Raw genomic sequence first — 72,089 nt, forward strand, 5'->3', positions numbered from 1 at the left:
TCTTTGGGAGCTCCCATACTGGAAATCTCTCCATCTTCGTAACAACCTTGACGTCATGCACATTGAGAAAAATTTTTCGACCAACTAATTCACACAATTATGGATGTGAAAAAACAGACATCAGACACTGTTGCATCCAGAAAAGACATTGCTAAATTGTGTAAAAGGCCTCAACTTCATGTTACCAAGGATGCGAACGGAAAAGAAACTCCACCAAAAGCGCCTTTCGCACTGGACATAGCCCAAAGGAAAGTATTATGCAACTGGGTGAGAGATTTAAAATTTCCAGATGGTTATGCGTCCGACTTAACAAGATGTGTGGACATGCAGTCCGGTAAGCTGCACAGTATGAAAAGTCATGACTGTCATGTCTTCATGGAAAGATTGTTACCGATAGCATTAAAGGAGTTGCTCCCGGTTCATGTGTGGAAAGCTGTTACTGAGATCAGCCTCTTTTTTCGTGATTTGTGTTGCTCCACCATCACAGTAAGAGACATGGAAAGATTGGAAAAGAACATAGCCGAGATCATTTGTAAACTTGAAAAGATTTTCCCACCATCATTCTTCAATTCCATGGAACACTTACCGGTTCACCTTCCACGCGAAGCTAGGCTATGTGGTCCCGTACAATACCGTTGGATGTATCCCTTTGAAAGGTACCTTATCTTTCATTTTCATATATCCTTTTTATTGTTCTTCGCAATTATGTAACTCTTTTCATAACCACTTTATTAGGTTCCTTAATCATTTAAAACGCAAAATTGGTAACAAGGCTCGTGTGGAGGGTTCTATTTGTAATGCGTACTTGTGCGAAGAGATTGCAAACTTCTGTTCCAACTATTTTCAGCAAGGAGTGGATACTAAGACACGAGATTTAGGCTAATGTCACTGATGAAGTTGATAGGATGCTCGATGAAAATGTCCCAGAACATTTGAGTTGATTGTGGTCGGCCGTCAACGCAGGTGGAAAACGATTTTTAACTGAAGCAGAACTTCAACGTGCACACCTATATGTGTTAGCAAATACAGGCATCTTACAAGAATTTGAAAAGTAAAACACTTGTTATTAATCATACTATTTACAAATTTGAATTTTATTTCAATTTAGACATTGACAATTGTTATGATTGTAAGGGGTTTCGAGGACCACATTCTTCAAATTCGACCTACTTTACGTGCAGAAGATGTGTGGGTGCAACATGAAGCAGAATACCTTGATTGGTTTAGATCGAAAGTGAGTTTGTGTAACTATTAAAACTCGATTGATACAAAGTTGTATCTAACATATGAATTATTTTAATAGGTTATTCAAGACAAACCAAATGATGATGTACTGTTTGCTTTAGCAATGGGTCCTTCGACATTAGTTCGCACTTGGAATGGATACTATGTTAATGGATACAATTTCCAAACACAAGGATCAAGCAAACACAAGTCCACCATGAATTATGGAGTGTGTGTGTCTAATGACGGAGGGAGTGATTTCTTTGGGATTCTAGATGATGTTATAGAATTGAAGTTTACTGGTGCACTTAGGCAATATAACACAATTTTATTCAAGTGCAATTGGATGGACAATGTCAGGGGAATGAATATCGATCAATACAAGCTAGTTGAAGTCAACCATACCAAGAAATACCCCAAGTTTGATCCCTTTGTGCTATCATTCCAGGTTAGCCAAGTATACTTCGCACCGTACCCAAGCTTGAAAAGAGATCGTGCTCAATGGTGGGTTGTGTTTAGGACAAAGGCAAGGTGTTTATGATTTTTTCTGTATATGTAAAAAATAAAGTCTATGTTCAACAATGTGTACAGGCAAAGAGTAGAGGAGGAGTACTCCCTACCGCCCCCGAGTTGTTCTTGAAGACTCATTTCAAAACTGTTGCTGGAAAAGGAGAAATTGCAGCAAACAAGAGAGCAAAACAAATTTCGGTACATACCTTTAAACATATATTTATTAAGTCATTATAGGCTATTTTATTTGCAAAATGAATGAACTTGAGTAGTTTTAAGTTAGTTTGAATCATAAACACCTCAAACATCATATATATACTTAGTTAAATGTGTTAGATTGTAGTTTTGATTGGAATTACAAAATATAGGCAAGTTAGAACCAAATGTAGGTCATTTAGCTCATTTTAGGCCATATTGCTTGAAAATGAATGAATTTGAGTAGTTTTAAGTTAGTTTGAAACATAAATACCTCACATCTTATATATACTTAGTTAAATGTGTTAGATTGTAGTTTTTATTGAAATTACGAAATATAGGCAAGTTAGAACCAAATATAGGTCATTTAGCTCATTTTAGGCCATATTGCTTGAAAATGAATGAATTTGAGTAGTTTTAACTTAGTTTGAATCATAAAACTCAAACATCCTATATATACTTAGTTAAATGTGTTAGGTTGTAGTTTTTATTGAAAGAAAAAATATAGGCAAGTTCGAACCAAATACAGGCCATTTAGCTCATTTTAGGCCCTATTGCTTGAAAATGAATGAACTTGAGTAGTTTTAACTTAGTTTGAATCATAAACACCTCAAACATCCTATATATACTTAGTTAAATGTGTTAGGTTGTAGTTTTTATTGAAATAACAAAATATAGGCAAGTTAGAACCAAATATAGACCATTTAGCTCATTTTAGGCCCTATTGCTTGAAAATGAATGAACTTGAGTAGTTTTAACTTAGTTTGAATCATAAGCACCTCAAACATCCTATATATACTTAGTTAAATGTGTTAGGTTGTTGTTTTTATTGAAAGAACAAAATATAGGCAAGTTAGAACCAAATATAGGTCATTTAGCTCATTTTAGACCCTATTGCTTGAAAATGAAGAACTTGAGTAGTTTTAACTTAGTTTGAATCAAAACACCTCAAACATCATATATATACTTAGTTAAATGTGTTAGGTTGTAGTTTTTATTGAAATAACAAAATATAGGCAACTTAGAACCAAATATGGACCATTTAGCTCATTTTAGGCCCTATTGCTTGAAAATGAATGAACTTGAACTTAGTTTGAATCATAAACACCTCAAACATCCTATATATACTTAGTTAAATGTGTTATGTTGTAGTTTTTATTGAAATAACAAAATATAGGCAAGTTAGAACCAAATATAGGTCATTTAGCTCATTTTAGGCCCTATTGCTTGAAAATGAATGAACTTGAGTAGTTTTAACTTAGTTTGAATCAAAAACACCTCAAACATCCTATATATAGTTAGTTAAATGTGTTTGATTGTAGTTTTTTTTTTGAAATAACAAAATATAGGCAAGTTAGAACCAAATATAAGTTGTTTTTGCTCATTTTAAACCATATTGTTTGAATATGCGTGCATAAGAGTATATTATTTAACCAAATGCAGGAGACATACAACAAGAAGCTGGATGATTGTAGCACTCAAGGGTCACAGCCAAACCCTGATTTGTTGTATTGGGAGACAGTTGGTGGGAGGAACAGAAGAAAAGTGCAGGGGTTAGGTCAGGGAGATTATTTGTACTACAACTCTTCATCTGGGCGAGGAGGAGATGGCTCTTCACAACCATATGAGCCATTGATGTTTTCTCAGCTAGAGGCGCAGGTGGAGGCCAAGGTCGCTGCACGGATGGTAGAAGTGGAGGCAAAGGTTGCAGCACGTCAGGAATAGTCAAACCGGGCCCTCGTGCAGGAAATGATGCGGAACATGACTAATTTTGGTCACTTGTTCTCAGGTTGCAACACAGGGCCTCTCCACAACGCAGACCAGAGGATGACCCGGGGTTTGGTGGTGGCGGCACTACACAGACACCCAACCACAGTGTAGTTTATTTGGTTTTGACAACTAGCTAGATTACTAACTTATAGTTTGTTCATACTTAGTCTAATTTTATATATGCACTTAGTGTCTATATTTATCGGCATATATCTAGTTTTTTTTTTAGGTGTCTCGGTATATTTTTTTGGAACTCCACTTTTACTCGATTTCCTGACACCGGGATTTATTTTGCGTATTAAGGTAGTTTGTTTAATTATAGACATTTAGTGTCTAAATTTCCCGACATTGGGATGTATTTTGTGTACATAAATCTAATCTATTTCATTTTTAAGTTGCATATTTCTTTAGTTTAAAATATAGAATGCGATGGAGGCGACGCAGGAACATGTTTAATGTAGTATATGTCGATGTTGGCGTGCAGTATAGGTTTAAGTATAATTTTGGAAAACATTATTAAATTATTTAATATAATTAATAAAAATAATGACGGCTAAACTTGAACCAACGACGGCTTACCAGTCGTTGAACAAGAGAGCAATGACTGCCAAGGAAGTACAGAGCAACGACGGCTTAAGGATATCCGCGACGGTTAAGAGCCGTCGGTGAAACAACGGCAGCTTCAAAGTGTCGTCTACTTACCAACGGTCCCACACCGTCGTTGATACACCGACGGCTCCAAACCGTAGGTGCTAAATTCTTAACGATGGCTAGCCAATTAGACGTAGAAAACTGTCGTTGATCCATCACCGACGGCCAAACGGTCGCTATTTGCTAATTCAACGACCAAAACTGCAACGTCAGTTGGTTAGCGATCGTTGGCCGTCGGTATTTATATTAGCGACGGCTTTAAGAGAATCAGCGACGGCTTTAAGCGGTCGTTGACTGGGCCTTTTCTTGTAGTGCACACCTCCCTCCTTATTATCTTCTCCTGGCCCAACTCCACCTTTTGTTGCTGGCCCAACTTCTCCCTCCACTTCTCCTTCTGTGCGCCCCACTTCACCGCACCCTCCTTCTCCTCATGCAGGCACAATTCCCTCTCCTAATATTACTAGCGCCCCTAACTCCCCCTCCACTACTACGGCCCATCTCTCATCTTCCTCTCTCATAATTCCTCCCAACCCAACATCTGACTCCACTTTTCCACCATCAAGTATTGTCACCCGATCCAAGAATAACATATTTAAGCCCAATCCCAAATTTGTTCACACCACTCTCACTAGTTCCAAACCTACTGTCCCGAAAACTATTCATCAAGCCCTTAAAGACCCTCATTGGCATCAAGCCATGGAAGAGGAACTTTCTTCTCTTCATACCCTTGGCACGTGAGATTTAGTATCTTCAGATACTGCTCGTAATATTGTTAAATGCAAATAGGTTTTTCGAATCAAATATACTAAACATGGTGTCATTGAGCGCTACAAAGCTCGCCTAGTAGCAAAGGTTTTCAACAAAGGCCTGACATTGATTATACAGAAACTTTCAGTCCTGTTGTCACACCTGCTACTATACGTACTCTTCTATGTCTTGCTGTTACTCAAAATTGGTCTCTTCGTCAGCTTGACATCAATAATGCTTTTCTACAAGGTACTCTTCACGAAGAAGTATATATGGCTCAACCTCCCGGTTTTATTGATTCCAAATTTCCATCTCATGTGTGCAAACTCAAAAAAGTTATTTATGGTCTCAAACAAGCTCCCTGAGCTTGGTATACTGAACTCACCAACTATCTTGTTGGTCAAGGTTTCAAGCGTTGTGTGTCAGATACTTCTTTAATTATCCATCATCATCCTACTACTCCTATTTATCTTATTGTGTACGTGGATGATATAATTATTACTGGTCCTAACCCTACTCACCTTGATATGTTATTAAGACCTTTGCTCACAGATTTGCTTTAAAGGACCTTGGTGATCTCTCATACTTTCTTGGTGTGGAAGTCATGCCTACTTCTCATGGTCTTTTTCTAAGTCAACAATGCTACATTATTGACTTACTAAACAAGATGGGAATGCTTGATTCTAAATCTGCCCCTACACCCATCATCACTACTCAACATCTCACTCTTGGTTTAGGTATCCCCCTTGAAGAACCGAAGGACTATAGGGCTGCTGTTTGCAGCCTCCAATACCTTACACTTACTCGGCCCGATGTCCATACCCAGTTTATGCATCGCCCAACCTCAGATCATTGGGTCGCTCTTAAACATCTCTTACGGTACTTAAACGACACTCTAGACAAAGGTATTAATATTTTTCGAGACTCACCCTCCACTCTTCATGCCTTTTCCGACGCCGATTGGGCTGGTGATCATGATGACTATACTTCTACTATGGGCTATGTTGTGTTCCTTGGCCGAAATCCTATTACTTGGTGTTCTAAGAAACAAAAATCCATAGCTAAATCTTCAACCGAAGCCGAGTACCGAGCGGTTTCTTCTACTGCCGGTGAACTTTTATGGGTCCATAACTTACTCACTGTAATGGGTGTTACACTCTTTCACATTCCTGTTATTTATTGTGATAATCTTAGCAACTTATCTCAGTGCAAATCCTGTTTTTCACTGCAAAATGAAACACCTTGCCATAGCTTTTTACTTCATCCGTGAGCAAGTTCAACATGATACTCTTCGTGTTACTCATGTACCTACACGAGATCAGCTTGCTGACTTCCTAACTAAACCATTATCTCGCCCTCGGCTTGATGCTTTACTGTCCAAGATGGGACTTGCCGACTCACCGTCCGTCTTGCGAGGGCATATTGGAGATCAGCTCAACATCTCCTCTTGATCTTATCTTGATACTCAGCATCTTTGTTTATCTTATCATATATTATGTATTATCTTTGTAATCTTGTTTTTCCTATCTTGTATAGTATATTGCAGTAGGTTATTATTTGCTTCCTATTATAGCTTAGCCATTGTGTGTGTGTGTGTGTGTATATATATATATATATATATATATATATATATATATATATATATTTATATTTATATATAATGTACTCTACTACATGAAATGATAAGTTACATTACATTCTTTAGTTTCAACATTATTTTTGTTTCATATATGGTTATTGTTGCATGATTTGCAAAGAAATTACAGGTTCCAAACTCACGTGGGTCCCTGCTCTCTCCTCTCTTCCTCTTTACCCCTTGTGAAGTGGTCCCCATCCCTTCTAATCACTTTTGCTTAACCTTTCTTAATACCCCTCCTCATGTTTTGTATGGGGAGTTGTGAAAAAAAAGTGTCACAATCAAATTGGAACGGAGGAAGTATATATATATTTTGAAAGAATATGTCAAACATAACAAAGTAAGAAAAAAAGAAAATATAAAACAAGAGAAAGCTGAGTTTACAGGTCCGTATAGGTGTGGAGAGAGCAAAAAATCTGCAATTTTTGTCAGTTTACCTGCAGATATTTATATAGTATAGCCCAGAGAGTAACTCAAATATTGTAGGGTTGCGGACTTGTGGTTCAATTCATTCTTGAAAGATATTAATGTGTATCATAGCATTTTATCTTCCAAAGTGGCTTACCCAATAACATATTCTCCTCAAATCTGAATCCATGGCCTGTACATCTTCAACTTTCATACTAAATCACAATGTTAATAAAGCTAAATTCAGATGGCCGCAAGAGAGAAAATCATTCCAAAGTACACTAAACCTCAGCTGCGGTCCCTTTTCCACTAGAAGCAATACCATCTTCGTAAGATCTTCAAGCACGACTCAAGATGTCATAATAACCAACGACGACGAGATAGAAAAAATCAAGAGGCTTCAGAATGGTTCAGACGTTCGAGGGGTGGCATTGGAGGGTGAAAAGGGTCGTACTGTCGACCTCACGCCGCCTGCTGTGGAGGCCATTGCGGAGAGTTTCGGCGAGTGGTTGATAGCAAAATTGAGAGATGATCATGAGAAGGCTAAAGATGTTACGGTATCCCTAGGACGAGATCCTCGAATATCAGGTGCCGTATTGAGCGCAGCTGTATTTGCTGGTCTCTCTAAGGCTGGTTGCGTACCTATTGACATGGGACTTGCAACTACACCCGCTTGTTTTATGAGCACTGTTTTGCCTGCTTTTTCTTATGATGGTTCTATAATGGTAACTGCAATTATATCCATTTCATTTCTAACGATTGATTTATGCAATATTATTTAAAATCATGTTTGTATTGCAGATGACAGCGTCGCATTTACCATACACAAGAAATGGTCTTAAATTTTTTACAAAAAGCGGAGGGTTCACCTCTCTTGAGGTTGAAGAATTATGTGACAAAGCCGCTCGCAAGTATGCTAATAGACAAGCCAGGGTTTCTTTGGTATTAACCAAACCTCCAATAAAAGCAGATTTAATGAGTGCCTATTCCAAACATCTCCAAGACATCATCAAGGAGAGAATCAACCATCCCACTCACTACGACACCCCCCTCGACGGCTTTCAGGTACGTACAAAGCTCGGTTAATATCTACTATTATTCACTAGTTATATCATATAGTAATTAGGATGTGTTACTCGTACTCTTACCTGAATTCGATACGGGTATGCATTTGTTGAAGTGATAAACTTTCTTGTTTATGAAAAATTACATGTTTTTTCTGAAAATGAATTAGCAAGTATTTACACTTATTTTAGATGTGTGAAGATGTAACTAAAGTTACTTTTTGGAGTTATTTTTTTGGTATGTTAAGGATCTTTCTTTACCCGCAATTTTGAGGTGAAAGAAAATGTTTAGACAACATAGATTAACAGGAACTCTAGTTAGCCTTCTTGATTGTGCTAGGCACAATGCATTAGTATTTTAAATTTTGTGCTGTGAGTGGATATGACCTTTTATTTGGTTCGCACATTTGCATGGTTTTAGATATTGGCCAAACGTACCTACACAAGATAAACAAGAAACACGAACCACATATATACAAAATGAGACAAATCTGTGCATAGTGCATATAAGCGCCAATAATGTGGTCCTGTTCAATTACCGGAGGGAAGAACTTTTAATAGCGCTTCTGGGTTTTTTAAAAGCTGGCAATTCAAATGTATGGGTCGGATTTATCTCTAACATTGAGTTGATTATGGATTATACTCATAACCTATGATAAATGGATCCAAACAAGTTGGATAATGGTTGGTCATGTTTTTTTGGGTCCAATTTAGTATCACTTAATTACTTTAGCTCATTCACTGCTCACCATTCTCCTCATTTTATTCAAATTAGAGGATGGATATGGGTGTTATGGAAGTTCAATTTCATGGTTCGCAATACACTTGGTGTAATAATAAGTTGGGGGAGGCTAGAATATATGAACGGTTAGATAGAGCGTATGGCTCAAATAGTTGGATTCAGCAGTATCCTGAAGCAATGGTGTCTAATCTTTCGATTTTGGTTTCATACCATAGACCAATTAGGGTTGAAGCTTGGTGTTTGTATTTACATGAAGTGATGGACTTAGTGGATCTGAATTGGAACGAGGAGGTAAAGGGATCACTAATGTTCAAAGTATCGAGAAAGTATGCAAATGCTCGGTTTAGGTTGTTTAAGTGATGCAAAGAATCCTAATTAAAGCATCACTTTTTATAGGATGACATGCTTAACAGGTATGATAAATCTCAAGTATGCATAAATGAGCTAGACCAGGATCGGAATAGATTTGGTGATGCTGAAGGAAAAGTCGGTAAGGATCAATTGGAGACACTATAGAATAAATGTTAATTTTGGTGGTCATAAAGTGGCCTAATGCTGCGATTTTGGTCGGGTAGTAATTAAGGGCGCAACAATAGTTAGTTAATTACCTATAGCTGTGGTTTTTAACCATAGTGATAGAGCAACCTATTGCTGCGATTATTACCCAAAACCGCATCAATAGGTATGTTTTTTGATAAAAAAAAAAGAAACCTATTTGCATAGGACCCGCAACAATATATAGGTACCGGTACAGGTAATTTCTTTTTTTTTTACCCTTTGCCATCAAATTTGAAAGGAAGAACATGTAAAAAGAAAATAAAACACACAAATTAAAGGTAATGACAAAAAATGCTTATACAAAAACATAAATTATGCAAAAAAAAAAAAAAAACCCAACATATATTAAAAAAAATACAAAAGAAAAGTATGAAAAAATAACAAAAAAAATCAGAAACCCTAACATTATAATGATTCTTAACAAACAAAATTGAAAAAAATCCTAAAAAAAGCTAAAATATCACCACCCTAGCCATTAAATATAATAAATAAAATTAAAATTAACCACATAAGAGAGAAAAACAAAAGATAAAGAAAACAAGAACAAATTCGGATGGCGCACAATATCGTAAGAGTCGCAACGAACAAATCTGAATGGCCAGTGAGATCTTCCTCCTTGCAACCATACGCGAATCGTCAGCGGTGGATCCCTCGACAATTCCGTTAGCACAGGCCGATTTCTTGTGATCGATGCAGATTTTCGCTTGTTTAGATCGAGATTCCATATCTGAAGTGATTTTCATGCGTCATGATGAAGTCCAGATTTGCTATCGAGATGTTAGATGAAGTCGTGAATAAGTGATTTTCGTTTCTAGATCTGAAGTGATAGGAGTGAGAGAGGGAGAAGAGTGAGATCCGAAGTCAGAGAGGGAAAGAGTGAGATCTGAAGTGAGAGAGGAAGAACAGTGACGTGGAGAAGTGGAAGCACCCTAAAATGTGAGAGGAAGAACGAATGTGAGAGGAAGAATGAATGTGAGAGAAGAACGAATGTGAGAGGAAGCATCCGTAAGAAGGAGACTGAGAGAGAAGGGATAAGAAGGATAGAGGAGGGAGAAGAATAAGATAGATGAGCGCCTAAGCTTTGGAGAATGAGGGAGAAGGAAAACCTAGCTAGCGCCTTTTATATTTTTTAAAAGTCTATTGCTGCGATTTTTATAGGAACCGCAACATTAGGTTCAAATAGTATTAAAAAAAATTATAATAATCTATTGCTGCAGTTTTGGGTGGGAACCACATCAATAGATTTGGTAAAACATGTCAAACATTTTTGAAAATTTCCGTTGAAATCTATTGTTGTGGTATCCAGCCACAACCGCACCAATAGGTTAATTTTTGATTTTTCCTTTTCTTTTGACGTGATTTATTGCTACGTATGGGTAAAAACCGCAACAATTCAGCAACATCAATAATTAATTATTCTACTAGTGAGAGGGTTGAAATGCAGGTTGAGTATTGGCAATAGCGAGCAAAGGTAAAATGGTACTTTTTCAGGCTACTAACACAAGGTGGTTTTTCCTTAAGGCTAATGTTATGAGGAGAAGGAATGAGATTCTAATGGTCAAGAATAAGCAAGGAGAATGGAAATCGAGCAAGGAGGATATACGACAAGTTGTTGTTGAGCACTTTAGAGGTATTTTTTAGTGTGATAGGGTGATGCATGGTAAATGGGAAGTCCAGAGGGAAGGTGATAATTTAATTCCAGTGTTGTATCTGGACCATATTAGAAATGTACAGAAGGAAGTGAGTAGAAAGGAAGATAAACATGCAATATTTCAAATGTCGGGTTCAAAAGCACTAGAGCCTAGAGCCGGACGGAATCCCTGTTGTCTTTTATAATAAATTCTGGCCAAGGATTGGAGAATATGTGTTTGAGTTAGTGAAATATTTTTTTGATAAAGGTTTTCTCTTGAAAGAATGAAATTTCACGAATCTGCTTAATTCCAAAGGTAGAGAGGCCAGAGGAAGCTGCCAAGTTTAGGCCTATTAGTCTATGTAATATCGTCTATAAAATTGTTTCAAAGGTTATCACAAATAGGCTCAAATCAATATTAAAGGTAATTATTTCATCTACTCGGAATGCTTTTGCAGCAAGGATATTGTTAGCTGATAACTGTTTCATCGCCCATGAGGTAATGATGAAAATAAGTAAGAAGAAGGGTGGTAAGGATTTCTTGGTTGTTTTGAAACTAGATATGTACAAGACATATAATAAGGTTAATTTGAGGTTTCTTGATTGGTTGTTATGAAAGATGGGTTTTTGGGACAATTGTAGACAGTGGCTTATGCAATGTGTAACCATTATGTCATATGTAGGGTCGTAGGGATTACTATCCAGTCCGGATCCAACCCAACTCTGCTCTAATTCGAAAGAAAAAATTTGAGTCGACTCCGACAAAAAATAAGTTGATTCCGACTACGTCTAAAAAGTCAGACTACCATTTGGAAGAGGGTCGGAATCGGATCTCATAAAATAATCCATCCAAATCCGACTCCGACTTTAAGTTAGTTAATCCTTTTTTCTTATTTATGTTAATGTATTATTTATGTATAACTTGACTTCGACTTTCAGCCAATTTTATTATATAAGAATTTCCCATTGAAAAAAAGATTGTTAAAATAATAGTAATATTTAGATTATTTGTACTATATAAGATTACCATATGATTATTAGAAAAAAATTGTAGTAATTAAATTATTTTATTATAAAAGAATTTTCTAATATGATTTATGGGCAGAAAAATAAGTCGGCTTGGGTTTGGAGTCGAATGTTCAGATTTTAATTCAGATTCAATTCGGAGTCGGATGTCCAGATTTTAAGTCGGATCACAGTCAAATTTTCAAAGTCATATGTCGGAGTCGTACTCGGACTCAAATTGTAAATTCGACTTCTTGGAGGGTCGGAGTCGGTTTATGCATAGTCCAGTCCAAGTCTGACATGTTGTCATCCCCAGTCATATGCTATTCTAGTGAATAGAGAACCATCTTAGAGATTTATGCCTACATGCGGGTTGAAGAAAGGAGATCAGATGTCATCATACTTTTTAATTCTAATCATGAAGGTGTTGTCTAGAATGATTAGCAAAGCAGAGGAAGAGGGTAGATTTTAAGGTGTCAAAATCTCAAGAGCTACCCCTTCAATTTCGCATTTTGGTTTTGTTTTGCAGATGAGTCATTATTGTTTTTTAAAGCCACTCCCCAATCCTGTGAGGAAGTGAATGATGTCTTGCATAAGTTTGGTATTATATTAGGAGAGTTTATTAATTATAATAAATCTTTGATTAAGTTCTTTCCGAATACCCCTTAGAGATTCAGAAGATTTATGCGTAGTATTGTTGGAACGCCGTCAGCTGATGAGTTGGGGAAGTATTTGGGATGCAACATGAGGTAGATGGGTGGAGTTGTACAAAATTTATGCACATCTTAGAAAAAGCCCGAAAGAAGATTGGTGACTGAAAGAATGTAGTAATATCTTACCATTGTTGAATTCTTTTGATTAACGATACTTATAGCGTCACTATGCCAACATGTCTTATCTATCAGCCTGATCCCTAAAAGTATCGTGGGTGAGATGAATGTCATGTTGTCAGACTTCCTTTGGAGAAATTTTTGAAGGAGTACTATTGCCCTATTTCGAGGAAAAGAAGAGAAGTCATCGAGATGCCTAAAGGGATGGGAGGCCTGGGATCATAAATGTCGATTGTTTCAACAAATAAAGCACTCTTGGTTAAGTAGACGGTTTAAATTGGAAATAATCCGAATTTATTAATTAGTTTCCCAAGTATATCAATCCAAGTTTATTGGATCCTCATTGGTTCGTGGAGTGAGTGGGAGGAGGCTGTCATTGTCATCATGTGGGGTCTTAGGGGTATGTTTTGCGCAGTTAAGGATTATATGGGTGGATTTGTAAGAATGATTAGCGATGGAGTAAATAAATGTGTTATGCAAGATAAATGGATTAAAGGTACTATAGGAATTTAATAACTCATATTCCTAAAGAAAATGTTGAGGATAGGTATCTATAGGCTCATTCGTGCAATACGAATGTTTATACAAATTAAAGGATGTCTACTCCTTTCTGATGGAGCAAAAAAGTGATTCGAATGTACCTATTGGGGATTGTAGATTTTGGAGGAAGTTTTGGGGCTTTGATATCCCGCCTAACTGGAAAAAATTTATATGGAGACTACTTCATAAAGCCTCAGCTACTTGCGTAAATTTAAGGTGAAGAGGCATTAGGGCCTCAGCTGGTTGTTACCTGTGTGGGAAAAAGGGGGAGATAGAGGCTTATCTATTTACGGATTGTGAGATTGCTCATCACGTATGGAGGGGATCACTTCTTGGGCTCAATGTGGGCAATGACTGTAGTATCTCATTTGGTGATTAATTGGTTAACCTATTTAAATATTTTTAGAAGGTGGATGAGAACGATATGTATTGAGTTCTGTGTGTTGCCGCAACTCTCTGGTTGATCTAGTTGCATAGGAATAATGCGGCATTTTCGAAATACAGAATTGATCCAATGAAGATTTTGAGGGGTGGGGAATGAGGGATGAAGGAACTAAAGGGAAGGAAGTTATAGAGGATGAGCCGTAAGTACAAGAATACAATAGGGGTAACCTTGGATACTAATTCTAAATTTTTTGGCCAAGTAGGAGAGGAGGTGTTTATTGTAAAAGTTGATGGTGCATGGAAAGTGAATGGTAAAGGGTAGTTTGATGTAGGAGTTGGGTGGGTAGGGGCAATTGGTGGATAGGTTCAATTTCAAGGGAATGACAAAGTGTTTGCTACAACTGCATTACAATTTAAAGGGTTTGCATTTCTCAAGGGAATAGAGGAAACCAGGGAAAAAGGTTATAGGCATATGTCAAGATTATCAAAAATTCAAGATTGTTATTCCAGGGCATCAAGAAGAACAAAACGAACTTAGATATTTCTAGCATTATAACAGATATTTCGTCTTTGCGTTGAATTTCTTATTTTATGAATTTTGTAAGGTTGATAGGGATCTGGTGCAAGGAGCCCATAATCTTGCTGTAAAAGCAAGGAGGGGTGAATTGTGCTAGGTTTGCTTCCAGTTATGTGTTTGTGTTTAGTTACTAAAAAAAAAACTAAACTCTATATACCTACACTTAAGAAATTTCAGTCCACGAGTTTTTTCTTTTGTCATACCTAGGCCCCATAACCCTCCCCATTTAACATTTATATATCTATATTATGGTTGTTTCACCATTCTTGTCACGAAATGATTTTTTTTTATTGTAGTTTAATGACTTGGATTAGTGGCAATTCATGTTTATAATACCTTTTATGATTGCTTTAAAAGGGATTTAATATGATCTTTATACCAATAATATCATTTTTCTTTAGTGGGCTCATTTTCTAAGTTACTCTGAAAGTTAAGTATGCTTGACCGTGTCTTATAGTGGGTGACGTCTTGAGAAATTCTTAGAGTGCACATGAGTGAGGCTATTATACGCCAGAAGAATTTATATTGGTTTGTCAGGTCTGTTGTAGACCCTATATGCACACTGGTGATGATAGGCTCGACTCAGAAAGCGTCGGGGTATTACTATTTTAACATATGCCTTGTAATGCAAGTGAAAATAGGAATAAACTTGTTCTATTAAAACTACTTATTAGGATGTGGAAAAGTTTTATCTCCTACATGAGAAGTTTTAAATGTGTCTAATTACTTCAAACGTATAGTTTTGGGTATGGGTGTAATTGAATCGGACTAGTTTGGAATTCGCCAAATTCAAATTGAGTCTTAAGTTTTTGGGATGGAGAAATTGAGTCGAGATCCAGTCCACACTTTTTTTTGATTCCAGTCTTGTCTAGTCTGAAACTTTGTTCTTAAATCCGAATTCAGTCCAGTCCTGCCGATTCTTATATAATACTATAACAATTCTTTTTTTTTCCGATTTACCTTCACAATGTCTTTTGATTATTGAATTTTGATATTTGAAAAATAGTAATCATTACATCCATTTCACACAATAAGTTATATACATTGCAAAATACAGAAAGGTTAAAGTAACTTTTTTCTTTTTTAGTTTTTAGTTCTCACTTTGGCCTTGTGGAGCGTAACTTTAAATTTGGCACCAAGTAAAAGAATTTTGAGCGAGAATGTTAAAATTTCCAAAATTTTAACTAAAATATTAAAATTTTTGTTAAAATATTAAAATTTTTGTTAAAATAGTATACACGCACACAAAGACATATACAAGGACCATTGGGTCTAATGGTATGGCTTCCTATCTCATACATGGAAAACCAAGGTTCAAATCGTGGAAGCTTAATTTCAATGTGAGGGGGGGGGGGGGTTGGGCGGTGGGTTGGGCTTGTTGGGCCTCTCAAATTATATTGTTAGTACAAATCAGATTAAATTCTAATTGACTCTCAAATTTTATACTTTTGTCATCTAATTCTGACTGTATTAATGTTGGAGGAATCAATTGGTAGGCTTGAAAAAGGAACAATGGAGATTTTTAGAAGTATGGGGAAAGAATATTCTTGTTTGTATAAGGAAGAATGAAGATTTTTGGATAATATGTGAAGCAATAAATGTCAAGTTGTTTAAAAGTCGTTAGGAAAATAGAGGGAAATAGAGTATTTATAAGGGAAACAAGATTACGATTTCAAAAAAATCGTGTTGTGGAGGACAATAGAGAGTTGTGTCTGGCGCAATGTGTCGTATCTAGCAAAATGTCTTATATGTTAGCATAGTTATCTTGTTTTTGTTGTATTTTATTTTGATCCCAAAGTAATCGTTTAATCTTCTCTTTGATTGATTGTTATCAAAGATTAACAAGTTAAAACCATAAACTATTATTTTATGACATTAATTTATTAAATGAATTATATATTTTAAAATTCTATTAATTACCATGAATAATTTATTGAGCTTTAGAAATGGGTTTCTTTTTAATTGGGTTCAAACATGTATCATGACTCGTAAATGTTTTGGCTAGGTTTTTATGTCCTCCCTTTTAGTTAGGGCGACCGTACGTTTCAACATCAGGTGCTAATAGAAAAGATATATTTGTGTCTACCCACGTCACCACTCTTTTCTTATATACAATACAATCTATTGATCCACATTTTTTCTCTTTACGGTATTATTTTTCCAACAATGGTCCAGGCAAGAAAGCGTTAATCTTTGAACAAGTGTAACACTGATTAAAGATTTCCCCACTGATTAAAGATTTAACAAAGATTTCCTAAGACATAGTTTTCCAAATACAAAGATAATTGATAATTCCTCTATCTTTGAACAAATGTAACACTAACCATTAATATCTCAAATTATGTACTTGTAGAAAATATAAAAGTTGATATTATAAAATTATTAATTGTGGTAGGATCAAGGGAGTCACATGCATGGGAGTGTTTATGAGGAGAAAAACAAACTGAGGGTGGAACAAGAAAATACATCACATAAGGGAGAGAGGGAAAAATATTAAATACAATTGATGTCTAGTAGTGAGAAATGGAGGCTGAAAAGTCAACACTAGTTTCTTCTCTTTTATTTCTTTATTGGAATTAATATTTTTTAAAGTTTACTTCACTTTTTAGTTATACTATTTTTTTTATCTTCATTTACATGAATTCTTATTTTTTTATTTCTTTTTTAAACAATTTTTTGTACGTCTCGTCATTCTTTTACACGATTTCTTACATTATTTTTTTCACTTTATTCTCTTCATTCCTATGAATTTTATTCTCCTCTTTTTTTTAGACGTAATATCTATTTCTCTCATATTTTACTCTTCATTTATAGTCAATGTAGTACACTATATGTTCTTATGTTTTACTTTTTAATTAACGAGGAAAGGCCAACGGTTGATAGCTAGGCACTACAATTTATTTTAACGAATGTGTAACATAGCTTTTATATATAAACATCTCACTTGTGAGCCTTAATCTTTCGTTTATAAGCAAGCTCAATTTAAAAGAAAAAGTTAGTAAAAATATGCGTTGAATCGTTATAGTAGAGCTATCTATGATTTGCCGACTCGCGAATTGCAGCACGACTCGCGGCCGAAATCGCCGAGATGTTATCGCGAGTCGCGACAGCCACCACGACTCGCGGTAGCCAACGCGACTCGCGGCCAGCTCCACGACTCACGCTTTTGCGAGAACTCTTTGACGCGTGTTTTAGTTAAGAGTATTAGATGGGTTAAATTCATATTTAACCTAATGTCCTTTATTCGACTAAGATAGCCTATATAACAAATGTAACTCTGTTTTCCTTATATTATCATCAATAAAATATTTTCTCTCTATCGTGGACGTAGCCAAATTGGTGAACCACATAATTATGTTGTCTGTACTTATTGTTTTTGCATTCGTTATTTGTTTCTCCTCACGTCCGTTAGAACAAATTGGTATGAAGAGCTTTGTGTTCGATCTGTGTGAGAAAGATGTCTGAGATGAATGTCAAAATTGATAAATTTACTGGGAAGAATAGTTTTAGTCTGTGGCAAATCAAGATGCGGGCTTTACTGAAGCAACAGAGGTTGTGGGCACCGTTGGCAAAGGATTCAGTCACCGCTGAGATGTAAATTCTGGAGGAAAAGGCGCATTCAACAATTATGTTGTATTTGTCTGACGACATAATTACTGAAGTTGCGGAGCTAGATACTGCTGATGGTCTGTTGTTGAAGTTAGAGAGTTTATACATGACAAAATCTCTAACCAACAAGTTGCTTTTGAAGCAACGTCTGTTCGGCCTGCGTATGCAAGAAGGTACGTCTCTAAGGGATCACTTAGATAAACTATATACTATCTTGCTAGATCTGCGAAATATCGATGTTAAAGTAGATGATGAGGATGTTGCTTTAATACTGTAGTCTCTTTGCCTGTATCATATGAGAATTTTGTGGATTCTTTTATTGTTGGGAAAGATAGTATGTCGTTAGAAAAAGTAAGATCTGCTCTTCATACTAGAGAGGTCCGTCATCAGGCATCTAGTTCTAGTACAGAGAATCAGGCATCTGGATTAGTAGTTACTAGGGGAAAGGGACAAAAGAAATCTGGTAAAAAGAAAACGAACTTTAAAAATTCGAATTCTAAGGGTCCTAAAACTACTGATGTCTGTAATTACTGTAGGGAAAAGGGGGACACTAGAAAAATGAATGTCATAAGAAAAAGAAGCAGCAGAAACTGGAGGTGATTCTGAGGAAGATCTGGCCCTAGTAATTAATAGTCAGTCACATTGTAGGGATGTGTGGGTTCTTTATTCTGGGGTGTCAAATCATATTAGTCCATGCATGGAGTGGTTTTCAACTTATAAGCAGATAGATGGAGGCAATGTTTCTATGGCCAACAGTGCTGCCTGCAAAGTAGTTGGAATAGGCTCTATTGGGATGAGGACTCATTATGGTAAATTATGTACCTTGAACGAAGTTAGGCATGTTCCATTAATGACAAAGAATCTGATATCTTTGAGTCTTCTTGGTAGCAAGGATTTCAGTTTTCAAGGTGAAGGTGGAGTTATGAGTGTTTATAAAGGTTCAAAGTTGGTTAGGGAAGGTATTAAAAATGGTAGCTAATATATTCTTCAGGGTTCTATTGTGACAGGTTTCGCTGCTGTTGCATCATTTGAGAATCACAAGGAGGAGTTGACCAAGTTGTGGCATATGGGACTTGGGCACATGGGTGAAAGGGGGATGCAAATTCTGTCAAAGAGGGATCTTCTATGTGGGCGCAAGGTGCATGATTTAGAGTTTTGTGAACACTGTGTGTTTGGAAACTTCATCGCAACATGTTCCCAAAGGCGGTTCATTCAAATAAAGGTACTCTTGATTATATCTATTCTTATTGTTGGGGACCTTCCCGAGTTGCATCTATTTGAGATCACAGGTATTTTGTGTCAATGATTGATGATTATTCAAGAATGACTTGGGTAATTATGATGAAGCATAAAAGCGAGGCTTTCAAGAATTTCAAGCACTGGAAGGCTTTAGTGGAAAATCAAGTTGAAAGGAAGGTCAAAAGGCTGCGAACTGATAATGGTCTAGAATTATGTTGGTCTGAGTTCGATGAGTTCTGCAAGAATGAAGGGATTGCTCGCCGTCATACTGTTAGAAATACGCCACAACAAAATGGAGTTGCAGAACGCATGAATCAAACACTGTTGGAGAGAGCGAGACGCATGCTCTCAAATGTTGGGTTAACTAAGTACAACTTGCTATCTGATCAACCGTGGACCTCACACAGGTATTGATTGTAAAACACCTTATGAGGTGTGGTCTGGTAAGCCTGTAGATTATTCTTTGTTGAGAGTTTTTGGTTCAACTGTTTATTATCATGTATATGAGGGTAAATTAGAACCTAGAGCTAAGAAGGGTGTATTTGTGGGTTTTGGGAGTGGAGTTAAGGGCTATAGAATCTTGTCACCTTTCGAAAAACGTGTTATACTTAGTAGAAGTGTAGTATTTGATGAAGATTCTATGCTTAACTCTCATGTGAAGTCTTCCGTGGTGTCTGTTAGTAGTGATAGATGTTGATAAACAGGTGGAGCTGCAAGTCACTCAGGCTGAGAGTGAATCACATCACCAAGGTAGAAAAGCTCAACATGATGCTACTGAAGAGTCTTCTACTTATCAGTCAACCACATCTGAAGTATATCAACCAAGCCTAGCACTTGATAAAGCTAGAAGAGTTGGTGTGGGGCCTCCAAAGAGGTATTTGAAGACATGGTTGCCTATGCACTACAGGTTGCTGAGGAGGTGGAGGTTGAAAATCATGAGCCATCCACCTATAAAGAAGCTATTTTTGGCAGTGAGTCTACTTTATGGCTGGCTGCAATGAAAGATGAGATGGAGTCTCTAGATAAGAATCAGACTTGGGAGTTAGTCAAACGTCCTAAGGAGAGGAAGATTGTACATGCAAATGGGTTTAAGAAGAAAGAGGGTCTTCACCTACTGAGGGGGTTAAGTATAAAGCTCAGGTGGTTGCAAGAGGGTTCACACAAAGGGAAGGAGTAGATTATAATGAGATTTTCTCACCAGTAGTCAGACATACTTCCATCAGGGTGCTACTAGCAATGGTTGCACATCAGGATCTTGAACTTGAGCAACTAGATGTGAAAAAGCTTTCCTACACGGGGAGTTGGAAAAGAGAGATTTATATGACACAACCAGATGGGTTCCAAGTTCCGGAAAAGAAGACTATGTTTGCAGATTGAAGAAGTCTTTTTGGCTAAAGCAGTCTCCTAGGCAGTGGTATAAGCGGTTTGACAGCTACATGATTGAGTTGGGCTACAACAGGAGTGATATGATTGTTGTGTGTACACAAACAAGCTGAGTGATGGTTCTTTATATATCTGGTTCTGTATGTAGATGATATGCTTATAGCTGCTAAGGCTAAGTCTGATATTCAGAGGTTGAAGGGTCTTCTCAGTGCTGAGTTTGAGATGAAGGATTTGGGTGCTGCAAAGAAGATTTTGGGGATGGAGATCTATAGGGAAAGAAGTCAGAAGAAAATTTCTTGTCACGAAAGGTTATATTCAGAAGATTCTGTCAAGGTTTGGCATGACAACAGCAAAGCCTATAGACACTCCAAGTGCTTCAATAATCATGTCTTTGCTTTTGCACCCAAGACTACTGAGGAGAAGGACTACATGAGTCGGGTTCCTTATGCTAGTGCAGTAGGGAGTTTGATGTATGCTATGGTTTGCACTAGGCCGGATCTTGCACATGCAGTTTGTGTTGTTAGTAGGTTTACGGGTGACCCTGGTAAGGAGTATTGGCAGGCAGTGAAGAGGATTTTTCGTTACCTTAGACGTACATCTAACATTGGTCTTATTTATGGGAATGATACTCAGTGTTTAGTCACTGTTTATTCTGATTCTGATTATGCTGGAGATGTTGACAGTAAGAGGTTAATGACTGGTTATGTTTTTACTCTTGGTGGTTTTGTCATTAGTTGGAAGGCAACTTTGCGGGCTACAATTACTTTGTCTACTACTGAAACATAGTATATGGCGTTGACAGCACCTAGGCTAAAGAGATATGGCTAAAGGGGCTAGTTAGTGATCTCGGTTTAGATCACGATCAGGCTACTGTAAACTGTGACAGTCTGAGTGCAATATGCTTAGCCAAGGATCAAGTCCATCATGAGAGCTAGGACTAAGCATATTGACGTGAGATATCATTTCTTGAGGAGTGAGACTAGAATTAAGGTGAAGAAAGTAGGAACTGCTGATAATCCTGTTGATATGTTCACCAAGCCGGTTCTGCAGAGTTAGTTTCAACATTGCTTGGACTTACTCAATGTTCGTGATTGTTAGTTGCTCTCCTTGGGGAAATTCTGAGGTCCTTAGGGGCTAATCTGATCTGGTTGTCTTTTAGGACAAATATGATTGAAGGGAGATTCTGGGCATTGTGATCAATGCATCTATTTTGGGTTTAATTTCATGGTAAGAGGATTGAAGTTAAGGTGGAGATTTGTGAAAATATGCCTTGAATTGTTATAGTAGAGCTATCTAAGATTTGGCGACTTGCGGATTACAGCACGACTCGCGGCCGAAATCGCCGAGAGGTTGCCACGACTCGCGCTTTTACGAGAACTCTTCGACGCGTGTTTTAGTTAAGAGTTATTAGACGGGTTAAATTCCTATTTAAATTAATGTCGTTTATTCGATTAAGATAGCCTATATAACAATTGTAACTCTGTTTTCCTCATATTATCATCAATAAAATATTCTATCTCTCTTTTGTGGAGGTAGTCAAATTGGTGAACCACGTAATTCTGTTGGCTGTTCTTATTATTTTTGCATTCGTTATATGTTTATCTCTCACGCCCGTTATAACAAAGTTATATTTCAAATATTATTAATTTTCTTTAAAAATATAATCCCTCCGTCCAATATTACTTGATATAGTTAATTTGACAAGCACAAAGTTTTGGAAGTTTTATAGGACTTGTATTTTATTGTTGGTAGTAGGGTGATAATGAGCCTGATATGTTCGTGAACAATTCGAGCTCGTCTAGATCGAATTTCGGTAAAAGCTCGGCTTCGAGTTCAGCTCGAGACCTTAACGAGGGCAATTGAGTTATGACAAGTTTGGACCGAAAAACTCGTGAACAAGCTCGATTACACTTTTAGAAATGGAAATAGTGTATTATCTATGTATATATAAATATATTTATTCTGGATATAACACAATAATAAGTTAATATTTTTATGGTCAAAGAATAAATTCAAAAAAACAAAAATATTTTAGAAACAAATATAAAAAAGAGGAGTAAACTAAAGATAATAATAGGTCAAGTTTGTTCGTAAACAATTCAATGACAACTCGGTCAACACTTGGTCGAAGCTCGGTTCGTCAAATTTGAGCTCGGTCGGGTTGGAACAAATTTAAACGAACACAAGCCGAGCTAACAACGTTTTAGGCTTGGCTCGCTCGATAAGCACCATAGTTGACATTGTTTTTTTTAATGTCCGATCTACTTTTCTTATTGGAATTATTACATTATCTTAGAAAGCAAAAGGCCGGAATCATATAAAACCAATAGGATGAATACCCATGAGACTTGATCTATTGACTATACTATCAAAAATAAAAAAGTTATATTGACTATATTAACTCAATCAATGGCCTCTACGCGAAAAAACCCCTTTAAACAACCCATTAATTCAATGAGAATCAATTAAACACCTTTAATTCGCAGATGAACACACCTGGTTTTATTATGGGACAGCTGATGATGTTCATATGGATAGCCTCTGCATCAAAACTAACTACTCCTAACAGTTAGCACGTATACAACCACATAATTATTATTTACAAGTTTATAATCTAATGTCAAAAGCATAACTTATAGCATGATAGATCTTATATTAATTAAGCATGCACTAGTACCATGATTATTTACTATGATATTAATCAAATGACGAAAACAATGAAATTCCAGATCATTGTAAATGCTGGAAACGGTTCTGGAGGGTTTTTCACATGGGATGTGTTAGATAGGCTTGGAGCAGACACATTTGGGTCACTACATCTCAACCCTGATGGAATGTTCCCCAACCATATTCCTAACCCGGAGGACAAAAAAGCTATGGCCTTAACCAAAGCAGCAGTCTTAGAACACTCAGCTGACCTTGGAATTGTCTTCGACACTGATGTTGATAGAAGTGGTGTGGTTGATAATCAAGGGAACTCCATTAATGGTGACAAGTTAATCGCACTAATGTCCGCAATTGTGCTTAAAGAGCATCCTGAAACTACCATTGTTACAGATGCTAGAACTAGCATTGGGCTATCAAGGTTCATAGCTAATAAAGGTGGAAAGCATTGTTTGTACCGAGTTGGATACAGGAATGTCATTAATAAGGGTGTTCAGCTGAACAAGGAAGGTATTGAAACTCACTTAATGATGGAGACCTCCGGGCATGGTGCTCTTAAAGAGAATTATTATCTTGATGATGGTAAGCGACCAATATCCTACTTTCTACAATAGCTCGTCTTTTAGCCGATAAATAAATGATGATATTGATAATGAACGTCAGAACGTGTATTTTGAATTTTGTTGTTAAGAAACATGTCCATAATCATGGATGGTTATATCCTATTCTTTTATTTTAACAGAATTATCTATGAAATAATTATCGTTATGATCATTTATTATGATGTACCCATCAAATGGGCCATAACTATTCTATCTATAATCATTTATTTAAGAGAGAGGTCTCACACTGTTGCACTTGATTTTAGGTGCATATATGGTTGTGAAGATCATCATTGAGATGGTTCGCATGCGGCTTGCGGGATCAAGTGAAGGAATTGGAAGTCTCATCGAAGGCCTTGAAGATCCCTTAGAATCGGTAGAGCTAAGAATGGATGTTCTTTCGGAGCCAAGACATGCTAAGACAAAAGCAATTGAAGTCATTGAAACGTTTCGGAGATATGTGGAGGTATGAAGTCTAACGTGCTTTCATTAGATTTTGTTAGCCAGCAATTAAATTATACTTATCTATATATATCTAAAACTCAAAGCAAAAAAAATGACATGTTGCCACATGTATTTCCCCTCCCCCATACAATCAAATGATATATTAAACAATAAAAATGTGTATTATATGCCTCGAACCCATAACTTCTCATTTGTGATATAAATGCACTAACCAACAACTCTACAATCTCATGTTAGTTTTTATGAAAAAAAATATATTTAAAGACAATATATTTTCTATTTTTAAGACAATTAAATACAAATGTATATATTAATACTCATTAAATTAATGTTAATAATAGCATGTCCTACTCTGAACGCTACTACATTATTTTATTGTATCGGTTGTATTCTTACACATCAACCTACATTAAGATAAATTGTATTATATTATATATATATATATATATATATATTATATATATATATATATTATTATATATATATATATTATTATATATATATATATATTATATATATATATAATATTATATATATATATATTATATATATATATATATATATATATATGTGTGTGTACTCTCTTCAAATCGAGGTTATATTGATCGCTAATTCATATTATAATTTATTATCTAGAAAATTTTAAAGGAACTCGAAGATCATTTAATTTCCTAAGCACACTACAACAAGTATAACTCTTTTTTTTTCATTTTTCTCAAGTGTTTGATTTAAGAATTCAAATTCATATTGATAACTAATGATTAGGGACATTGCTTGAGCCAACAACTAGTTATTTGACTAAAATGAAAAATATGTAATTGGTACTAGGAGGAAAAACTAGAAGGTTGGGTGCTTGATTCTTGTGGAGATTGCTGGGTTGGCGAAGGTTGCCTTGTCGATTTAAATGAAAATCCTACAGCTATTGACGCTCACATGTACAGGTTATATTCTCAAAAACCTTCTTAAAGTATATGGATTTTATATATGAAGATTTAAACTATTATGGAGTCATTTGGTTCTTTAGGGTGTGTTTGATAGGGTTTTGAAACAAGTCCTAGCTTGTTACAAATAAAAGAATGTTGTTCAACACCGAGAGGATTAGTCGAAATGTATTAAGTTGCAAGGCTGATTTCATGTGAACGGTATGTCAAACTGAACATAATTCTTTGATAACACTGATATTCCACCTTGAGATGTTTTGTTCGTTTTCGGAAAACTGGATTATCACCTATGTATTTAGCACCTATGCTATCACAAAATAGATTAGTAAAATGTTCAACAGACACATCCAATTCAAATAAAAAACCTTCAAGCCAAATCAACTTAGTGGTGGAGTAACTTAAGCTCCTGTAATCAGCTAATTACGCTTGGAATTATCTTTTTGCTTTAAAGTTTCCCAAGAAACCAAATAATTGCAAGAAACATGCATAACAAGAAAATAAATTTTGCCGAAAAAAGGACAAGAGCCACAGTCAGTATCACAATAATCTCTAAGATTTAGATCAGATGAAGAAGGAAAGAAAATGCTAAGATTTATAGTGTAGTTCAAGTATCTCAAAATATGTGAAGCAGCTTGCAGATGAGGTTGAGGACCATTATAAGATATGTTACGCTGAGTACCCTCTATGATCTCGTCGAAAATTAACAACTACAACAACAAAACACTCAATCTTGCCTCGATTTCCCCGTGATTTAAGATTCCTAGGCTAAGTCTTTGCATATCTCGATACAATTCCTCAGGAACTACCAAGGCATTCATGCTATATATGGCTCGACTTGCTACTTAAGGCATCAACAACTACATTCGCCTTTCCTTCATGATACTGGATGTTTAGGTCAGAGTCTTTGATCAACTTTAACCATCTCCTCTGTCTAATATTGAGATATTTCTGGGTGAAAATGTATTTCAAACTCTTATGGTCGTTAAAGATCTTACAGGTTGCCCCGTAAAAGTAATGTTTTCAAATTTTCAAGGCAAACACGATAGCAACTAACTCTAAATCGTGGGTAGGGTAATTAGCCTCATATAATTTCAACTTAAACGATGCATATGTGATCACCTTCCCATTCTACTGCAAAACACATCCCAAACCATTCTTTGAAGCATCATTATATACCTTGAATCCCTTATTGCCATCAGGCAAGGTCAAAACGGGTGCAAAGGTTAAACACCCCTTTAAAATTTGGAAAGCTTCTCGCACTTCTCATTCTACTCAAATCTTGAATCCTTCTTCATCAAATTTGTCAGTGGTCTCGCTATCTTTGAGAAATCTCTCGAAAATCTCCTATAATAGCCAGCTAAACCTAGAAAACTTCTGATATCTAACACATTATTTGGAGTAGGCCACTCACTAACAGCTTGGATCTTAGCATGATCTAAAGAGACTCCTTTACACATATAATGTCCCAAAAAATGCTACTTTCTCCAAACCAAACTCACACTTGGATCTGTAGCTTCCTTGGTTGTTATGTGATCCTACAGGCTTAAAACCTTGATTTCTAGACTGGTTGAACCTAGACCTCACCTGGTTACCACTCCCATTACCATTATCATAAATATGGGCGGCTCTTCCATATATAATGTCTATAGATGAAAAAGTTTCACCACCTAACCCAGCTGGATTTCCTCGGTCAAACATTGCTCAAACCTTTGAGCCTTTAAGTCCTCAGTGGCTACTACCTCAGGTGCAAACCTCGACTGTGCTATGAACTTGCTATAGTACTCAAAGATGGCAATACTCCCCATTCTAAGGTTGAAAAACTTATGGGTTTCCTGTTTCCTCATAAAAGCAAGGTAAAACTTCCCTCTTAAGGGAGTAATATAGGTATCGCAATTAAATTCCTCAATAGCATGCCCTCAGTCTAGCCCCATTTTTCTACACTACAAATCAGTCTCATCTTTTAGGTATAGTACGACTTGACCTACTTTCATAACCTTAAGAATTTCACAACCCCAAAAATCTTTTCAAACTCTCTAATCTAACTCTCTAAGAAGGTAAGATCAGTTTTCCCCTTAAAGTATGGTGGCTTAACTTTGACTAGTCTCTCAACCATGTCCATAGTAGAATTGTGAAGCTCAGCTCTTTCTTGAGTCAGTTTCTCCACCAATAGGCGAATAAGAGAAGCTAAATCATTACCGTTGTTAGCCATAGAATTGTGGGACCTCAATTTAATGTAACTGTACTTTAGGCTTTGATACGTTACTTACATGTCATTCTCTAGGAATGTAACATTTGATTTGATCATCCAACATCGCATCAATATATAGTTTATCAGGAATTGTAATAATACCACAGAATAAATCATCATCAACCACATAAATCATTCATGAAAATATTCACATCAAGAATAAAAACATTTTAGGATCAATTAAAAAAAATCCAATCATAACAAATATATACAATTATTCCCATTCATGTGCTAAAATAAATTTTTGCTCACTTGGATAACTAATTATTGCTTTTTATTCCTCAAAAGATGTTAGTAAGAATTTCTTTAAAAAACATAATATTGTGCTTTGCCAACATAAAGGTGCGAAGAAACAAATTTAAACCATTGCTTGACTAATTATCTAACATTTATTCTCAAAGCATAAATACATAAACCAGGGTGAAACATCATCAGTTTTATCCTTTGATTTCTTGTACTTTCCTGGAGTTAAAACCTTGTCTTTAAGATCTTCAACGTCCTTAGTATTATAATAGACATATATTCTAAATCTCGTAGATCTTTGCATCTTCTTAAGTTGAGGCTCGTCCTCTTCTGACTCAGAATCACTCTCGAGTCTCAAAACAACATGGTAGATGTTCATCATGGTATGTCCTCTAGCACGGTCAAACTCGTAGAGAACCTCATCATCATTACTATTACTCTTAGGATTCTACACATGATGACTTCTAGGCTGGTGTAGCTATTACAATCTGACGCATATCCTTCATCATCCTCATCATCACTTAGTACAATAGGGTTGTGGTAGCTTCCTACTCTACTAGCTTCCCTATCAATCATATCTCTAAGTCCGTTTACTGAAGCACATGACATCTACAAACCAATGATACTCTTACTTAGTGTATAGTTGTTCCAACAATAACAATAAGCAACAAGAAGGATATAAAGCATAGGAATAACATAAATATTTAGCATGGAAGAAAAGCATAAACCTGTTGAACTAACTATTTAATGCAGACATATAATATTTCTATCATATATGCCCTTCTTGTACTACCTATCTCTCAAAAAAAATACAAAGTAATCAAAATAAACTATAAGTATTTAAAATAAATAAATAATTAATATATAATTTTCCAATAAAACGAAAAGAAAGTTCGAAATTTTCGAATAAAATAAAATAATAATAAAATTTCGGGCCTCAAACTAATATCTAAAATCGTGTATCCAAAGATTTTCAAAAAGTAATTGGAACCAAATGAATAAGTAAGAACTCAATTTATAAAAAAAATCATTTTAACTAATTAGCTAGTTAGGCACCTAAAAGTTTAAAGTTGGCACGAAAGACCAATAAAATGTAAAGCTCCAAGATACCACTTTTTTAACACCCCGACAATTCTCTATTTTCCAGAATACATTTTTAATATAAAACTTAGAGAATTATCAAAGTATTATCGTATGTTTGATAACATATCGACTTATTCAAAATTTTACAGCGAAAAACATAATAAATAAACTTTAGAAATAAAACTTAGTAAATGAAAAAAAGTCAACTCTAAAAGTCAAAAGTCAAAGTCGAACTCAAAGCTAAAAGTCAACGACAATAGTCAAAATCAACTACAAAAATGTAAAGTCAAAGGATGATATAATCTACACAAGCTCTCCAATCCCCAACCCATGATACATCATTTTCAAACCTGTAAATGGTGCACTATTGATCCCTAGAGATTGCGCGCGCACCAAATGCGTCATCACAGGATCAATAACGCATAACCATGACCGACATACACACACAAAGCACGTAATTAACAAAGTTGAGTAATACATAATATATAAACAATCCTAACGAAGCAATTATATTGGTAAGCCACATATCTTATGTGTATTTATTTTGCCACATAAAATGCTCATGTAAAAATATTTTCAACCTACGAATTTTCCCACTAATGATAAGTTACAACCTCAGCTTGGATACACCTGAGGTGAATAAAATCATAAGAAAATAAAGCAATTATGGAAAACTACTTTCATGTGATTGGTGCAACATTAAAGTTGGAAAATAAATAGATTCATGCACCCAAAACTTAGTATTGTCACATATATATGAAGTAAATTTCAGGCACTATTAAATACTAATTTTGACCTCATTTCAAAGCTAATATATAAAAAAGATGGTATTGCATAATATATATTTGTAGTAGTCTCAAAATATAATGTCAAACTATTAATTTCTTTAATTTTTTAGTAATTGATAATTAAGGATATCAACGTTAAATTAGTATATTCACATGTATTTAGGAATAGAGGAATTATATTATATTACTTTATGTATCTCCATTTACTTGCTATATTTATTTTACACAAGAATCTAGGAAATGAGAAGAACTATGGTGAGAACCATAATTGTTGTATGAGGATGACAAATATTTTAGATATAATTAAAGGTACAAGTGGATAAAATTAAAGGAGAATTTGGTGGTTTTTTATGGTCATGGTTACCAAATAAGAAAGGAAAAATCGTAAAGAATAAACCAACCTTTGCGTGATCTGCCAAAAATAAACTAACATTTTGGTTATCCTGAAATAAACTAACTTTGATATCACTTAAACTTTTAACAAGTCATATGATTTGTAACCGGTTTAAAAGATAAGTGAGAGGTTTTTTTTTGCAATTTTGAAATTCTTCCTATTTTTTCTCTTTCCCCTCTCTTCTTCTTCTTCCCATGAATGCCAAGTATTTTCTCTCTCTTCACTCTAAAACCCGCCATCACTGACCACGAAATGACAACCTCAGTCACCCTCCTAACACTGCCTCAACAACTCCTACCCTTAAAATGCCACCTTTAAAAACCTAAAATCCAAAAGCATCCATAAAACCCTCCAACAAACTGAATTTATCAAATATCCAACTTTAATTAAGAATTAAAACCTCGCACATGACAAACAGAACAGCACAACACCAACAACCACGATAACATCGACCCACAACTCTCTAGGGCACTAGCTCACAACAGCCACAAACTCGCGACGGTGCCGACAACACAACAACAATGGCGAAGCAAGGTGGTGAGAGAAAATAAGGCATAACCACCACAATAGCTCGACAGTGACAGAAGTACCAATAGCTTCGCCAAGATGCAACACCAAACAACGATGGAAAAATATAGAGCTGAGAAGATAGAATACGAGGCAAAAAATACAGAGGAAGGGAAGCAACAACTTCGCCTGAACGCCAACAACGCCAAAGACCACTGGCGGCAATGAGGAGCACTGACATCTACATCACCGCGTGACACAACAAAGTGTAGAGGAGTGAGACTGAGTGAGATGGAGAATTTGGTGGTTATTTTATCAGAAATTTTGGCATATTGTTGGGGGAGGATATAATTGCTTATATTAAAGCTTGGTGGAACAAAGAGAGGGATATTAACGCTGAATAAGACTTGCATTTTGTTGATTCGTAAATGCTCTCAGCCGAAAAAGATGGGAGATTTTAGGCCTATTAGTCTGTGTAACGTACTCTACAAGATTATATCCAAAATGATGGTAAATCGGTTTTTTGCTTGATATTATTTCACTAAATCAGAGTGCTTTTGTCCCTGGTAGACTTATTACAGATAATGTTATGGTTGCGTTCGAAATATTTCATGGGATGAAAAGAAGAGGTGAAGGGAAGGCGGGAACTATAGCTTTGAAGCTGGACATGAGTAAGACTTATGATCGTGTGAAATGGATTTTCATTGCGAAATACATGGGTAAAATGGGTTTTAGTGCAGACTGGATCAGTAGGATTATGACTTGTCTCTCCAGTGTCTCGTATTCATATAAGCTGAATGGTCGAGTTGAGGGGAACAGTATACCCTACAGGGGTCTGCGGCAAGGAGACCCGCTGTCCCTGTATTTATTTCTCCTATGTGCGGAAAGTTTCTCTTCGATGTTGACTAAAGCGGCAAAGGATGGGTTGATTCATGGTGCTCGAGTATGTCGAAACGCACCTCGTATATCTCATTCATTTTTTTTTGTGATGACAATATTCTTTTTACGAGAGCTACACTTCAGGAATGCTCGGTAGTGGCTGATATTCTCAGTACGTATGAACGAGCATCTGGTCAGAAAATCAATTTCAATAAATCTGAGGTGTGTTTTAGTAAAAGTGTGGAGAATAACAGAAGGCGCGAGATTCAGTCATTATTTAGAGTGCGAGAAGTGGAGAGACATGAGAAGTATTTAGGCTTTCCTACTGTGATTGGCAGATCAAAAAAGATGGTGTTTTCGATTTTTAAAGAGAGAGTGTGGAAGAAATTACAAGGATGGAAGGAGAAGCTGTTGTCTCGCGCTGGCAAATGAAACAAGTTTTGCTGAAGTTGGTGATTCAATCCATACCCACTTATATGATGAGTTTATTTGCGATTCTGGAGTGCAGTTTGTATGAAATAAACGCTATGTGTGCCAGGTTTTGGTGGGGTGCTCGAGGGACGGAGCGGAAAATGCATTGGATTAGTTGGAAGAAGCTATGTTTGCCTAAGTCACATGGTGGTATGGGAGTTTTCAACCAAGCTATTCTTGCCAAGCAGGGTTGGAGGTTGTTGTGTGGTACGAGCTCCTTGGTGCATAAGGTCTTTTGTGCACGTTACTACCCTAATGATGTGTTTTTTAACGCTAGGCGTGGTTATGATCCAAGTTATGTATCGCGGAGCATATGGGGAGCGAAGGCTTTGCTCCTTGAGGGTCTAAAATAGAGATTGGTAATAGGGAAAAAATTGGGGTGTGGAAAGAAGCTTGGCTACCGGGAGACTCTTCTAACACCGCTCCTACCTCGAAACATTGAATGTCCTGCGGCCTTCGAGTTTTGGACTTGTTGGATACAAATGGCAAATGGGATATAGCGGCGCTCGACACTCATTTCATGGCGGAGGAGATGAGTTTTATACGGGAGATCCCGCTTAGTGAGCGCAGACCTGAGGGTGTGCAATATTGGTGGCCAGCACCGAATGGGGGTTACTCAACCAAGTTTGGATATTGGCTTGTGCACCTTGGTCATATTCAAGGCTGGGCGCAGTAGTTCGGAGGTGAAAATGGTGATGCTTGGTGATCTGTTTGGGACATTGGCGGGCCGCCAAAAGTTAGTCATTTTATCTGGCGCGCGTGTACAGGTGCTCTTGCTACAAAAGGACGTTTGTCGGATAGGCACATTATTGAAGATGACTCATGCTCTCACTGTAATGGAGGGAAGGAGACTATTGTTCATGCTATTTTTCGCTGCTCTCTTGTCTTCCCTATATGGGATAAATCCCCTTTTTTACAATATATTATCGAGGGACTGCAAACGTCTTTCTTGGAAATGTACACTTGGCTAAAATCCAAGCTTGATGTTAGCGGGCTACTTGCGACAATGGCTTTAGCGTGGGGAGCATGGTCGTACCGCAATTCAGTGGTACATGAGGAGCCTTGGCGTAACATTGATGTGGGTGCTGCGGGGTTTTTGCGATTGCTTATGAAATACAAAGGCTATGCGAGTTCGGTGCTTCAAACTACTTCGAGTAGCCCCGTTATTTCTCGGGCTAGCTGGACCCTGCCGGGAAATGGTCGAGTTAAACTCAACACATATGCTGCAATCATGGGGGGATGGTACGGTGGGTGTGGGGGCTGTTGTCCGAGACGGTCAAGGGAGGATCGTGGTGATGGTTGTGCGTCAGTTCAGGGCTCATTGGAGAGCTTCGCTTGCGGAAGCCATAGCGGGTGGGTTTGGGTTGCAGTTGGCAAAGAATTATGGCTTCGATGCGATCGAGATGGAGGGCGACGCTTTCAATCTCTCAAAGGCAGTGCGTTTGAGGAGTGCTGGATGATCCCCTTTGGATCTTATTATAGAAGACATTTGGCTTTTGGGTGATAGCTTATTTAAGTCTTCTATTTCTCATGTAAAACGGGGAGGTAATACTGTTGCTCATTTGATTGCTAGGTTGCACCCATCTAAAGGGATGGAGCAAGTTTTTGTAGACAATTTTCCGCAAGGTGTTTTAACTTTAGCGGAATTAGACGTTGCTTAATAATTTTTCTTCACCGTTTCCCCTCAAAAAAAAAAAAAAAGAGTGAGAAGGAGGATACGTAAATGAAGACGTGGGAAATATATTAAAATTAATATAGGCGAAGGAGACAAAGGAGAGGTGGTGGTTGTGGGCGATTAAGGAAAGAGAGAATTGGGAAAAAAATGTTTTATTAAAATGATATTAAAATTAATAAATAAACGAATGAGAGACGGACACGTACGCATTAACCTGTTAAAGAGGTTAATAACAAGTCATGACTTGTTCAAAATACATAAGTATTAAATATTGACTTATTCCAAGATAATTAAAAGGTTAACTTATTTTTAGCGGATCACGAAAAGGTAAGCTTATTCTTGACAATTTTTCCAATAAAAAAATGTAGCAAGTAGATTCAGACATCTATTTATGAAAAATATAGCAAGTAAAAGAAGATAGAGATAGTGCTCCCTCCGTTTCCTAAAGATCTTCCTTGTGGCTGTTACTACAGATACCAATGATAATCAATTTGTGTGGGGTGTGGGGTGGGTAAAGTAGGAGAGGAAAAGGGGTTAAGATAAATAAACAAATAAAAAGGGGTTAAACTAGGAGAGAGAAGGAGTAAAATTGAATAAATAATGTAATGGCGGACCATATGATACAGACATGAGAGGATAAAAAAGGAAAAAAAAAATTCAAATAAGAAATAAAGTAAAAGAGGGAAGATATTTTGGAAACACACTTAAATGAAAAGAAGGAAGATATTTAGGAAACAGAGGGAGTATACCTTAAATGTGTTCCCAATTTCTAAAAGTTTGTCTTCCCTTATGTCAGATTCTCTTGAAATGATTTTGCTAGATTCAGTGACACTCGTAGTTCTATTTCTATTGATCAATATTTATATGATTAATTACAATGATAGTCCTAATCATATATTACACAACTAACAAGATTTGTAAAGATAATATTTTACACAAAAATATCTTAAATCTAGGAAGATAATATTATGTGTATATTCTTTATCACCCCCGCAGCCAGAGTAGGAGAAAGTCGAATGCTCAAAGTGGATATGAATCATGCATCAGATAACCCAAAATCAAATAGAGAAGCAAAATGATGACCAGATTTATAACGATAGTATTTTTCAAAAATATATCCTGAATCTAGGAGGATAATATTATGTGCATATTTTTTTATCAGATTTTACCTTAAATTATAGTTGAGGTGCATGCATGTGTATTATTTAAAGGTGACTTAAAATATATGATAATGATGATATGCAGGGTAAAGGTTTTAGACAAAGAACAAAATGAGAGTGGATGGGTGCACCTAAGGCAGAGTGTTCATAATCCAAACATCGCAGTGAACATGCAATCGTCTATTCTTGGAGGTTGTCATTCGATGGCTAAAGTCTTTAGAGATAAGTATGATACTCAACCAACGAAAATTTCCATTTTTATATCTTGCAATCACAAGTTCTTTAAATTGTTGCTTATCTTCGTGATTCAGGTTTCTTATTGCCAGTGGATTAGATAAAATCCTCGACTTATCTGACATTGAGCGGTATCTGAAGTAACACTAGCTAGAAGAACGGCAAAATTAAATGTGTGAAGTTTTGGGGTGTACATAACAATTATCCTTTGTCATAGTACAGATAAATTAATTTTCATAAGCATTACAATGAGAATGTATTTGTAGTTTACGCTAAGCAATAGCTAAGTAAAAAGGTTTGTATTAACACCAAAAACACAATTGTAGCTTAGTAGTTCTTGGTGCAAAATCAGTTAGTTGACTTTGCAAACAAGTTAATGCACATCCAATAGTTTGATATTGAATGCCATATGAATCTTAGTCCTCGGGGATTACCGGTTTTAATTTGATAAAATCTTGCTAACGTACTTTGTTGTAGTCTAATTGTTTAAACTACAAGGCCTAATAAATTTAGGCGAAAAACAATAAATAGAAAAAAATGTTATAATTAATCTATTAATTATAGCCAAACATTCCCATTCACATCACAAACTTTAAGAATAAGTTTTAGAACACATATGAGGATAATCTATACTGGACAACTAAAGTGAAAACACGAAGATTATTACCTTCATGAGTTCTTTTTTTTGGGTAAAATGTAAGTATATTATACCAAAAAACGCATCAAAGTGCCACCACCATACAAGCTAGACTAAACACTCTACTTATCTAGCACAAAGCATCCTTAATCCGATGGTTTGACCATAATACTTTGACTAATATTACATCCTTAGTCCAAGTACTTCTAACTTTACTATCAAGGATTCTTACAAGTCTTTCCTCGTCAGTCAGACTATCATCTAACTTAATGATCTCAGGTTACAGCACATGAGACACATCTGGAATATACTTTCTTAACTCAGATATATGGAAAACATCATGGACCCGACTTAAATAATTTGGCAAAATTAACTTATATGCCACTTTCCCAATCTTCTTTAACACCTCATATGTTCCACCCCGATATACTTTGGCCTTAACTTTTCCTTCTTCCCAAACCTTCTCTCCAACCTAAAACTCTTCATCCTTTCGTTTCAAATTAGCATAACTCTTCTGCCGATCTGAAGCTGCCTTGATCTTTCCTTGAATCACTTTCACTTGCTTCACCGTCTCTTCGAGGAACTTGAGTCCAAGCACCATGGTTTCACTAATATAATTCCAGCAGACTAGACTTATACACTTTTGACCATATAAAGCCTCAAACGGAGCCATACCAATACTTGCATGATAATTGTTGTTGTAGGAGAATTCTATCAAATCCAGGAAATCCTGTCACAATCCCTGATACTCAATAACACAAGATCGCAACATATCTTATAGAGTCTGAATCGTTCGTTCTGTTTGCCCATCTGTAGCCGGATGAGAAGTTGTACTCATTAACAAAGTAGTACCCAAATCCTTCTGGATACTCTGCCAAAAGTTAGACAAGAACTGTGAATCACGATCGGAAACAATGTTCTTAGGCATACCATGATAATTCACCAGCCACTTCCCATATGCTTTAGCCAATTGATCCATCGACCAAGTATTCTTGATAGGTATCAAAGTTGCGGATTTAGTTAAACAATCTAAAACTACCCAAATTGTATCATTTCCAGTCTTAGTCTTGGGTAATGCAGACACAAAATCCATTGATATAGACTCCATTTCCAACTCGGAATATCCATTGATCAAAGTTGCAGCCTCTTGTGCTCAAAGTTAACCTTTTGACATGTGAGACACTTAGCCACGAACTCTACTACCTCCCGCTTCTTATACAACTTATCACCACCTGGTGTACTGAATAAGGTGTGCTATGAGCTTCATTTATAATTTCCGCTTCAACTCTTCTCTATTGCTTGGTATACACCACCTGCCCTTGAACCGGATAATTGCATCATCGGTTATCTGGAAATCCGACACCTGACCATCCTCGATTTTCCCTTGAATCTTTTTCTAACTTTTCATCCTTTGATTGACGCTCCCTAATCTCATCATAGATCGAGGGTTGAACTGACAAAGAACCTAATAATTCTTCAACGCCTCCGTCTTTAGTACCTCCAATGACATTTCTGAAACTCGACACATAACTGATTCGGCTGCACCATTGCATTAATTGAATGACTTGACTTTCAACTTAATGCATCATCAACAACATTAGCTTTCCCTTAATGATACTGGATCTACAGATCATAATCCTTGATCAACCACAATCACCTCCTCTGCCTCATGTTCAACTCCTTCTGAGTGAAAACATACTTTAAGCTCTTATGATTCGTGTACAACTTGAACGTTGCCCTATACAAGTAGTTTCGCCATATCTTCAAAGCAAACACAGTTGCAACTAATTCTTGATCATGGGTTGGATAATTCACCTCATATGGTTTTAATTGCCTAGAAGCATAAGCGATGATCTTCTGGTTCTACATCAATACGCACCTAACCCAAATTTCGAAGCATCACTACAAACATCATACTGCCGACTTTTATCAGGTAGAGCCAAAACAAGTGTTGTAGTCAACCTTTCCTTCAACGTCGAAAAATCTTCCTCACACTCTGGAGTCCAGACAAACTTACATTCTTTCTTCATCAGGCTAGTAATTGATCTCGAGATCTTCGAAAAATCCTTTACGAATCTTCGATATTAACCAACAAGGAAACTTCTTATATCAAACATCGTCATTGGTGTCAGCCACTTGCACACTGCTTGAATCTTAGCAGGATCCACCAAAACTCCTTCCTTTGAGATAAGATGTCCTACAAATGCAACCTCATCCAACCGGAACTCACACTTAGAGAGCTCGGCGTACAACTTATGTTCTCTTAGGGTGGACATAACTTCCCTGAGATGCAGATTATGACTGCTCCTATCTTTCGAATATTTCAAAATATCATCTATAAACACAACCACATATTTATCTAAGTATGGCCTGAAAATCCTATGCATCAAATCCATGGACACTGCAGGTGCGTTAGTTAGACCAAACGGCATAACTGTGAACTCATAGTGACCATAACGCGTCCTAAACGCAGTCTTAGGAATATAACCCTGAACAATCCTCAATTAGTGAAAACCTGACCTCAAATCTATCTCCGAGAAAATCCCCGCTCCTTTCAACTGATCAAATAAATCATCTATTCTCGGAAGCGGATACTTATTCTTGATCGTTACATTGTTCAACTCACGGTAATCAATGCACAACCTCATATTACCATCTTTATTTTTCACGAATAATATAGGTTCACCCCAAGGAGACGAACTAGGTCTTATATACCCTTTTTTCAACAACTTCTCCAACTGAAAATATAAATTTTTCATCTCAGGTGGAGCTATTCTATATGGAGCCTTTGAAATAGGTTCGATTCTTGGCATTAAGTCTACGGTGAACTCAAGATCGCTAACCGGTGGCACACCCCGTATCTCTTCAGGAAACACGTCAGGAGACTCTGATAGGACCAGGATCTCCCTAATCTCATCTTCCTTTTCAATCATATGAACTCCACATAAGAATAACAAACACCCCTTCTTCACATAAGATTAAATTCTCATCGGAGACACTATCTTCATCCCCTTCTCCTTCCCAATCTTCCTATAAGTAACCCTTTCTTTCTTAGGATGGACTAAGGACACCTTATGGGCCTCACAATCAATATGATATCTTGAATCTTCCTAACCAATCTATCCCCAACACTACATCGAGGTCTGACAAGTCAAACTCAACTAAGTTAGATGGAAAGTTCACCCCAACTATTACTAAAGGTACTTCACTATGCAACCTAGTATAATTAAACATCCCCCCTGATGGCAATGGAATTTCTAATGAAATAGACATTGTACTGCTTAACGGGAGCTTTTGTACTAAAGTGTTAGAAATAAATGAATGAGATGCTCTTGAATCGAATAACACTTTGATAGATTGGGAATTAATAAAAAAGGTTCCAACTACTACCACAGAAATGTTCTTAGCCTCACGGTTTTTATCATGACGAAAACTTTGCGTTTAGACTGATTACCCTTCCCTAGTTTAACACCAACATTCGAAGAAGCTAACTTTTGTTGATCATTCTGAGGGGCCTTACTATTTGGGTCAGGTTGGACTGCATGTTCTCCACCATCTTTTCTAAAGCACTCATACTCCCAGTGCCCCAGTTTCTGACAATAATGGCATGTCACCAAGTGGCCCTCACAATCCTTTGCAAGGTGGTTCTTATCACACCTTTCCTAGAAAAAGGTTCTCTCGGTTTTCTTCCCATTCCCTTGGTTCCCATGAGGCTTCTGACTAGGGTACCAATTGTCTTTATGAGTTTGATTAAATCTACCATTAGGCTTAGGCTTCTTATCTCCACTTTGGTGGTTCCCATTGTTATTATACTTCCTCTTTTCCCTAAAGGAGGTCCCTTTAAGCTCTCTTCCTTTAATCCCATATAAGTCAGCAGCTCTACCATAAATTTCATCAAGTGTCTCAAAAGTTACACTTCCCAGCTTACATTGGAGAGTTAAGGTTAACCCTTGCTCAAACCTTTGGGCCTTCAAAGTCTCAGATGGTACTATTTCAGGTGCGAACCTAATTAACTCCAAAAATTTATGATAATACTCATTAACATACATAGTCCCCATCCTCATATTAGTGAGCTCCATAGCCTTTTGCTTCCTTAAGTACGGAGGATAAAACTTAGTCCTCAAGGCATCTTTAAACTCGTTCCACCCAAAGTCCGGATGCTCTAAAAGAACATATTTCCTTTGTTTCCACCATAAGTTTGCCTCATTTCTCAAATAATAAACAACTATATTAACTCTAAGGTTTTCAAGGCATACTATTGCATTAAAAAGCTTATCGAATTCTCTGATCCAGTTTTCTAAGCTAGTTGGGTCCTCTTTCCATCGTAAGTTGGAGGTTTGACAGCTGCTACCCTCTTAAAGACCTCGTTAAATCTATCAGTATCAGTTTGCTTGGTTTCTTGATTATCTATCACTTGAGTGATGTTTTCAGTTTTCTTTGCTAGCCTTCTAACTATAGAACTCATACTCCTTCTCCTTCTTTTTGCCATTATGCTAGAAGTAAAAGTGTTTGAGTAAAAAATATATATATAAACATTCATAGAATAATTGTGTATTTATCAAACAATTGAATAACTATGCCAGTACAACTAGTTCAAAACATAACAATCACATATTTCATATATCATGACCAAATATGAGGCCTTATTTATAACAACTAGACTATTTGAGTGTATCAAAATATGCTTAAGACAACTAGGCCGTTTCATGGTCGAAATAAAACTAGATATTCCTTTGGTTACTAGAGACTTCAAGCTTTGGGTAGCCCACCTTAATAACATTCTCCAATTCGTCAATAGCCACATAATCATACTGGCATGGCTATTCTGGGCTATCAGGCTCAGATGAACCTTTATATCCCATGCTATCAATTGAATAAATTGTGGATATTGCGTTAGGTAGGTCAATATCAATGGCTTCCCCACTCCTTTGGGCTCCATCTATTTCTATATACATTAATTCAGTGCCAAAATGAAGAATAGTGGCTAATCAAACTCCCTGGAACTCATGATTATCTTTGTTACACTCCCTAGTTGGTAAGACTATATTAGCGTACTTATCATGGAGGATTTGGTATTTGGGTGTCTGAGGATGGTGAATTAAGGCTAACAGAATTTGATAGGGTTCCTCACTAACCCATTGCTCCCACTCAAGATACATTAATACCAGTATCCTCAACAATATCATCTATAAAACCAGGGACTGTATTTCCTTCTAAAAGAAGTTCTTCAGAGTAGTACATGTCCCTCATATAGTTAATCATTTGTTAACAAAGTTATTCATTCACTACTACATTGAATAGCAATTGCAACCCTAAATTACCGTTGCAATAAGCACAAAAACCGTTACAATAGACCTATTACAACAGTTCTTAACCGTTGCATTTATTGTCGTTGCAATAGGTCAATTGTAACGAATTTTGGGGTTATTGCAACAACTTCTCTGAAACCGTTGCAATAAGTCTATTGTAACCGTCATTTTACCCTATTGCAACGTGAATTTTTAACTGTTGCAATAGGTCTATTGCAACGCTAGAAAATTCTATTGCAACGGCAAGTTAGACTACTAAGCCATACGCTTTTAAGAACCTATTGCAACGCTTATATAAATATAAAAATTATTGCATCACATTAAACAAATGGCCGAATATAATAATAATAATAATAATAATAATAATAATAATAATAATAATAATAATAATAATAATAATAATAATAATAATAATAATATAATAATAATAAAAATAATAATAATAATAATAATAATAATAATAATAATAATAATAATAATAATAATAATAATAATAATAATAATAATAATAATAATTATTATTATTATTATAATAATAATAATAATAATAATAATAACAACAACAATTATAATATAATAGAAATTAATGGTAATAGAAGTTTCATAAAGTTATTGAAAAATTAAGAAGTTGCACAATTTAATTCTTATACAAAAATTAAGCACTATACTAGTTGCTTCAACTTTGTTACACGCAAACCCAAAAAATGATACATTTATCTAAATTTTGCAAAAAAAAAAAAGTCAAAAACATCCAAAAGAACACAACACACTAGCTATTTCACCAAAATCTTCCTATCAACAAAAAACTTCAAATTGTAGGTTGGATGCGGTTTTCCCCTCCATTGCATTATTTGGTTCAACATGATGTACCTACATATATACAATAAAAAAGTTAACCAAAGACAATAAATTAAATCGAAAAAGGCAAAGAACTAGATATTGCATAACATATGTATATATATATATATATATTTTTTTTGCTTAAGTTAGTGAGAAAAATATAATTCTCTAATATATGAACACTAATAAAAAAATAGTAGTTGATAATTAATAAAAATCTCTGATAAAATTTCGGTAGAGTCTCCTTTGTAAAATGGACAAACCCGAATATATGGGATAATCAAAACCTATTTCAACTTTCAACCCAAATACATTTCAAGGTGACAACTAATATAGGGCCTCAACAAGACAGCAAGACTACTAGTGGCAGTTTGATTAAGTTTTTCATGAGCCATTAGAACATAAAACAAAAACATAAAAGCCAATCCTACTAGTGGCAGTTTGATTAAGTTTTTCATGAGCCATTACAACATAAAACAAAAACATAAAAGCCAATCCTTCTAAAATTCTGTTTGATAAGTTTCATTTTCGACAACCAAGTAACACTTAGAATCGGACAACCAAGTAATTAAGTAAAAAAAGGTGCAGCAAGTCGTTCCAACTACTCACGAAAATCCATGGATCAAAATGACCAACATTATAAAGTGGGAACAAACTTACCAATTGATTGTCTGACTGCACTCCAATAGAAGAATGCCCATTTGACTCACTAGCCGAAGGTTTAGCATTGCTTCCTTTCTTTGTCAAATATAGAAGCATAATCTTTACCTCGGGATTAGCATCAAGTAGTTGCCTTAATAGAGGATTAGCTTTGAGTAGTTGATCAACTACTTGCGATTGCATGCTTTGTATGAACTCTTGAGGAAATATGTAGCTTGAATTTTTACCCCCTTTTTTTCAAATAAGTCATGATCACACCTTTCCCAATGAGTTGCACACGTCCACTATGCTCTGGTTTTTTCATCACTTCACTATAATGATCCTTGTAGTTTGATCCTTCACGCTCTTCTGACTCGATTGCTTCCATTTGCTCCTATCAATGTATAAAGCAACAAACTATTACACATTATGTAAATTGAAAATATTGGAACACCTTAGAATTTATCGATGTATACTATTCAATGAATGGCACTACTACACTAGGCAGATATGGCAATGGATTTTAATGAACTTGTATCGTTTCACAAAATCTATCAATAATCAAGAGATTTATCTCTCCAATTATACCAAAAAATACTACTTTATAGAAATTATAATCAGTGATTAGTTCAACATTCTAAGCTATTACCAATAGAACATAAACCCAAATAAAACTTTTACAAAGAATAAGGGTGAAGATAAGCAAAAACATACGATATTTTGTTTTGTTTTTCCATAGCTTGTTTTGTATGATTTTTCGAGCTTTCTTTTCCGAGAATGGAAGTAAACCTTTGCTTTTGAGGGTTCTTCCTTAATTGGATCTTCTTGTTTCTATTCACAACCAAATTTTTCTATTAGTTTTTAATGTGTAGCTAACGGGAAAAAGTCAGCTAAGCAAGTAATTACCAACTTTTCACGCAACATTGCATATGATGTAGGACCCATGGTGTGCATGTCATCTGCCATTTGTCGATTGGATCTATTTTTGTTACTTTCTTCCTATTAGATCGAATACAAAGTAATTGAATAATGTTAATAGGAGCGAAGACCATAATAATTTCAAAAGATAACTAACAATTCATACCTTAATTGGCTGACAGTCCCAATAGTTCAGAAGCTCTTTGAATTGGTGCTCCAAAATTCTTTTTGGACGTTTGTTCCATCTTTCATCATAAGTCTCATATGCATAGTATTATAAGCTCTTACACCTAGATTACCAACATTTCCACTGCTCATATATGGTGGATAATGCCCAATCTTTGCCTTCTATGGGAACCACATACTTCTCCTACACAAATAATTTTTAAGTTTGGTTAATCGAGTTTATGACATATATTGTATAGCTAAAACAAATAAGTAATGATTTTATTAAACACTTACTTGTACGTACTCCCAGATTTTGTCATGTGTGGGTATGCTTGGCCAATCACAATAGTTTAGCGGGGCAAACTTCGGATTCCTAGCCAATGTTCCTAAGAAATGACTATATTCACGCACAACTTGTTGTGTAGGACCAATTGGCTGCCCGTATGTGTTTAGAATGATCACCGATCGTTCTTCCAATGTACGTGCATGAGCCTTGGCTAGTTTTGTGGGACCTCGATGTTTCTTCTTTTTTAGAGCTGCACAATTTACATACATTATAAAAATTTTGGAATAAAGTGAATGAAAATGTCAATATAATTATTAGATAAAGTTAAGTTGCATATTAACCCTTCATCTGAATTTGTAGTGTTTGGTTAAGTTCTAGTTCTATAATTTCATCACAGATTGCTTGACAATCACTTGAAAAGCCAACTTGATCATTTGCATTTATAAGAGAAGGTTGACTTTCAATAGATGCATAAATCTTGGGGGATGTTTTCACAGCCATCTTCATGGCCCTTTTTTTGCATTTGTTGTTTTCGAAGATCACGATATGCAGACAACGCCCCTGGAGAACATAACTTAGTCGACATCTGCTTTTGTTGCTGCCAAGGCTGCTGGTGCATAACTGGTTGTTGTTGTTGCTGCACACCTAGTTGTTATTGCTGCACAACAGGTTGTTGTTGTTGCGGGATCTTACACTGTTGCATTAGTGGTTGTTTCTGGATACCAAGTTGCTCGTCTTGTTGTTGGCTAGGTGGCAATAAAAAAACAGACATACACCCACTCTTTGATGTTTGTAGCTTCATCGTGGACTTCGTCTTTGACGCCTAGAAAACAAAATGAAAATAAAAGAGTTGTGCAAAGCAAGAAGGAAGAATATGTGAGTGCAAAAACAATAGATAAAAAAAAAGTTTACTCGATTAACAGGTTCAAAGATTGTATACCTTTATAGTAGCTAATTCCTCGCCATCATCAATCTCATAGTCGGGTATGTACTCTTCATCATCACTGCCAAACATGTCTTCATCTCTCGCATATTTTAAGAATATTTTGGCATTAGCTTGGAGAATCTTGGTTGCTAAGGTCCCACATCCTTTTTAGCTTTCATGAATTCAGCATTTTGTATTATTGTCTCTAATCTTTTCCTTTCGTATTCAGTTTACTTCTCTTTGTTGTGCAATAACTTTTGCTTTAGTGTCTTTCATCTGTAAAACATAGAACACCAACTAAGTTAAAAGCGTAGATGCGTAAATATTATAGAAAGTAAAAAAGACACACCTTCCTACAACTTAATAAACAATATCAAGATTAAATATGCAAATAAAAAAATTTACCATAAGATAATTCCATAGGAAGGTTATGAATAGCAAAAGGCCAACCATCATTTGTTAGATCTTCTACATAGAAACTTGATGTGCTTGAGATGCCAAGATAAATGGTTCTTCTTTGCATATTGTTTTAGTTTTGTTAACCAAAGTTAGGTGATGATCAGTAATTTCCGAATGAAACCAAACACATCTAAACAAGAAAACATTAAAATGACCACCATACGAAATCTCAATAATTTATTCTATAGAACCATAATACATGACATTCCCCACTAAAGGATTGTTATCCTTACTACTAGAAAAGCTATGTGTTAAAGATGCTAGAGTTACTCCAATTCTGCATGAGATAATTTACCTCTCGCATCATTGTATAAAATCTGTAACTATTGACATAGTACCCACTGTACTTTTTAGCCATAAAAGAAGGCCTTTTTGATAGCCATTTGACATGGTTTGAGACTTCTCCACCCTCGTCAATCCTGAATGCAATTGTCTTTTTAAACTAATCTTTGAAATCCTTACTATGGCTTTGAGCACTATCCCATTTTCTTTTCCTATAGCTACCCACAGATTTTTGTGCTTACTATGATGCAAAAAAAGAAAAAAAAATCAGTAACATTTAGTTTTAAAAAAGATATCAAATAACCAAAGGAAATTGTGTACTAGTCTTACTTAATGTATCTCTCAACTTCCTTACAATTGCAATTGAATAACACATATTGATGTGCTTGAATCCATGTGATCTGATCAATCATAAAACCAACATGTTTCTTGTTGGAAGTTTTTCCTCTTGCCTTGATAGGATGTCCTAGCTTTGGAAGAAATTCTTGTGAGCTACTAAGCTGAGTGATGACATGTGTAGATGGACCTTTTGACTTTATAAAATGTCGAACCACAAATCTAGCACATTCCTTAGCCAAGAAGGCTTCATCCATTGAAGCCTCCGGACGACCCTTGTTTCGAGCATTTGACTTCAATTCCCGAAGATACCTCTCAATGGCATACATGCACCTTAATGAAACTAGTTGACCAAGCTTGATTCTTTTACTAGGTGAACCGGCAAATGAACCATTATATCAAAAAAAGCTGGTGGAAAAATACCCTTAAATTGACAAAGAGTTTCAACTATTTCAGAATGGAGATTGTCGAGATCTGGAGGGTAGATAATTTTTTTCCATATCCCTTTGAAAAAGTTAGACAACCTTATTATAGGATTTGCAACTTCTTTATTTAAGGTTGTGTTTGCAGGAACGGGAAGCAAATATTGCATCATAAAATGTGCATCATGGCTCTTGTATCCCGTGATTTTGCGTTCGTTAACTTGCACGCATCAAGCAGTATTTGAGGCATAACCTTATGGTAGCTTTGCGTTTTTGATGGTTTAACGAAACAAACGCCTTTCATCAGCACTCATCGAAAAGCGTGATATTGGAATCTCTTCACTCCCATCTTCTAAGTCTTTAACCTCAAGCTATGGCACCCATCAAAGACTTTTCTTATCTCAAAGGACTTTTTAATCTCGACGGGCAGCTACATGATCCTTTGACTTTCCGGGAATGGCTAACAATGTCCCAACAACATTATCAAACAAATTTTTTTCTATATGCATCGGGTCTAAATTATGGTGATTAGAACAATGCTTCCAATAAAGTAACTTATAAAGTATCGACAATTTTCTCAAAGGATTAGGATCATCTTCCTCTTGTCTCATCTTTTGTTGCTTTTCTCCAAATTCATTTGGAAAATCATGTAATAGCTCCTTAATCTCAATACCTGTCAAGCGAACAGGTGCATTTTTTCCCTCAATTTTTCCATTAAAGTTCCTTTTATTGCGACGCCACGGGTGGTTTGGATCCAAAAACCTGCGAGGACACATGTAGCAATGCTTGCGACTATATTTCAGCCATTCAGAATCTATTTGATAATGTCAATAAGGACAAGCTGTTTTTCCTTTTGTGCTCCAACCAGATAACATTGCATAACCTGGAATATCACTAACAGTAGATATCAAAGCTACATGCATGTCAAACCTTGTCTTTGTTGAAGCATTGTATGTTTCAAGGACAAACTCCACAAATCATTGAGATCTTTGATAAGTGGTTGAAAATCGACATCAATATCATTTCCAGGAGACGAAGGGCCGGGGATAAGTAAGGACAACATTAAAAATTCAGACTTTGTAGCCAACATGGAGGCAAGTTATAATTGATTAGAATAACTGGCCATGCACTATGCATAATGCTCATCGTATTAAATGGGTTGAAACCATCAGTGGCTAATGCAAGCCTCACGTTACGAGGCTCTTTAGCAAACTTTTGGTACGACTTGTCAAAAAATTTCCAAGCTTCACCATCCACCGGATGTTGCAAAAGGCCGTCGTCTTCCCGCCCATTTGCATGCCATTTCATGTGAGTTACAGTTTTGGCACATATATATAATCTTTGCAACCTCTTCTTAATTGGAAAGTACCTTAGAATTTTTGGTAGAATTCTATGAACTTTTTCATTTGCCTCGTCATTATGATCATTTTTCTTCAATTTCCACCTTGAGGTCCCGCAAAGATGGCAAATTGTTGCGGTTGCATGCTCCTCCAAATATAACATGCAATCATTGGGGCATGCATCGATCCTTTTATAATCCGGACCTAAAACTTTCAGCACTTTCTTTGCTTCATTCAAGGATGCTGGCAATACCGCATCATCAAGTTGCACTTCCTTAAACAATGCTAGCAAAGCAACAACTCTTCTATACCATCATTCATGTTTAATGGCTCTTCATGTTCAAGCCCATCAATTTCTGTTTCGACGACCACGCTTCCTAACACAAAAAATTGATAGCTTCTTGGTACAAACCATTGCAAATAATTTGATCTTTGACATCATTCCGACCATACCAATATCGATGATGACATAAACAACATGGGCAGCTAATTTGGTTTCCTTGAGACCTTGTAACAAAGGCTGTTGAACCCTAGTTTTGATGATGATAAAGGAACAAAGATACAAACTAAGTACTGGACTAATAAGTTGTTTAACTGAGTGAATTTCAAGGTATCATTGAAAGGAACAAAGAGAATACTAAGTCAATGAAGAAATCAAGTTTGGATTTTGAAGACTAAGTGAAGATGTTTCTCTATTTCATACTGGAGCAGCATTGGAGCAAGAAGACTAAAGCGAGGCTTTTTATTTCTAGTTCCATTGTAAAGGAATGAGTAAAGATGGTAAGGAACTATGACAGTTTTGAATGAGAATGATAGTTTGTTCCTTTGTAAGGAATAGACGAATTGGCGCTAAACTTATAAGTTAAATAAACTAACAATTAAAAGGAACTAGACTTAGATTGAAGCATTACAACGGTACATTTGATGGCAGTTGAGAAAATTATGCCTAGAATGTAGGTAACCGTTTTATTTAAGGAAAAATCTAATTTTATGGAAAAACTTTTTAAGGAAAAGATTTTATTTTTCCAAAGATAATAAAAATATTTTTCTATTTTCACGGAAGTAATTTAAAGATAATATTTTTATAAAAATGATTTAATTTCGGATTTAATAACTAATGCTTAAAGTGGTTGCTAAAATTAAGGAGCAGTAACTAAAAACAGTCCCACGTTTAACAGTGATCATGGGATGTTTGAGGAACGTGTTCCTCAGAGTAAGGAACATCACGGGATAATGGTTTCTCACAATACATGTTTTAATCCCATGTTCTAAATTACTACCACTATAAATATTAATGTCTAATTAAGTTCCAAAGTGTGTCTGACTAAGTAATTTAGTGAGTTTTAACTAATTAAAGTGTCAGTGCCTTCATTCTCTCATAAAAGCCATTTCTTCTTTGCCTTCTTACTCTAATTCCTCTAAGCTTATTCGATCAATTGTATTTTGGTTTTTGGGGTAAGAGGACTTTGAGTGAAGTTCTGTAAAGAGAGAAGCTTTGAGTGAAGCAAGTAAAAGTGAGAAAACTTCGAGTGAAGTTGAGAAGAACAACTGTTAAGGGAACAATGGTTCAGGAACTTGAGTTTATGAACTCAAGGTGTGGCTCGTAAGTAGAATTAGGTTGTAACAAAGTTATTTGGTCTAATTAATGAAAGAGTTGAGTTTAAAATCCCTAGTGGCCGAGGTTGTTTCTTCTTGCTGGGCCCAAGAAGTTTTTCCTCGTAAAAATCCGTTGTGTTACTTTAGCTTGTTTATTTGTTTAAGTTTGAATTTTCGCAAAAAGTTGCGTTTATTTCTACACATACAATTCACCCCCCGTCTTGTAGTGTTCCTAGTGAAATAACAAAGGCTTTTTCGATGTATTTATATGTTCCTTTTTCATATACATGACTCCATCTAGGAAATTACCACCATCCCTTATTTCCATTATCCATACTCTAGTAGAAAAAGGACGATTTGCGTCTCCTTATTTGCGTCGCATAGACACGGAAGCGACGCAAAACACTTATTTGCGTCGCATGTGAATTAGTGAATGACGCAAAACAACAAAAAAATACTAGAGCTCGAGCAATATGCGTCGCATGGTACATATGTGCGACGCATATAAAGGTTTTGCGTCGCATGCAACTCTAGCTCGACGCAAATAGGCGCGTGTAGTGGGGGGCTAAGCAAGACTAATGTGCGTCGCACGTTGCTAGGGTGCGACGCACATTCACTATCTGCGTTGTTTTTTTTTGTAAACTCAGTATTTTCCCAACGGCCTTTTTTTTTCGAGCCCTAACTCTACAACTGCTGCTCTACTCTCTCTCTCTCTCTCCTGCGACACCCTCGTTCATCACTCTCGCCCTCACGCTCGCCGGCGGTCGTCGCTTCTCCCAACGGCATTATCTTGCCGGCGACCGTCGCTTCTCCCACTGGCTAACCATCTCTCTTCTCTCACTCTCACTCTCGGCTAACTCTTTCTCATCTCTCACTCTCGGTATTCTCCGCCATCCTTCGCGGCTTCAACGACTTTCTCCGGCGAACTCACCATCTTCGCCTCACTTCTCCGGCGAACTCGCCCTCGTCGCGTGCGTACGCCTTGTCACTGTGAACTCGCCCTCAGTTGCGTGCCCTGCCCTGCCCCAAACTTCATCTTTCTTCTCGGTTGCTGCCATCCTACGCTTCGTGCCGCTGCCACTGTGGACTGAGTTGCTGCGTCGGCGCCGCCGATAATGTATGGAATTCTTGATTTTTATTTTTATTTTTTTGTATTAATGTATATTAATCATGTATTTTCAAGTTATTTTAAGTTTTTTAGGGGTTGCTTTGAATAAACTTAGTTTTAATTTTTGTTAAACATGTGAAATAATTTTGAGATTAAATTTAGGTTTCGTATGTTTGTCATTTTATACACTACAAGGGTAGACACTTCACTGTTCACCAAAAAGAAAGTCATGAACTACAAAATCGTAAATGTAGAATCTTATTAGGATGTTTATAAGAATCTACCATTCTCCTTCTAATTGCATTTGCAAAATTACACTTTCTCTGTCATTTTTAAATAAGTGAAACACTTCTTTCTTTTATTTAAAAGTTTTTTTTACCGTATTTCACTTATTTTAGAACGTGGAAAAATAATATCTTCAAAGTTATTATGCTTCAATATATTTTTGTATAATTTTGAGATTAAATTTAGGTTTCGTAGCTTATGAATTTGAATTTCTATAGTTTAATTTGTGTAGTATGTAGTTTCTTGAATAATCAATTTAGAATTATGTGTTTTGATTATGAGTTGGAATTCTTGAATTTGGAACTTATGTCATTCCTTTACATTGTATTCTAGTTGCCACCTTAGTCCTCGTGGGTTTGCCGGTTCTCCAAGCTCGCGTCGTTGTGCACTTGTGCTCGTCTTCGCTGCTCCTTGAGAGCAGAGGTATGTATTATATTTTTTGTTATTTTTTTTATGTATGTTAATGTAACCATTATTTGGATTTAGGATGTATATATGTGAATTGTTTGATTATTATGTGATTGGGAAAATATATGTTGAATCATGCATAACCAAACCTATTTGGACATACCTTAATGGGGTGAGGAGGGAAATCTAAGGAATGGATTGGTTTGTGTTGTTTTATTGCAATGTGCATCATTTGCCTAGATACCCGTTCGAGGCTTACTCATTAGGAGTAAGTCTTGAATAGTCCCGCGGTTTGGGACTGTCTTTGAGTTTCTTATCTCACTTAGGATGTGAATGAATGTTTGGTTTTTGATTCTAAGAAAGATCCGGCTCATTTCCCTAAGCGTTCTCTGGGTACATATGTTGATAGTTTAACTACTATCTTCATCGTGTACTTGGAGAACTGTAGGGAAGTGCTGCCGAATTTTTCTTAGAATTGAAAACCAAATGTTCATTCACTAGTGAGATGAGAAACTCAAGGATGGGTTAGGTTGGAGTGATAAGGACCCAAATGGTCATGACTGCATTTGATAAACTACTTTGAATGATGTGATCGATTGTATTCTTGTTTGGTGTCTCTAGTGTATGAATATGGATCGAAACTGGATGTATGGTAATCGAATTTCGACGACATTTCTACAAGGGGTTAATGAATTTATCAGAGTTGCGTTAGAACATCAATCGGAGAATGGGTCAAAGTTAGTCTTGTGTCCTTGTTGTGATTGCAATAACTCAAGGGGGTATCGTGATATGGATCAAATTAAAGATCATTTGATTCGTCGTGGGTTTAAGAGTAACTATACTAGGTGGACATGGCATGGAGAGTTTTATGATGTGGGTATGAGCTCCACTAGCTTGTGTGATGATTTGCATGTTGATGAGGTTGAGGTTGAGATTGAAGGAGATGGTTATAATGAATGATAGGGTAGATGATGAAAATGACATGGTAGATGATGAACATGATAGAGTAGATGAGATGTTGCACAATTTGGAGGATGAAAGAACCGATCGTCCGCATATGTATGATAGTATTTTAAGTGCAGCGGAAAAACCTATGTATCCGGGGTGTGAGAATTTCACTAAACTTTCTGGAATCCTTACATTGTTCAATATGAAATCGAAGCATAGTTGGACAGATAAAAGTCTAAGTGAGTTGTTCACTTTTTTACAAGAATTGCTACCTGAAGGGAATGAAATGCCCAACTCTACCTACGAGGCAAAGAAATTGTTGTGTCCATTAGGTATGGAATATGAGAAGATACATGCATGTCAAAATGATTGTGTGTTGTATCAAAACGAGTACCAGGATTTGCGTGAGTGTCCTAGGTGTGGAAAGTCTCGATACAAAGTAAAAAGAATAATGATGAGGGGAAGAAAGAAAGAAACTCCGGCGAAAGTTCTTTGGTATCTACCAATCATTCCGAGATTTAGGCGTTTATTTTCGGATGAAAATAATGCTAGATTACTAAGATGGCATGCGGACGAGAGGAAGAAAGATGGGATGCTTAGACATCCGGCCGATTCTCCGCAATGGAGAAATATCGACCGAAAGTTTCCCGATTTTGGTAAAGAACCTCGAAATCTTAGGCTTGGACTTTGTACAGATGGGATGAACCCATTTGGCACACTAGGTACCCAACATAGCACTTGGCCGGTTCTACTGACAATTTATAATCTCCCTCCCTGGTTATGTATGAAGCGTAAATTTATTATGCTATCGCTTCTTATTTCTGGTCCTAAGCAACCCGGAAACGATATAGATGTGTATCTTGACCCGCTTCTTCAAGATCTGAAATTGTTGTGGGATGAAGGTGTTTCCATGTTCGATGCGTATGCGAAAACTGACTTCACATTGCGTGCCATGATATTTTGCACGATTAATGATTTCCCGGCTTATGGGAATTTGTCAGGGTATACGGTTAAAGGAGCAAAGGCATGCCCTATTTGTGATGAGAATATGATTGATAAGCGGTTACATCACTGTGGAAAGAATGTGTACCTGCATTATCGTACATGGCTTCCTTTAGATCATCCATTCCGTAGGAAGAAAAAGTTGTTCAATGGAAAAGTGGAGATGAGAGAAGCCCCTGTACCTTTACGTGGAAAAGAGGTTTCTAATAGGGTAAAGGATATTGAAACAATTTTTGGCAAGCCCTTCAAAAGTGTCTCAAAGAACTTATACAAGAAAAGATCTAAGTTTTGGGACCTTCCGTATTGGGAATGTTTGGAAGTCAGACATTGTCTTGATTTAATGCACATTGAGAAAAATGTTTGTGATGCCATTGTCGGGACATTGTTGAATATGCCCGGGAAGACAAAGGATGGAGTTAAAGCTAGGAAAGACATGGCTGAGATGGGCAGACCTGAACTAGCACCTCAGGAGCGGGGACAACGCTATTATCTTCCACCAGCTTGCTACACTTTGTCTAAGAAGGAGAAAACTAGTTTTTGTGAGTCCCTGCATAGGTTAAAGGTTCCTGCTGGATACTCGTCAAATTTCCGAAACCTTGTTTCACTGAAGGACTTGAAACTTGTTGGTTTGAAATCTCATGATTGTCATATCTTGATGCAGCATATATTACCTGTTGCAATACGAGGAATTTTGCCTTCCCAAGTAAGATATACAATCACAAAATTGTGTTTCTTCTTCAGAACTATCTCTAACAAGGTGATTGATCCTAACATTCTAGATAATTGCAAGCCGATGTAATAGAGACGATGTGCCGATTTGAAATGTACTTTCCACCATCATTCTTTGACATCATGCCTCATTTGATAATCCATCTTGTCAGAGAAATTAAACTTTGTGGGCCCGTTTGTATGAGGTATATGTGGCCTTTTGAAAGACATATGGGTACTCTGAAGGGTAAAGTGATGAATCCAGCTAGACCAGAAGCAAGTATTGTGCAAAGAACAGTTGCTGAGGAAGTATCTGAATATGCAAGTCAGTATTTAGCACGTGCACAAGCAATTGGTTTGCCAAAATCTAGACATGAAGGAAGGCTTGAAGGTTGTGGTACCATTGGGAGAAAAAGATTGTGTCTTGATGGAGAGTTGAAAAGAAAAGCAGAATTGATTGTGTTACAAAATCTGAAACAAGTTCATCCTTACTTAGATGAGCACATGACTGTGCTTAGTGTTCAGTATCCATTGTTTAATGAACGTGACTTGATGATTGAGCATAATCGGACGTTCGCTGATTGGTTTAAAGAACGAGTTATGAACCAATTATCTGATACTCCTAACGATGTAACGGATATATTGAAATGGTTGGCATATGGGTCAAAGACGCAAGTTCTTTCCTATGAGGGGTATGACATCAATGGTTATACATTTTATACTAAACGGCAAGATGACAAATCCACGATGCAAAACAGTGGTGTTACGATGGGGGCTTTGTCATCAGAGTATAAAAGTAAAACAGATAGAACAGTTGTTGAGACAATGAAGTCTTACTATGGGTTCATTGAAGAGATATTAGAACTTGACTATGTTAGCTTCAAGATTCCGCTGTTCCAATGCAAGTGGGTTGATATTCGTCGTGGTGTGAAGAAAGATGAACATGAATTTTTTACATTAGTCAATTTCAGTCGGTTAGGACATCATGAAGATAACTTAATATTGGCATCACAAGCAAAACAAATATTCTACATGGTTGACCCTGCCGATTCAAAATGGTTTGTTGTCATGGAAGGAAAAAGGAGAATACTTGGAATTGATGATGTACACGATGAAGAAGATTACGATGCACAATTCAATGAAGTCATTGCTTCGTCAGTAGTCATTCCAAGTACATTAGGGGAAGATCTAGACACAAATTACATTCGCCGAGACCACAATGAGGGATTTTACGTTGGCAAAGAAATAGCTGATTAATAGGTAAATTATGTAATATTTGCACAACTACTAATGTTTATAATCTTTATTATTTATTTTGTGTTTTGCATGTTCAAATAATTGTGTATTAATTTATTGATTAATCTAACATGTACATGGTTTCAGGTGTAGTGATGGCAGATGAGACAATGCGTATGCATCTGATGAGCCCCAGATTACTGATGGAGCTGCTACGAAGAAGAAAAGTAGGCCAAGAGGTCCTACAAAAGGGATACGTTCCAAACCCGGCATTCAGAGAGTTCTTGCTTGGGATGAGTGGATACGTCCGATTGGGCGCTATGCTGTTAGTACAAGATTTATTGTGGGGAGATCAGTAGAAGCAAAGTGTCTATCTTGTACGACACTTGGGATGATGTTCCAGAAGGCACGAAAAACACTTTGTGGGAAGATGCTAAAGTAAGTAACCTTATTTTTATAATCACTAATTGAGATTATGTTATTATTTTAATCGGTTATTATTAATTAGTTTATTTTTTTATATTGAAGAGAGAATTTGGAATAGAAGAAGATGTTTTGAAGAAACGAGATGTCTTGACTACATGTGATAAACGGTGGAGAGATTTCAAGTCAAGATTGGTGACCAGATGGATCACGAAAACGAGGAAGGGGCCTAACAATGATAGGCTACCATACGTGATGTATCCTTTCATCACACGAGAGATATGGGACCAGTTTGTACAAAAATGTAGCTCTAAGGAGTTCCAGGTATGTAATTTATAATATGAAATTATATTTTCATTACGTTCTTTAATATTGACTAGTTACTAAATCCTTTATTAGGCAAAAAGTGCAAAAGCAAGAATCTCTCAGGCTGCTAACAAGCATCCTCATTTTTTGGGCCAAAAATCATATGCGGAGATGATTCCCATTTGGCAAAGCAGAGGGTACATCCCTTCCGCTACAGCATCATCTGTTGACTCTTCTCACATCAGTGATTTCCTCCTTGCCGGATCGGACATTGCCTTGGCTTCTCGCGAGATCGAAAAAAGATAAGGATGGAAATTTCTTCTTTCCTAATGAAGAAACACAGAAGATAAAAAGTCCATTGTAAGCGTTGTTCAAATTTTATAACGTTTTTCTTGTTCTCCTTACTTGTCTTCGATCTACTAATCATATGACTTTTTTTAACTTGAACGCAGGATGATTGGAAAAAGAAAGAAGCTGAAGGAGAGTTTGTTCCAGGTCGGATGGATGATGCTCTTTCACGTGCTTTGCAGAGGAAAGACCGACCTGGGCGTGTGCTAACAGCTGGGTGTAGCATTGGGATTACATCTGTTTGGGGAGATCCTGATCGGAGGAGTAGTGCCTCCAAGGGTAAGGGCATGGATGATGAGGAGATTCAGGCATTGGAGGCTAGAGTGAGTCAAAGAGTTAGAGAGCAGACTATTGAAGAGATGAACTCGAAGATAGATGATATGGTGACGCAAAGGTTTATGGCTTATGCGACGCAAATGGGTTTTCCATTACCGACTCCTTCCACTCCAGTCGTTCCTAGTAGCTGTCAATCGGGGGGCAATGATCCATTTGCGGATTTGCAGGTATATTGTCATTTTATATTTCTAATTATTATATTATGCTTCTAAAACACTTAATTGATGTCATTTTTCTCTTATTGGATGTTAAGAGTCAAGTTCCATGTCGCTTGGCAATAGCGGATGTCTCGGGACCGATCATTGTAGCTGTGGGTACCGTTCATCCACGACAGGAGTCATCATCACACGCTACGACGGCCATGAGAGTGAGTGTTGATGAGTATTATGTGGATTACGCAGATGTTCCAGTTCCACTCTCTACTCCATTCATCACGAAACTCAGTCAAGCCGAGGGTTCTGTCATAGAATGGCCTAAAGAGTTGATATTTCTAGTTTCAGATAATCAGGTAACTTATGTTTAGTATTATGATTTAATATATAATAAGAAATTAAATGTATATACTTAGAAATCTTGATTTATATAAATAACCAAACAATCTTTATTTTATATATAATATGAATTAAAAAGAAGTTGATTTGAATTAGGAACATATACCTAAAGAAGGTGCAAAGAAGAAGAAAAAGAATACAGTAGTTGGTAATGATCCTTGCACCGATGAGTCTGCACATAGGCACATCGATCCATTGATTAGCCTGTCACTTGAGGATATGTCTGATGCGGTCAAGGAGATGCATCGTTTGTTTTGCCAAAAACCTGCAGATGAGCCTTTTACTATCGAAGTTAGAAGGGGTTCCTGCTTCAACTATCCTTCTGATGAGATGATCATTCTCTCGACAAGATGTTTTCCAACTTCTGACGGGAGAATGGCTTAATGTATCCGTTTTGCAAGTATTTATGATGTGCGATTTCTCAAACTCTAAACTAATCAAATTTGATATTTATTATTATTATTCGCATCTAACTATAAATATTTGGGGTAGGCTTTTGTCAGATGATAGTGATGTGAATGGAGACGCAAATATTGGTTTCATGTGTCCTAGTATGATTTCGGCGACCATGCTACACCATGAACCAGTTGCCTCGATCAACTACATGCAAAGGACATTGAGAGCCAATCGAAATATGAAATACATCATGCTTCCATACATTGAAAAGTATGCTTTATATATTTCCAACTTTCGTACATTGAAAAGTATGCTTCCCTTTTATCTTTATAATATGAACTTATCACATTTTGTTGCATGCTTTAGTCAACATTGGATTCTTCTCGTCCTTTCTCTATACAAAAAGAACGGTATATGTATTTGATTCGCTTAGGAGATCAGATAGATCCTTAGCTATCAAGGAACCCTTGCATTACGTAAGTTAATAATTCTTATAATTCTTACATGTATTTTAAATACTTTATAACTAGTAATTCTTTTATAGTACATAGCGCATATACGTCATTGTTGTTGTTGTTGTTGTAGTGCATATACATCATTCCTGCTCCTTGAAGGTATCAAGGCAACAAAATTGTCTTGGGTATCGATGAAGGTAAAACTCTTATGGTTTTGTATTTGATATGCATTTTATAGTTCTATTTAATATTTCTTAATTTTTTGATTCTAATATGTGTATTTCAATGTGGTGAGTGTGCTCAACAAACGGGAGGAGATGAATGCGGCTATTTCGTTATGAAATACATGTTTCAAATCGTCCGCTTCCTCTATCAGGCAAATGATTTGAAGAAGGTATGTATATGTTGTATATTGGTTACTTTACTTATATGATTTTAAAGTTTATTAACTAAGTTAACATATTTATAGGAATTTCCTAAAAGCGTTGAACCATACACCATAGAAGATATCAACGAAATCAAAGATAATTTTGCGCGATTCTTTCAACATCTCGTGGGAGAAGAAAGGGCCAAGTAGTGTTAGTGTGTAGTAAGTGTAGTAGATGTACATAATTGCTTTATTATTGCAACTTTGGTTGAGTATATGGCAACATTGGTTTGCTTGCTTGGGATTATTTGAGATGTATTGAAACAGGTTTTGATATATATATATATATTCCCAACGATTTCTTGGGTTATCCATATTACAAAGGAGACTCTGCCGAATTTTCCCCTCACAATTATTAATATGAATGTTTGTTTAGTTTTGAATCATCGAATATTAGTAATATGTAAACAAACACACAACAGAAAATCTAAAAATGAAAAATCAAAAAAAAAATAATTTTATGAGCAATTTGCGTCGCACATGGCACTAAGTGCGACGCAAATTACACACAATGTGTGTCGCACCTTGGCCATGTGCGACGCACATTGCCCTGCTGCCATGCTGCTGAGAAGGCAATGTGCGTCGCACATGGCCAAGGTGCGACGCACATTGGCCTTCTCAGCAGCATGGCAGCCGGGCAATGTGCGTCGCACATGGCCAAGGTGCGACGCACATTGTCTTCTCATGCTGGCCTAGTTGGAAGGGAATGTGCGTCGCACCGTATATAGGTGCGACGCACATAGCTCATCCATTTGCGTCGTTTCCCGAGCGACGCAGATCGTTTCCTTGTCATTTGCGTCGAGGGCTTTGGCGTCGCACCAAAGTCCGACGCAAATGGGCGCCTCAGGTCCGACGCAAATTGCGTTTTCTCTACTAGTAAGAACTATAAGATTTCCTGTAATCATAAGTCATAGAAGCAAATATAAGAACTATAAGATTTCCTGTAATCATAGGTCATGGGAACAAGCATATTCCATAATCATAAGTCATAGAAGCAAATATAAAAAACAATTTATATAATATGAGATAGGGTTTTTATATGATAAGATTTGGATACAAAATTAAACACTCATCCATTATTAAGCATGTTATAATTTTTGGACTATGATATATGTTACAACCCCCCCCCCCCAACATGGTGATATAAAGGAAATCTGCGAAGCGTAAATGGTGATATAATATTGTTATTTAAGTTACAAAATGTTGATATAAAGGAAATCTTAACCATCATATATTACAACAACTAAGTTGTATCCGAATGTCAAAATATACAAATGAAAAGGAAAGCAGTAACTAAGATAAAAGAAAATGAACATTAAAGTTGATCACTATATAGCCATTAAAATTGCACACTCAGCAACTACCTAAACGAAAAATGACTCTTTATACTAAAAAAAAAAATTTGGTTATAGAGGCACATTGTTTGGCCGATCGACCTGCCTCTAAAAGCCCCTTTTAGCATCGCATAAACATGGTTACCCCTAAATTATATGGTGTTTAGCGTCAAGTATATTATAGTGCCTCTAAAGATACATTTCAGCATCAGATTAACGTTGGTTGCCTCTAAAACCATGTTTTTAGTATCACATGAATATTTGTTGTCTCTAAATCCATATTGTTAGCATCACATGAATTTAATTGTCTCTAAAGCCATTTTTTTTTTAGCATCAACTGTAGTTAGTTGTCTCTAAAGCCATTTTTTTCAGCATCAACTGTAGTTAGTTGTCTCTAAAGCCATATATTCAGCGTCACATGAATTTAGTTGTCTCTAAAGCCATTTTTTTAGCACCAAATGTAGCTAATTATTTCTAAAGCCATGTATGTAGCGTCATATGAATTTAGTTGTCTCGATAGCCATTTTTTTCAGCATTACATAAATTATTGTTGCATCTAACGATATTTTTTAGTGTAACTTGAATTGTGGTTGCACCGGAACTAAATTTTTTTAACATATGTACTTTATGTGTGCTATCGAGACCTTCCTTTTTTGGTACGAGCTTTACTGTGTAAAGAAGGCTAACAACACTTTCACAATGCCTTTCGTCAACCTATATTTTAGGCAAAGTCAATTATCTCAAGAAAGTCAACAGCATACAAGGTGCAAAAGCTGTATGAGTTAAGTCATAATACAATATTATAGAGTGAATAACACATCCATTTCCTTAGCTAATATGTGCACCTAAATGCACTCAGATAGCTTCTTCACTTCTATAATTAGATGATGCCATGAAAAAATGTTTTTATACTCATTAAAGTTCATACAGAATCCACAACTAAATATCAAACTATTTCTTATTGAAGAGTAGAAAGTACACCAATATAGCAATATTCAAACACTAGCAATGCAATTCTCTTCGTAAGCCTTTACAATCACAACTACGTAGGCATTAAAAAACGTTTACAACTTTCCACACACGTTAAGTAGCATTTTATGTCATCAGCCTTCTTGAAGCGTCATCATTGCCGCCTTACAGCATATCATCAAACTTCTTAAATGAACAACAAAGTATTATAAACCCTGCAAAAATGATATAATTACAAGAGTTACATGTGTAGCATAATGAAATTAAAACATCAGATAGCTATTCAAGTTGTGAGGAATGGTTTGGTGTTGCAATTATTCAGGTTTTGAGGAATGGTTTGGGGTAAGTAGTTGCATTCATATCTTGCCAAGGCATATAAGTATTTGACAACAGGTACAAAAGACCTAAATCAAACACAAAGTATTGGCTCATAGTCTATGCACTTATGTAGACCTTTGTTCTAAGCAAGACCCAATTCCTGTTAACATTAGTTATACAAGCGCATGGACCTACTTCAAGGAACAGTGTTGAAGCTTGCTTTGCCATTTAAGATTATAACTGTTTAGGACAATACATGTTCATGTTAAGGTTTACGGATTTTCAACTTATAAAGGCAGCACAAGCCACAAGCAGACTCATCATATTATTATGCAGAATAGAGTCAATGTGTAGTAGAATTAGAGTAAAAGATGTCTTCAATGTAAAGGAATAGCTGAGCAGGCTTCAGACGGATGAAATCCAATATTCCAAACTCTAAGTTACAATCATTTTCAACCTTAGGCTTTTGTAAAGAAAAATCATGTGCAAGTAGACACAAAACAATTCGATTTAGAATTTGCAATTGATCGCGAGTATGAACAATTAACTCAAAATTGGTGAAGAATTTGAAGAAGAAACAAAGAAACAAAACAACACTTAAAGACTCTCTTTTTAAAGGACTTCGTTCCTGATTTCAAGCAGCGACAACAGTCAACTAAGGAGTGAGGAACAAACTGTAAATGCACATCAGCAACCAAGATGTTACAACAGGCTTTGGAGTATGAGCAATTAAAAAACATGTGTGCAACAGATTCAGAAGCAGCACCACAGAATAGACAAGCAGAGGAATTAGGAACAGCAAAATTGGAAAGTCTATCTCTAGTTCTCAACCTATTCAGTTAGCCATCCAAGCAATCCAAGAGTGTTTTGGAACATTATACCTGTTCAAAATGCAATCAATATTTATAAAGCATTCACAAACAATATTAGAACGTACCCTAAAAAATGTAAGTATTCACAAGCAGATCAACGATTGGGTATACCGAACTTGATGAGCGATTTCATTTTTAGAAGAAAAATTGAGAATTGAGCAAGATCAGTTTTAAGGAGAGAAGAACCCAGATCAGCAGCATAAGCCCACAACCGTGGGCTGCAGAAGAACACAGATCAGCAGCATAAGCTTTAGCTTCGGTGATAACAGGTGGTCTCCAAATTTCTATACTGTGGTTTACAACTAATACATAAAATGCATATATAGATTAAAGACTCATTGTAGCTATTATCAATACAACCTCAATGCCAAAGAAAACAAATGAACTCTTTAACTTCCTCAAAATTGGACAGAGTTGTGCGCGATGGTATGCAGTTAAGAAATGAACCAAATTTGAAGAATGCATAAAATGACTGCATATCTATCCACGGTATATGCAACCGGCATTCTTCAAAATTTACTTCTCTGTCAATCACACATGCGCAACAGTTTAACCACTACATGCAGATTCAATATAACATTTGGCTAGGACTCCTATCTAATTTTGAAGCCTCGTGTTTCATTCATTTAGCTCAGACTCTCAGTACACAGACAACTGCAAAAAATTGTCAAGTGTTTGAAGTGGTGCAGTGAGAGGCCATGGGAAATCTCTATCTAAAGACTACTTATATAGTTCACAAACCAACAATATAATAGTAGATTATAGAGTCACCAATAAAGTTAAAAAAAGAAAAGGATGAGGAGAAACTTGGGTGCACCTATAATAATGATATCTAAAAATCTTCTTAATCGTCATCGAACTCTTCAACATCATTGTGTATTTTTTAGACTTTTCAATGAGCTCCTCCTCATCCTCTTCATCGGTCCACTGTCCTAAGTATTAATTCAGAAGTTAATATTTGTAATTGTTAATAATGCACAAGTGTTAATTTGTTTTGCATTAAATTAAAGCTATAATCTTTGACATACCGCATCCATATTCAAATCGGACATGTTGTATCCGACCAAATTCATGAAGGCTTCTAGGGCGCGTTCCATAAGTCTAGATTTATTTTCGAGGCCTTTCACTATATTACTTAGAGGTTTGTTCTTCTCCTTAACCTCGTTTGCTTCCTTCTTTGCCTCAGTAGCTTCATTTTTGGATGCTTCAGCCTCTTTGTGAAACTTTTCTCCTCCACTAAATGACCCAAATAATGACGTCGCTGAGGGACTTATCCCCTTTCGTCGATCACGTGCACTTGGCTTGCGTTTGGGGTTAACTGTTGCATAGATTTCTTCATTAGTCATTTTTGTTTCTGAAGTGTTTCTGTGCTGAACGAGCTGCTTAATTTCATTCTGCAATAACGGGAGAAGATCTTGTTAAGTAGGAATATACTTTCAAATACAACCAAAAAAAAAATCCGGTTTAATACCTAAAACAAGGAAAAAAAGCACTTTGAATAATCGTTACCATGGTGTCCTGTGCCATTTGAGTTACAAGTGTTTTGTCGCTTCTGGTATGAGTCTCCTCGTACAATTCCAATAATCCTGGCATTACTTTGTCACGTTCAAACTGAAGGAATAACAAACAATAAACCTAAGTAACTATTCCAAAAATTAGGACAAGAATGGTGAAAGAACACGCGTTACCATATCTTGTGGTTTTTGTGCAAAACTTTTTGTTCCTGCCGTATGTCCGGCATCAAGGTATGACCTATTCTCAACATTTCTGCAACTCTTTTTCTATTAAATTCAAATATAAACAAATTAAAATTGTGTGAAATGATAAAAATTGAAAATAAATAAAGAACTCTATGCAATGTACGAGGGTGCATTAACAGGAAAGTCTGGAGTGCCAAAGTATACTACGAGCCACTCCCAGTCTTTTTTGTCAACACTTGGGGGCCTATTCTTTTCTTTCTGTCTGTCGTCATCATTTTCTTCACTGATATAATATTCTCTCTTCAAACGTGCACGAAAATCCCGATACTTCTTGTTCAAAGATGTCATGATATACTTTCTCTTATCTTTTCTTTTCTTTTCTTTTCTTTTCACGTTCCTCTTCATCTTGAACATCATCCAACCCAATATCAAATTTGTCTTGCACATGAAATATGTTCTAATTAGAAATTAAAGTTCATAAAAGATACTGACGAATTATCAATTCTTGTGGAAGTATTGTTCTACCAAAATGAGCTTCCACATCTTCTCCTTATTCTATTGTGGAAATTGTGAAAATTCTTCAATATGATAAAGTGGCGCATTCAGAGGAATTCTGGCGAGCGAACCACAGTAACTTGACGGCTTAGCTCTGTTGACACCTATTGGTTGACCACTGACATCAAAATCTACCTTTATCTTCTCACCGGGTCTCATTTTAGCCAGTGGTAAATTTCTTGTAGGACCTCTAGGTGTTTTGGTTTTATATGACTTCTTCGTTTTTCCCTTTCATGACACAATAATTTGAATACAATAAGTATACGATTAAAAATAGGCATATGGTATGTCTTTATGAACCACACCATACCGGTTTCTTTAGATGCCTCCTTTTCTCCTGTTAGCATGCTTTCGCCTTTGTTCTCCATCGAGCCTTCTTAAGCAAATTTCAATTTTCCATTAAATAACACACTTTACATGTTCAAAATCAATTTTCTTGACAGCTAACACATTCATCAACCAAAAAAAAGGAAAGAAGAGGCAATGGCTCTTTAAACACACCTTCTTGGTCAATTGCTCTTTGGGATTCTCTTGTATCGATTCCATCACTTTCTCGCTCATGAAATTCATTATCTCCTACATCAGCCTTCTCAATTTCATTGGAATCTTGCATTTCTATGAGAAAATTAGACAACCTCGGGCACTATAATGCCTAGAAGTACATAATTTCATTTATCATAGGTATTATGTTATTAAATCCTATATTTATACATATGGATAAGTATACCTTCATCGAAGTCCATCTTGTCTTCAACTTCCGCCTCCTGTTGACTAGTGATCGCTGTATTGTAGTGATTTCGCAACTAAGATATCAGAATGAAAATAAATCTAATGACTTTCATAAACGGAAATCGAATTTAAAAGGAGAACCTTTCTGTAAGACTTTAAGGGCTGTTATTAGGTGCACATTTCTCCCTTTGTTTCCTTTCCCTTGCAAGTTTTTGTTTAGCGTCAACAAACAGCCAATTGCACCCGTTAATGAAGTTTTTTTTCGTCTCCTTCTCCGCACAGTCCTTGTTATATGCCTGCTATTTTGTTTTCGTTTAAGAAAAAGAAAGCATTTGAAATTCATTAGCAAAATAAAGGTAAAGCATTTGGAATTCATAACCATTTTGTTAGCTTCACATGTGTATTTCATTTTCTAATTATCAATTAATAGTGCAATCATATTTTTAGGAATTAATAAACTCAAAGTGCAACATACCTTCCTTTTCTTGTTTGCAACAGTGGCTTCCTCGTCATCTCCATCATCCGAAAGATCCTCCTCAGGTGAGTAGTCACTATATTGATCTAACGTAGCTTTACTCTTGATCCTGCTCACCTCCTTTTTCCCCTTCGTGCTATCCACTAGACTATTCATGATAGCCATAATGCGCTTCACACCCAGATTTTCCAACTTTGTCTTGTTAGCTTCGATCCTCTCAAGTCTCAGCTTCTTGTACTCATTTGTTAGAGCTTGAACATTTTTCCTGGATGTCTTTTCACTTGGTCTGGACATTTTCATGAAAAACTCCCAACACCGAAAAAAAAACACACTAAACACAAAACATTAGCATTACTTACTCAAACAAACAAAAAAACTTAAAAGTTGCCATAAGAGATAGGCAAGAAGAGGAATTAGTATAGATTAATTAATAGCAGGTCTTTCAATAGCAATACTATGAAAAAAAAAGGAAGACAAAGTTAACTATGGAAAAAACAACTAACATCAAATAACTTTCACTACATACAAATGGTTTAACAACTCTATCAATATAAATGGACTTATTAAATCCATATAATGGATGAATTTCAAAAAAAAAAAAAAAAAAGCCAAACACATTAATCTTTTGTTGCTTCCCTAATGCTATCTTGGACAAGTTTTTCAGAAACATCGTAGAAGTTCCTAGGGTTTGCCTTCACTACAACCTTCAAATTTGGCTTCGAAGCGTCCTGAACATAGTACACTTGCCCAACTTGTGAAGCTAAAACGTAGGGATCATTTCCCAACACCTTTCAAATATTGACACAAATGAATTCAAAGCAATCTTTAGTGATTCCTCTCCCATGACTATGAACATCCCACCAATCACACATGAACAAAGTGACACGATTTCCTCCTGTGTACTGTACTTCAATGATTTCGCACAATAGACTGTAATATTCAAATCATTTCCCCCAACACAATAATCCCACTGTTTTGTGTCTCTCTTTCCATTTCACTGTCCTTTGTGCGGAACATAGAACCATTTACCATGTAGCAGTTCACAGTCGCTACAACACGGTCACAACAGGATGCTTGTCTTGAGCTAAAGAAGTCACCTGCACCAAACATTATTCCAACTTATATATACGTAAACAGCAGGTAGACATAAGAACACCTATGAGGGAGGCAAATTGCTCGTTATTTTATCTTACTCGATGTTTGAACCATTGATGAACTTGCGTTTCCGAGCGATTGTGATCTTTGTTGTGTTTGAAACTTCACGCTCATAATCACTAGTGCAAAATAGGACAAGAATGGTGAATTACAAACTTTTCACATTTATATAGATTGTATGATGCATAACACTAACACTTACTCAATGAATGGCTTCACTTCTTCACAGTTATTGAGCACATAAAAATGAAGATCCTCCCATTCTTGTGTTGTTAATGATCACTTTCCCGACCGCTCGACCACTTGTCTTAAAAATGGGTAATCGATCGTCAGCATCACCATGATCATCACAGTCATAGACTCTATCTTCCTCATTGAATTGTGTTTCAATATCCTCCATGATCATCAGCATCACCATGATCATCACAGTCCTCCTGGTATCGACCCTTTGGGATGCCCTTTATTACGAACGTACCTCGTCAGTTTACATAGATACGTACACAATAGGAACAACTAAATTTTGATGTTTTTATCTTCCAAACTATATTGAGCTACATACCTCTTAATAGGGTACATCCAACGATATTGAATGGAACCTGCAATCATTGCTTCTTTTGCAAGAAAAAGATTTTATTTTTCCAAAGATAATAAAAATATTTTTCGATTTTCACGGAAGTAATTTAAAGATAATAGTTTTATAAAAATGATTTAATTTCGGATTTAATAACTAATGCTTAAAGTGGTTGCTAAAATTAAGGAGCAGTAACTAAAAACAGTCCCACGTTTAACAGTGGTCATGGGATGTTTGAGGAACGTGTTCCTCAGAGTAAGGAACATCATGGGATAATGGTTTCTCACAATACATGTTTTAATCCCATGTTCTAAATTACTACCACCATAAATATTAATGTCTAATTAAGTTCCAAAGTGTGTCTGACTAAGTGATTTAGTGAGTTTAACTAATTAAAGTGTCAGTGCCTTCATTCTCTCATAAAAGCCATTTCTTCTTTTGTTTCTTACTCTAATTCCTCTAAGCTTATTCGATCAATTATATTTTTGGTTTTTGGGGTAAGAGGACTTTGAGTGAAGTTCTGTAAGAGAGAAGCTTTGAGTGAAGCAAGTAAAAGTGAGAAAACTTCGAGTGAAGCTGAGAAGAACAACTGTTAAGGGAACAATGGTTCAGGAACTTGAGTTTATGAACTCAAGGTGTGGCTCGTAAGTAGAATTAGGTTGTAACAAAGTTATTTGGTCTAATTAGTGAAAAAGTTGAGTTTAAAATCCCTAGTGGCCGAGGTTGTTTCGTCTTGTTGGGCCCAAGATGTTTTTCCTCGTAAAAATCTCTTGTGTTACTTTAGCTTGTTTATTTGTTTAAGTTTGAATTTTCGCAAAAAGTTACGTTTATTTCTACACATACAATTCACCCCCCCTCTTGTAGTGTTCCTAGTGAAATAACAAAGGCTTTTTTAATGTATTTATCTGTTCCTTTTTCATATACATGACTCCATCTAGGAAATTCCCACCATCCCTTATTTCCATTATCCATCTCCTAAAAGTAAGAACTATAAGATTTCTTGTAATCATAGGTCATGGGAACAAGCATATTCCATAATCATAAGTCATAGAAGCAAAGATAAAAAGCAATTTATATAATATGAGATAGGGTTTTGATATGATAAGATTTGGATACAAAATTAAACACTCATCCATTATTAAGCATGATATAATTTTAGACTATGATATGTGTTACGACCCCGCCCTAACGAGAACATATTCTTATTGTATTCTACTCTAATAATGAATTTAATCTGCGAAGCGTAAATGGTGATATAATATTGTTATTTAAGTAACAAACTGGTGATATAAAGGAAATCTTAACCATCATATATTACAACAACTAAGTTGTATCCGAATGTCAAAATATACAAATGCAAAGGAAAGCAGTAACTAAGATAAAAGAAAATGAACTTTAAAGTTGATCACTATATAGCCATTAAAATTGCACACTCAGCAACTACCTAAACGAAAAATGACTCTTTATACTAAAAAAAAATTATTGGTTATAGAGGCACATTGTTTGGTCGACGTGCCTCTAAAAGCCCCATTTAGCATCGCATAAACATGGTTACCCCTAATTTATATGGTGTTTAGCGTCAAGTATATTATAGTGCCTCTAAAGATACATTTCAGCATCAGATTAATGTTGTTGCCTCTAAAACCATGTTTTTAGTATCACATGAATATTTGTTGTCTCTAAATCCATATTTTTAGCATCACATGAATTTAATTGTCTCTAAAGCCATTTTTTTTAGCATCAACTGTAGTTGGTTGTCTCTAAAGCCATTTTTTTCAGCATCAACTGTAGTTAGTTGTCTCTAAAGCCATGTATTTAGCGTCACATGAATTTAGTTGTCTCTAAAGCCATTTTTTAGCATCAAATGTAGCTAGTTGTTTCTAAAGCCATGTATGTAGCGTCATATGAATATAGTTGTCTCGATAGCCATTTTTTCAGCATCACATAAATTATTGTTGCATCTAAAGATATTTTTTAGTGTAACTTGAATTGTGGTTGCAGCGGAACTAATTTTTTTTAACATCTGTACTTTATGTGTGCTATCGAGACCTTCCTTTTTTGGTACGAGCTTTACTGTGTAAAGAAGGCTAACAACACTTTCACAATGCCTTTCCTCAACCTATATTTTAGGGAAAGTCAATTATCTCAAGAAAGTCAATCAGCATACAAGGTGCAAAAGCTGTATGAGTTAAGTCATAAACAATATTATGAGTGAGAGAACACATCCTTTTTCCTTAGCTAATATGTGCACCTAAATGCACTCAGATAGCTTCTTCACTTCTATAATTAGATGATGCCATGAAAAAATGTTTTTATATTCATTAAAGTTCATACAGAATCCACAACTAAATATCAAACTATTTCTTATTGAAGAGTAGAAAGTACACCAATATAGGAATATTCAAGCACTAGCAATGCAATTCTCTTCGTAAGCCTTTACAATCACAACTACATAGGCATTAAAAACTGTTTCCAACTTTCCACACACGTTGAGTAGCATTTTATGTCAGCAGCCTTCTTAAAGCATCATCATTGTCGCCTTACAACATATCATCAAACTTCTTAAATGAACAACAAAGTATTATAACCCCTGCAAAAATGATATAATTACAAGAGTTACATGTGTAGCATAATGAAATCAAAACATCAGATAGCTATTCAAGTTGTGAGGAATGGCTTGGTGTTGCAATTATTCAGGTTTTGAGGAATGGTTTGGGGTAAGTAGTTGCATTCCTAACTTACCAAGTCATATAAGTATTTGACAACATGTACAAAAGACCTAATATCAAACACAAAGTATTGGCTCATAGTCTATGCACTTATGTAGACCTTTGTTCTAAGCAAGACCCAATTCCTGTTAACATTAGTTATACAAGCGCATGGACCAACTTCAAGAAACAGTTTTGAAGCTTGCTTTGCCATTTAAGATTATAACTGTTTAGGACAATACATGTTCAGGTTAAGGTTTACGGATTTTCAACTTATAAAGGCAGCACAACCACAAGCAGACTCATCATATTATTGTGCAGAACAGAGTCAATTTGTAGTAGAATTAGCGTAAAAGATGTCCTCAATGTAAAGGAATAGCTGAGCAGACTTCAGACGGATGAGGTCCAATATGTCCAAACTCTAAGTTACAATCATTTTCAACCTTAGGCTTTTGTAAAGAAAAATCATGTGCAAGTAGAACAAAGCAATTCGGTTTAGAATTTGCAAGTGATCGAGAGTATGAATAATTAACTCAAAATTGGTGAAGAATTTGCAGAAGAAACAAAGAAACAAAACAACACTTAAAAACTCTCTTTTTAAAGGACTTCCTTCCTGATTTCAAGCAGCGACAACAGTCAACTAAGGAGTGAGGAACAAACTGTAAATTCACATCAGCAACCAAGATGTTACAACAGGCTTTGGAGTATGAGCAATCAAAAAACATGTGTGCAACAGATTCAGAAGCAGCACCACAGAATAGACAAGTAGAGGAATTAGCAACAACAAAATTGGAAAGTCTATCTCTAGTTCTCAACCTATTCAGTTAGCCATCCAAGCAATACAAGAGTGTTTTGGAACATTATACCTGTTCTAAATGCAATCAATATTTATAAAACATTCACAATCAATATTAGAACATACCCTAAAAAATGTAAGTATTCACAAGCAGATCAACGATTGGGTATACCGAACTTGATTAACGATTTCATTTTTAGGAGAAAAATAGAGAATTGAGCAAGATCAGTTTTAAGGAGAGAAGAACACAGATCAGCAGCATATAAGCCCACAACTGTGGGCTACAGAAGAACACAAATCAGCAACATAAGCTTTAGCTTCGGTGATAACAGGTGGTCTCCAAATTTCTTTACTGTGGTTTACAACTAATACATAAAAAGCCTATATAGATTAAAGACTCATTGTAGCTATTATCACTACAAGCTGAATGCCAAAGAGAACCAATGAACTCTTTAACTTCCTCAAAATTGGACAGAGTTGTGCCCGATGGCATGTAGTTAAGAAATGACCCAAATTTGAAGAATCCATAAAATGACTGCATATCTATCCACGGTATATGCCAGCAGCATTCTTCAAAATTAACTTCTCTGTCAATCACACAGATTCAATATACCACTTGGCTAGAACTCCTATCTAATTTTGAAGCCTAGTGTTTCATTCATTTAGCTAAGACTCTCATTACACAGACAACTGCAAAAAATTGTCAAGTGTTTGAAGTGGTGCAGTGCGAGGCCATGGGAAATCTCTGTCCAAAGACTACTTATATAGTTCACAAACCAGCAATATCATAGTAGATTATAGCGTCACCAATAAAGTTAAAAAAAGAAAAGGATTAGGAGAAACTTGGGTGCACCTTTAATAATGATATCTAAAAATCTTCTTAATCGTCACCGAACTCTTCAACATAATTGTGTATTTTTTCAGACTTTTCAATGAGCTCTTCCTCATCCTCTTCATTGGTCCACTGTCCTAAGTATTAATCCAGAAGTTAATATTTGTAATTGTTAATAATGCACAAGTGTTAATTTGTTTTGCATTAAATTAAAGCTATAATCTTTAACATACCGCATCCATATTGAGATCGAACATGTTGTATCCAGCCAAATTCATGAAGGCTTCTAGGGCGCGTTCCATAAGTCTAGATTTCTTTTCGAGGCCTTTCACTGTATTACTTAGAGCTTTGTTCTTCTCCTTAACCTCGTTTGCTTCCTTCTTTGCCTATAGCTTCATTTTTGGATGCTTCAGCCTCTTTGTAACTTTTCTCCTTCACTAAATGACCCAAATAATGATGTACTGAGGGACTTATCCCTTTTGTCGATCAGTGCACTTGGCTTGCTTTTGGCTTAACTGTTGCATAGATTTCTTCATCAGTCATTTTTGTTTCTGAAGTGTTTCTTGCTAACTACTGCTTAATTTCATTCTGCATAACGGGAGAAGATCTTGTCAAGTAGGAATATACTTATACAAAAATAAATACCAAAAACAAAAAAAAGCCTTTGAATAATCGTTCCATGGTGTCCTGTGCCGATTGAGTTACAGGTGTTTTGTCGCTTCTGGTATGAGTCTCCTCGTACAATTCCAATAATCCTGGCATTACCTTGTCACTTCAAACTGAAGGAATGGCAAACAATAAACCTAAGTAACTATTCCAAAAATTAGGACAGGAATGGTGAAAGAACACGCGTTACCATATCTTGTGTTTTTGTGCAAAATTTTTGTTCCTGCCGTATGTCCGGCATCAAGGTATGACCTATTCT

At 36.1% G+C, this 72,089-nt stretch overlaps 4 protein-coding genes across 5 annotated transcripts; all 4 read left to right on the forward strand.

The window, feature by feature from the left end:
* Positions 1-79: 79 nt before the first annotated feature.
* On the forward strand, positions 80-883 carry LOC125498396 (uncharacterized). The gene is made up of 2 exons (XM_048646562.2): positions 80-656; positions 736-883. The coding sequence occupies exons 1-2, from the start codon at positions 100-102 to the stop codon at positions 881-883; spliced, it is 705 nt and encodes a 234-aa protein (XP_048502519.2). The 5' UTR covers positions 80-99.
* A 6,269-nt stretch (positions 884-7,152) lies between these two features.
* On the forward strand, positions 7,153-35,464 carry LOC104896793 (hypothetical protein). 2 transcript variants are annotated; one of them, XM_010683584.3, is made up of 7 exons: positions 7,168-7,866; positions 7,943-8,206; positions 23,432-23,948; positions 24,235-24,434; positions 25,262-25,374; positions 34,908-35,048; positions 35,134-35,464. In XM_010683584.3, the coding sequence occupies exons 1-7, from the start codon at positions 7,330-7,332 to the stop codon at positions 35,198-35,200; spliced, it is 1,839 nt and encodes a 612-aa protein (XP_010681886.2). In that variant the 5' UTR covers positions 7,168-7,329; the 3' UTR covers positions 35,201-35,464. The 2 variants fall into 2 exon arrangements, 1 of the variants encoding a protein (XP_010681886.2); XR_008969712.1 differs by lacking the exon at positions 25,262-25,374 and having other exon boundaries at positions 7,153-7,866.
* A 19,575-nt stretch (positions 35,465-55,039) lies between these two features.
* Positions 55,040-55,943, forward strand: LOC125498651 (uncharacterized). Its single transcript, XM_057395759.1, has 4 exons — positions 55,040-55,147; positions 55,239-55,346; positions 55,437-55,655; positions 55,731-55,943. Exons 1-4 carry the CDS (start codon positions 55,040-55,042, stop codon positions 55,941-55,943), a joined length of 648 nt encoding a protein of 215 aa, XP_057251742.1.
* A 142-nt stretch (positions 55,944-56,085) lies between these two features.
* LOC130591825 (uncharacterized) lies at positions 56,086-56,844 on the forward strand. The gene is made up of 2 exons (XM_057395760.1): positions 56,086-56,488; positions 56,575-56,844. The coding sequence occupies exons 1-2, from the start codon at positions 56,138-56,140 to the stop codon at positions 56,842-56,844; spliced, it is 621 nt and encodes a 206-aa protein (XP_057251743.1). The 5' UTR covers positions 56,086-56,137.
* Positions 56,845-72,089: the final 15,245 nt, after the last annotated feature.

This window comes from Beta vulgaris, chromosome 6 (assembly GCF_026745355.1).
Source record: "Beta vulgaris subsp. vulgaris cultivar EL10 chromosome 6, EL10.2, whole genome shotgun sequence".
NCBI classification, from domain to species: Eukaryota; Viridiplantae; Streptophyta; class Magnoliopsida; order Caryophyllales; family Amaranthaceae; genus Beta; species Beta vulgaris.

Bases quoted from the DNA above. Each gene is read 5' to 3' on its own strand.
- LOC130591825 (XM_057395760.1), top strand. From the start codon at position 56,138: ATGGATGATGCTCTTTCACGTGCTTTGCAGAGGAAAGACCGACCTGGG. The intron at 56,489-56,574 runs GTATATTGTCAT...TTGGATGTTAAG, and splicing joins ATCCATTTGCGGATTTGCAG to AGTCAAGTTCCATGTCGCTT.
- LOC104896793 (XM_010683584.3), top strand. From the start codon at position 7,330: ATGGCCTGTACATCTTCAACTTTCATACTAAATCACAATGTTAATAAA. The intron at 8,207-23,431 runs GTACGTACAAAG...ATGAAATTCCAG, and splicing joins CCCCCCTCGACGGCTTTCAG to ATCATTGTAAATGCTGGAAA. The intron at 24,435-25,261 runs GTATGAAGTCTA...AATTGGTACTAG, and splicing joins CGTTTCGGAGATATGTGGAG to GAGGAAAAACTAGAAGGTTG.
- LOC125498651 (XM_057395759.1), top strand. From the start codon at position 55,040: ATGTACATGGTTTCAGGTGTAGTGATGGCAGATGAGACAATGCGTATG. The intron at 55,148-55,238 runs GTCCTACAAAAG...CTATGCTGTTAG, and splicing joins GAAGAAAAGTAGGCCAAGAG to TACAAGATTTATTGTGGGGA. The intron at 55,347-55,436 runs GTAAGTAACCTT...TTTATATTGAAG, and splicing joins CTTTGTGGGAAGATGCTAAA to AGAGAATTTGGAATAGAAGA.
- LOC125498396 (XM_048646562.2), top strand. From the start codon at position 100: ATGGATGTGAAAAAACAGACATCAGACACTGTTGCATCCAGAAAAGAC. The intron at 657-735 runs GTACCTTATCTT...CCACTTTATTAG, and splicing joins TGGATGTATCCCTTTGAAAG to GTTCCTTAATCATTTAAAAC.